The sequence below is a fragment of the Spermophilus citellus genome, assembly GCF_964194105.1.
Source record: "Spermophilus citellus genome assembly, chromosome: 17".
Classification (NCBI taxonomy): domain Eukaryota; kingdom Metazoa; phylum Chordata; class Mammalia; order Rodentia; family Sciuridae; genus Spermophilus; species Spermophilus citellus.
The window spans coordinates 37886997-37959085 of record NC_138199.1 but is presented as its reverse complement, the minus strand read 5'-3'; the positions used below and the strand labels follow the sequence as shown (position 1 = coordinate 37959085).

At 41.4% G+C, this 72089-nt stretch overlaps 2 protein-coding genes across 3 annotated transcripts; both read right to left on the bottom strand.

Annotated features, from left to right (window-relative positions):
- Nucleotides 1–27522: 27522 nt before the first annotated feature.
- Nucleotides 27523–60331, bottom strand: HEATR6 (HEAT repeat containing 6). Of its 2 annotated transcripts, none has more exons than XM_081270420.1 (20): nucleotides 60094–60331; nucleotides 57862–57969; nucleotides 55250–55390; nucleotides 54697–54812; nucleotides 53819–53933; nucleotides 52232–52333; nucleotides 51166–51303; nucleotides 48937–49235; nucleotides 47931–48108; nucleotides 41808–42014; nucleotides 41308–41407; nucleotides 39195–39550; nucleotides 38135–38257; nucleotides 37742–37828; nucleotides 35208–35342; nucleotides 33950–34072; nucleotides 33156–33280; nucleotides 31934–32030; nucleotides 30628–30832; nucleotides 27523–29052 (listed from the first exon to the last, which is right to left on the bottom strand). In XM_081270420.1, the coding sequence occupies exons 1-20, from the start codon at nucleotides 60310–60312 to the stop codon at nucleotides 28481–28483; spliced, it is 3546 nt and encodes a 1181-aa protein (XP_081126546.1). In that variant the 5' UTR covers nucleotides 60313–60331; the 3' UTR covers nucleotides 27523–28480. The 2 variants fall into 2 exon arrangements, with proteins under 2 accessions (XP_081126546.1, XP_081126547.1); XM_081270421.1 differs by having other exon boundaries at nucleotides 51169–51303; nucleotides 60094–60325.
- A 5335-nt stretch (nucleotides 60332–65666) lies between these two features.
- LOC308636329 (protein Wfdc21-like) lies at nucleotides 65667–68647 on the bottom strand (the record flags this gene model as incomplete). The annotated part of the gene is made up of 2 exons (XM_081271746.1): nucleotides 65667–65761; nucleotides 68551–68647. 2 exons carry the CDS (start codon nucleotides 68645–68647, stop codon nucleotides 65667–65669), a joined length of 192 nt encoding a protein of 63 aa, XP_081127872.1.
- Nucleotides 68648–72089: the final 3442 nt, after the last annotated feature.

The following is a 72089-nucleotide window of genomic DNA, read 5'->3' as shown; positions in this document are numbered from 1 at the left end:
CCCACCTCTCCTTAGCCTCCCCTTCTCTGTGACAGTTTCATAGGCTCTCCTTGTTCTTGGTAACCTTCACAGAAGTTTTGAGCAGTATTGGTCAGGTTCTTTTCAAATAAATATCCCTCCGGTGGGATTAGTCTGCTCTCTTTCACCTGGTTAGATAGGAGCTATGATTTTTCTGGGGATGGCCAGAGAGTTGAAAAAAGATACCGTTTATAAATTGCTGTGAGGTGTCCTGAATTAAGAAGTGAACTCAAACTGTCAGGGTGTTCAAGGAACTCAAGAGAAGCTAGGGGTGCAGCTCAGTGGTACAGCACTTGCCTGGTATGTGAGAGGCCCTGGGTTCAGCCCTCAGCATTGGCGGAAGAGAGAAGAATCTGAGAAGGTCTTCAAATGGCAGGAATAAAATATAGAAAAATTCTTTGGAACTTTTTCCAAAGAGAGCTGCATGTTGCCTATCATCCTGGGGGTAAAGCAATGAGACTTGGTTGGACAAATATGACTTAACATTCAACTCCCCCATTCACCCTACAGGGTGGTGTTGGGTGAGATAAGCCCTCTTCCTTGGCCTCTGTAGAACTAGGAAGTTGGAACTGATTGCCTTCAAGGCTTCCTTCTTCCCATTGTGTGGTTTATGCTCTAAGAGAGGACCCAGAGCTCCCCTCAATGTTCAGTGAATTCCAAAGTTGGACTCTCCTTTGCCTCCGTATCAGCGCCAGGTTGTTGTATTCAAGGGACATACACCCCAGGAAGAGGCTTCACTCCAATCCTATTTTCAAAACCTGCCTGGCAGACAAACACACAAGAGAAAACAAGCCCTAGACCTCTGCAATGTGGATCCCCACCTGGAGGGACCCGTGAGCGTTCCAGGGCAGCAGTGCCCAGAGCAGGACCCCTGTGCTGGCCGTCCCCGCTGACACAGCACAAGAGCCAGAATGACTAGGGTCATGGCAGATCCACGCACCGCACCACGCTGCAGACTCGTTCACCTCAAGGGGCTGTTTTGGTTCAGCAGCTCCTGTGACTTGAATGAGTTAATCACTGATGACAAGAGCTTAATTTATAACCGGACAGCAGACAAGATAGTTCAGGCTCTGGCGGGATGGCACTGAACTGTGGCACGGGGCATTGCTCAGAAGACACCTGGATGTGCAGCTTGGTGCCGAGGCTGGGAACTTAAGGTTCCCCTTGCTTCCTTAGAGGCCATCTGGGCCAGAGAGAGGGAGCATGTGCTGAGGACTCGCCCTTCCTCTCTCAGCATATGTGTCAGAAAACCTGTGCAGGGAACAGCCAGGCCTGATAGAAACGTGGAGTCAGGAGGGAGCATTGGCAGGCTAACCCAGCTGAGGCCCCTTGGCCAACCGTGTGACCAGAGGGGGCGGGGGAGGGCTGGGGAGAAGGGAGGTAGTAACAAGTGTGGAAGGAGGGGTGGGAGCCTAGGGTGAGGGGTCATTCCTCCAGCCTGAGTCACGCAGCTTGTGGCCTGCCCTGGGAAGTCGGCCTGTGAGGATTTTCCCTCCCATCCCACACATAACCCCTCTCACACACCCCTCCTCCTGGGACCCCCAAAGATGGGAGTGAGGCATGATGTGCAGGTGCTTCTGAGGCCTGAACTTTGTATCTGAGACGCTGCTTTTATAGGGAATAAAACGACTCTCCTCTGCCATGTTAGAGACCCAAGGCCGTGGTCTTGGGTGTGGGTGCTGCTACTCTGCCAGCTTTGGTGGTCCTAGGTTTCCCACGAGGACAGTTTGGAATTCTGAAGTCAGGCCTATGGATCAAAGAAGTCCCCAGTGAACGGCCCCAAAGCCACTGGACTCAGGAGGCCTTTCCATGAGTCCACAGTCCAGCTAAAAAAAATAAGAAGAGAAAGTGGGAAGGTGAATGGAACTGAAGACAGGAACAAGGCCTATGTGAAAGTCGGGGTGCAGAGGAGCTCCCCTGTGGGCTGCTGAAATGTGGGCACCCTGAGAGGGTGCTGGGAGCCCCGTTGAGTGGCAGGTGACTTCGGCTTGCTCTTCCTGCTGTAGCCTGATTCTAGTCACTCAGATCCAGCCCCACTGCCCTGCTCCCGTCAACGCAGCCCATGCAGGGTCCCCTCTCACTGGGATAAGCTGCTCCTCCACTCAGATGTCCCTCTGGGCTTTCTCCATGTCCTTCACTTCTGTCAGCCATCAAGACCCAGCGGGGACCTCATGGAAGGCCTTCCATGCACCTTCACGTGGGACCTCGGCTCCTTCTCCTTGGTTCCACAGCAGCCCATGTCTCGACAGGGTTCTCCATCCTCGAGGAGACCCCAGGAAGCCAGCGAACCCCAGCCCTGGCTCTCAGTCTCTTGGGGTGGGGCTTGGGAAGCTATTTTCCTTCATCTTCACACACGCTTTGGATTCCAGGCCAGGATTGGGTATGTCTTTTCTGGGTCTGCGCACAGGGCTTAGGTCATGGTGACTGCATGTCACTGTGCCCAGACAGCCCCCTAGGCTTTGGCAAAGAAGGGAAGCAGAGTAGGAGGCCCAGGCCTTTTAATTTGCACCATTTTTATTCGTTCATGGTTCCTTCTCCATATCCCAGACACCATCCTAGGTCCTGGGTTATGAGAGCAAAACGCAATCCCTGATCCTGTCGGCTGCACATGGCACATAGACCGGTGGGAGAGACCTGGTGCATCAAATTCCTCCTGTTTCCATGATAAAGAGCAACAAGGGTCTAACAAAGGTGCTCAGAAAACCCGTGGTGGGGATCCTGGTGCAGGCTGAGTCTGGCAGGCTGGGACTGAATGAGGGGTCTGAGTCCCTCAGAACACCCAGGATGGTTTCTAAGACAGATTTCTTCTCACAGTGCCCCCCAGCAGCCCCTGCCACTACTAGTCTCCTGAATCTGCTCTTTGTGTCAGCCTTTGGGAAATGGTAAGTTTTTAAACAGAGAAGAGACCCATTTTGTTCATGCCAGAGTCTGTCTGCTAGCATATACAGTGCCCTACTGAATTCTGAAGAGGTGCACCTTCATTTGAACAGACAAAACCTTGGCACATGACTTGGCCAGTCTGACAGGCTGGACTTGAGCCCTTATTCACTCCTTCCAACCCACTCCCCTCAGCCAAGTGTACTTGTACAGTGAGCAACTTGGACAACCATCCGTGGGGATCCTGCTAGAGACTCCTCTTGAGCAGAACGTTCTGGCTTCTTGGCACATGCTCACAGCTAGAAGATTCCTGTATCCTACAAGGACATAATTATATCTTCTATGGGCATAAATCTGTTTAAAGATTTAGACAGGAATTTATATGCATTTTTTGAAGAATTGGGTATTTTTCTTACCTAAATGGAAACATGGCTTCTTTAAATAGGGTCCAAGAGAGTTCTTTCATATGGTAATTAATTCACATACCCTGGTCGATAAGCCCTAGACTTGGCATAAGGTTCAAAGCAGAAATTGGGTTGAGATGAGACTCAGGGATGTTTCAGGATCAGATTTGCTGTTAGCCACTGACACTGGGGTAATTTGGCTCTCTGAGTGGCAGTGAGTCTCAAAAACCTGGTAAAACAACATCTTTGAAAAGAAAGCTCAAAATGTCTTTAACTAGAAAGAATGGAGGAGGCCTTGCTATGTTTGGGAGCTAGAAAGAGAAGCATTTTGCGGTGGAAGATGAATCTCATCCCACGCTGGCCACATCAGTGGCTTTCAATTGGAGTGGCCCTGGAGAGGCCCCTCACCCAGATCCTTTCATCTACCAATGGGGAAGCTGGGACTCAGAGAGAGAAAGCGGATTGGCTTAGGCCACAGGGTGAGTGACAGAGCCGGGCTTTCTTCTGTACCTGGGTCTGGTGTGGGTGAGGCCAACAGTGTACATTATGGGGACGGTGTGAGCCACATGGGTGACTGTGAGAGGATGTCTAGGGTCAGAAGACACGGTGGCTCACTAGGCCCAGCATGGCCCCTCCTCTTCCAGATGTGGAAAGTTGCTTTTCCTAGTTAAGAGGGATTAGGGTTAAACCTCATTGGGAGATGTCCCTAGGAATCCAGTGGACACTGGGACCCACAGAAGAGGAAGAAAGAAGCCAATCTCCCAGTCACAGGTGAATACACTCATCGCTGTTCCACGAGGAATTGCAATAATTGATTTGGGGTGTTGGAGGGTACGGTGCCCAAACGGCACCCTCCCTTGGGTACCACACTTTTCCATGTTGGACATCAGAAGACACGTTTTCAGTTGTGAGGTGAAGATGAGCTTAGAGTCGCTGGCACAGAGTAGGAGCTCAGCAAATGGTGGCCTCTCTCAGTAGAGACCCTATTAAGAAGACAGGGAGAGGACGGGAAATGCATATAGCCATCCTTCCAAGGATGCTTTCAGGAAGTGTGGTTTTCGCTTCCTACAGATGAGCAAACAGAGAAGGTACGTTTCCTGTCCAAGGTGACACAGTTCCAAAGCCACAAAACTTGGCCTCTTTGGTTCCATGTCATTTCCACTGGGCCATGGTGACTTTTCGTAGACTCTGTTTCAGTTTCCCTCCCTCACAGCCAATCCCTGAGCCCCAATGCGTTTGAATGGAAGGGTGGGCCATCAATGTAGGAAGGTCTGACTCTGGGACACAAATGTATTTGTTGTTGAAGCATTTGAGAATGCTGGAAATGGGAGTCCCTTTCTCAAAGCACAAGATGAAGGGACATTCTGGGGCCACACCCAGGTCTATTTGTATTTTTACTCCAAGACAGTAGAGATTATAGGCATGCATCACCTTACCCAGCACTTGAGTTCTATCTAACCACGCCCCCTGAGTCTTTGGGTTTGGTAGGTCACTCAGGCTGTAGAGTCATTAACATTTTACACTGTAGAAGTATTTCCCATTTGCTTAAAAGGAAATCTTACAAGTGAAGACGTGTTTCCAAACTCTACTGAGGCAGAGCCTCTGAATTGGAGAGCTGGACCATGTAGTCTCTAATCTCCTCAATGTGCAACGTGGAGGCCCAGAGTCAAGAGAGGAGGTTCCCAGGATTCCAGGGGAGTTTGACACAGAGCCCAAGTCAGCACTTGGCTGCCACCACACTCTATTCAATGCTGGTGCCTCCTGGCTGTGCAGCTTCATAGACGAATAAGAGTTGATTGAAAGGGTAAAGGATCATAAAAAGCATGCCATGCCTGAAGAACAACTTTAACACATGTAAAGAGAGGCCCAAAGATTTTTATTTTTATTTTCAGTTTAACACACATCAAAACCCAGCAGGTCTTCCAACACCAGCAATTTGCATTTTCTGAAGCCACCTCAGTGAACAGCTCTGAGATAAATTAAAAAGAATGGTCAAGGCTGAATGCACACGGAGGTTTCCATGTGCTCAGCTCAGCAGATTCAGGTATGACCCCTACAGAGCTTGGACTCTGAACCGGCACTAACATTCTCTATGCTCAATGACCATCTCGCACAATGAATTCATCTGTGTAATTGTGCTTAGCTGTCCCAAGATTAACTCCATGTTTGCATGAAGATCAAAATGCTTGCTTTTAGAAGTTTGGTTTTCTTCAATTTCTGTCTTATCTGGGGAGGCATGCATGCTTGGAATTTCCTGGGCTTTTCTTTTTTAAATCTCTTGGAGGGATTGAGAATGGGAGGGTAAGATGGGGTGGGGTGGGATGTTTTACCTTCTTATTGTTCTTTTTTTTTGAAACAACAATTGACAATTTTTCTTTGATATTCTTTTGTCAAAGGCAAGCCAGACCCTAGGGATCTTAAAATGGGTAATAGCATTATGGCTTGAACCCCTGCCTATGCTAAGTAGGACATGACCTAGAATTCTGCTTTATTAAAAAAAAAAAAAAAAAAGATCTAAGAGCTGGGGATGTGACTTAGTGGTAGAGCACCTGCCTAGCATTCGAGAGACCCTGGGTTCCATTCTCAACACCGCCAAAAAAAAAAAAAAAAAAAAAAAAAAAATCCTAATGGATTAAATTTACATACATACATGCACAGAGTACCGCTCTGAAGTTCCTATCTTGATATGTATTTGTGTATGCATATACTTCTGCTCCACTTGCACCTTGAGTTTTTGTTTAGTGCCCCTTGGTAGTGAGATGTCTGCTCTGTGTTTTTCCAAGGAGCCAGAAGGAGGCCGACCCACATTCCTGCGCTGGAAGGGTGGTGGCCTGATTCAGATCAACGGGGTTTACTTTCTGATTTCACCTCACTTGCACTTGAGTGACAAGTTCTGGGAGAAAAGTTGGCACAGTGCACCGAGGTCCATGATAGGGAGCTGTGGGGGACAGACAGCAAGCCGTCTGAATGGGGTGGAGTGTCCCCACTTAATCATTACCGCTGCTGACATTAGTGAAAAACAAGCAAGGCATAGTGTCTGCATGGGACCTACAATGAGTGAAAAGGCGGCCAGATTCTTAGGAAGTGGGAGGTAGAGAGGGGCAGATGTTGGGGAGAAGCCTGTGTGATATTGCAGGTTCAGTGTGCACTTTTTTTTTTTTTTTTTAAGTGGCGGAAGAATCCAAACCTCCCTGGCTATTTCAAAATCCTAATATCAGGGAGGAGCAGGTGTTTTTCACCCTTCCTGTGTGAGCCCAGGACACAGGGCAGCTTTGAGAACAAACACATCCTTTCTCAAAATAGGAGGCCAACTATTTACTTATGCAAGCGATGCTATGAGAAGGCATCATAGATTGAGTCACAGCTGTTGAGCTTTGCACTGACCACCAAAAGGCTCCTTCCCAGGGAGGAAAAATCCTGAGGCTCTCAGTGGACTGGCTCAAATAACAAGTCAAGGAAGAGCTGCCTCCGCCTACCTGTTGAAGCTGCCCACGCATACCCCAAGACAACTTGCAAACACAGACGACAAGAAGGGACATCAAAACCTGCTTTTAAAAATCATGTTGTGAAAAAAAAAAATCATGTTGTGACCTGTTCAAAGTTGGATAAGCAGAACTAGAGCATGAATGGAATCCTAAATAAAAAATCATTTGTTCAATCCAGTCATTCAACAAATATTGAGTGGGATATGCGTCGTGGCTTGACAGGGGATGTGTGGTAGGATTACCCTGCACCCTGAAGGGGCCCGCTTGAAATTCGAGGTTGCATTTAAATTGAGAGCCTCTGGATGGAAGTGCTTAGTCTGTTCTGTAAAATGAGATCTGGGCTGGAAACACTGGGAGATGGAGAGACACTGTAAATTTGGTTGAATGAGTGATGCCAGGTCCCTCCTTCTGCAGAAATTCACGGGTCCAGTAGTCTTCCCGGGGCATCCACTGCTGGGTGTTACTTAGGAAAGAGCCCAGCGAGGTCACTGTCACTTCAAGGACCCAAAGAGAACAGCTTGCAAGAGGATCTGCCTCTACTTCGTGTATCTGAGGTTAAATTCAGATCCTGCAGCTAGAAAGGGATTCCCAAGGAGGCAAAACTCTTCCACTCAGAGCAGTCAACTTTGGTCCTAAGGAAGCTTCAGGAGGGCTGAGTGGAAAGAGCAATGCAGTGGGGGTGGGACGTGGATTGTCCCTTGCTCAGTTTCCTGTTTAATGGGTGGACTCAAGTTCACTGAGCTTTTATCTGACTTCCACCGTTGCCCTGCCCTGGTGGCATCTCCCTGTCCTCTTTGCCTGGCCTGGCCTGTTTCAGACTCAGAACTGGCGCAGCACCAGCAAGTTCATGGTTTTACAGACCCCGAAACGTGCTTTGCAAATAAATGACGAAGACATTAAACGTATTGCATGCAAACCCCAAGGTCTTGAGCAAGGACAGACCTTTGGAATTGTAAGAGGACTGAAAAGACTCGAGTGGTAGAAAACACCTGTCCTTGAGTTTTAGACCAGAGGGGAGGGGCAAGTGACCACAGGACAGGAGACACTCAGGTGCTAGGAGAGCTGTGTGCCACCTCCCTCAGTGTGTGGTGCTCTGGGCGGTCGGGTGGCAGGTGGGCAAATCTTTAAGAACAAATCAAAATCTCTAGCGAGGAAACCAAATTCAGTCTTTCCGAATCCTTAAGGGGTCTATAGCAAGGCTGGGACATTTTAACAACTTAAACTTGGTAATCTGACCCTTCTTCTCCAATAGCACTCTCCCCTAGACCCCACTTTGTATCAAACAGAGAAAACGGGGCTCAAGGTCAGAGAGTTTATGAGTCTAAAATCTTATATATCGTTCTGTTTTATTGTCTTTCTTTTGGTGCCTACTTCCCATGGTAAACAATATTATTTTCCCAGTTTTAAGTAGTTTAACAATTCTCTTAAAACACACAAATTCAAATTAAAAAAAAAAAACGGAGTTGATCCTATAAAAATATTCACAGTGTAGGTGCTACCCAGGTATGACAACATAGGACAGATGGCTCCTGGGACACCACCAGCAAGCTCTAGGTTCCAAGAAATAGCCCTGCCCCAAATCCCTGGACCTCATTCCCCAGCCAAGCCTTGCCCAAGCAGCCACTTTCCTGGTATGTGTCCTTGCCCCACTTCACCTTTGCACTGCCCGTTGAAGTCTTCAAGGCCAAGTCCAAGCCTCACCTCGTAGAAGCTTCTAGAAGCCAGCAGCCTGCATTCAAATGCCAGCTCAGTCACTAACAGGGTGACCTTGTAATATGTTACTCAGACTTTTTGAGCCCCAGTTTCCTAATCTATAAACAAATAAATAAATCCTATAACGTTTACTTACAGTTTTATTTTTCAAAGATTCAATGAGACTATGTGAATGAAACTGCCTAGTTTATAGAAGAGAATCAGGAAATAGCTCTGTGATCCCAGCAATTCAGAGGCAGGAGGATGGCAAATTCTAGGCTAATCTCAGCAATTTAGTGAGATCCTGTCTCAAAATAGAAAATGAAAGGGCTGGGGATGTAGCTCCCCTGGGTTCAATCCTCAGTACCTAAAAGACAGAGGGGGCACAGAAATCTCCATGACCCATGTGGTTTCCTTCTGGACAAGCTGTATTCACTCTCCCTTGTCTCTGGTCTCCTTACCTGTAGATTACCTTGGACCAGAGGTATCTGTGTTGTGAGGTGGGTCAGAAGCTCCTTTTGCTCGTGCCAATATCTCCATGCCTTTAGCACAATCCTGGTTCAGATAAAGACACTGAGCAGCCCCTCCGGGTGTGGCTCCCTTTTTCCTGGGATATTTGTTCCGACGGCCTCTGAGTGTGCCTGGGCAGCTCACAGCGTCTCCCCTGCAGGCCTCATGGGCACCCCGAATCCAGCCCGTCTCCACCTGAGCTTTGTGGAGCCTCGCCTCCCCCCAGTTAGAACAGTGGTTCTCAACTGTGGGTGTTTTGGTGTCGCCCCCCCCCCCCAGCCTAGGGACATTGGGCAGTGTCTGGAGATATTCTTGGATATTATGGCTAGATGAGGGATTCTTACTGGCATCTCAAAGGCAGAGGTCAGAGATACTGCTAAATGTGCCCCAATGCACAGGAATGACCCTGTCCCATGTGTCAGTGGTGCTGTCGCTGAGAAGCCCTGACCCCAAGGCACCCTACAAGGTAGGCCAAGGTCTTCTCTGCTCACAGCCCTCCCTCCCATGGCCCTAGTGAGATGATCCAAGGTCTTCAGGTGGAGGATGAGTCTTGCACCCCACCTGCTGTGCCCCTGCTTTTTCTGTCCCTGCTCTCTGGCCCTTCTCTCTCTCTGTCCTTCACTGATCTGCTATGTCTCCTGCTGTTCCTCCAATACACTTCTTGCACACCAGGTGCCCTGTACCCAGAATGCTTCTCCTTGGACATCACTCAATTCACTCCTCATTCCTGAAGTTTCTGCTCAAAGTTCTCTTTCCCAGGGAGGCCTTCCTGGTGGCCTCATGGAAAGCCACGACCCTCACCCCTCACTCTCCCCCTGGCATGTGCTCTGTGCTTCTCCATGGCGCAGATGATCACCTTACACCCTAATTCATTTATTGTATTATTTTTTTATTATTTTCTCTTCATACCAGAGTATAAGACCGACAAGAAAAGCTTTTCTTTTCCTTTTCATTTCTTGATCTTGTTCACTGATATTTCCAACTGCCTGGTGCTCAAAAATTATTTACTGAACAATGAATAAATCAATATCATTCTGTTCCCTAGTTGTTCCTCTTACCTCTATTTTCCAGCTAATTTATGAAGATCGTCTGACACCCAGGTACAAAATCTAATCTGAGGTTAAGCTTGAATCTTCCCTTTTGCTATTTTAAACAGCTTTAGTGAAAAATGTGATTCACTTACCATATGACTCACCCATGGAGAGTGTGTAATTCAGTGGCTTTCTGTTTATTCCCAGTTAAGGAACGATCACTGCAATCACTTTCAGAATGTTTTCATTGTCCCAAAACGAAGCCCTGCACTTCTTAGACATCCCACCCCCAAAACACACAGCCCTCATCCCCCAGGCCCTGGCAACCACTAATCTGCTCTTCGTCTCTATGGGTTTTCCTTTTCCAGACATCTCATGTACATGGAGTCCAACATTTGTGACTGGCTTCTTTGACTCGGCATAACTTTTCAAGTCTCACCCATGTTGGGGACTATATTACTAGCTCATTATTTCCATAGCCATTGGATAGGTAAACAACATTTTGTTCACTCACTCATCAGTTGGTGGACATCTGGGTTGTTTCTAGTTTGGGGCTCTTATGCACAAGGCTGCCATAAACACCTGTGCATGAATTTTTGGGTGAACATACGTTCTCATCTCTCTGGGGTGTTCCTGGTCACGTGGGAAATGTGTGAGGCCTTTCCAGGAGGAGAGGAGGAGCATGCCAGCTGTTTTCTCCTCTCTTTGAGCCGGATGGTGTTCTCCCCCTTGAATCAGTGCCTTGCTCCATCTCCAGAGAGACTCCTCTGTAGTTCTCCCCTGGAAGGCTGCAGTGCCTCCTAATGGGGATCTCTCCAGTGGGTCACCCTCAGCTGCACCCTCAGCTTCCAGGGGAGGGAGTATCAATGTCCCAGAGCCCGGGCCACACCTCACCTGATTATAGCAGCCTCTCTGCAGGTGGGACCAGTTACTGGTGCTTCCTGATGCTCCCCAGGTGACTATAATGTGCAGCCAGGGGTGAGAACCCTACAGGGCCTTCCTTCCTTCCGTCCAGGCTTCACCTGCCACTCAGATCTGACTGTGGCCCCAATCTCTTCTAGAAACCCCTCATAACACATCCTGAGCTCCCAGATGCTCACCACACGTGCCCACCATTCATCCACCATGCTAAACCACACACACTTTCCCAAGTGCCAGCTGGTCCCTGACTCCATGCTTTGGGAGACCATCCCCAACCTGAAGTGTCTTTCTCCATCTTTTCATCCTCCACTAGAAGATCTTCCTGGCTACTCTCTCTTGGCGGGCTGGGTGGGACCGTCTGTCTCCTTAGCCCTGAGCCAGCCTCTCTGTCACCCCAGGGACAGCCTCACTGAGCCTCACAGTCTCACTCTCAAGGCCAGGGCCCATGTGTTATCCATCTTTCTAGCTGCAGACCTGATGGTGTGTGAGAGTGGGAGGGGGCGGGGGAATGGATGCCTACTGGTCCACCTGGGAACAGCTGTTCACTCACACTCTTTTGAGCTCCCAAAATAATCCTAGGGGATGCAGCCAGCCCCAATCTCCTCCCTTCCCCTGGACCACAAGTTCCAGCACATTCCTCTCCCAGGGTGACCTCTACCTGCAATTCCCCAGCCTCAGCCAGGTGCCAGGAGGTGTTGGCACTGCAGGGGTCAGGGTGGGGCAGTCTTCCTGAAGCTAAAGACAAAGGCCCCAACCCAGACATATGGCATACAAGTCTACCTTCAAAGGGCCAGACTGAGGTGAATGTCCTTGTCCCTTCGTCCACTATGAATTTCCAGGCTCAGGAAGGCAATTGCCCTCCTCATGACAAAGCTGTAAAGAGCAGATATGAACATGGGTAGAGTGCAGACTGTCCCTCTGGGCGGGGCGAGGCCCACCTGCTCGCTACCCATGGGGCTTCCTCTCCCCTGGCTCCCCACACTGATTTCTCTGTCTCTGGGGGGAGTTGGAGGCTGTAGGGTCCAGCTGCTGGTGTTGAAGGCCTCCATGGGTCTTTGTCCTGGAAACTACTAGGTTCCTCCCTGCTGCTCAGCCCACATTGATGACCTCCTTTCCCCAAGATCAGAGGAGCACTGTGAAGGGAGTCCAGCCCTGCTGCCACCATGTGACTCTGGTTGACTCATTTCCCCTCTAGGACCTTCGTTCCCTTGAGGTTTAGCGGTAGGGCTGGACTGGACAGCCCTGGAAGGCTTTGCTCCAGTGGAGAGCGCAGCTGGGTGAAGGTTCTCCTCTCAGGTCTGAACTAGCAGAAGAACCATGTTTGGCAAGACCAACGTCAAACATGGCCAAAACCAACAAGCCTGGCAATAACTACTCTTTGTATTTTGATTTCTTCTGTGTTTGGCCTCGACATAGCATGGTGGCAGGGCCATGCAGGGGACAGCACTGGACAAAGGAAGCTCCAAGACCCGAATTCATGCCTGCTCCACCCTCGATGAGCAGTGTTATCAGGGGTAAGCTACTGTTCTCTCAGAGGCCTCAGTTTGCTCATCCCTGAAAGGAGACATTTGAGCTGTGTGTGGTGAGGCATTGGCGCATGCCTGTAGCCAGAAGTTGAGGCAGGAGGATCGCAAGTTCAAGACCAGCCTGCTTCAGTACTACTGAAGAGAGAGAGAGACTGGCTGATTGATTTAGTACTTTCCCAATTAATTCAATAGACTTCTTAGAGCCTTGGGGGTGCCTGGCCTGGGCCTCGGGGGAGATAGGAAGGTGAATAGGACAGGAGGAGCTACTTGAGGTCTGGCAGGAGACTGCCAGGTAACAGGCAATTGTGATGTACTGTTGCAGTATTAGTGTTCTATTTCTTTAAAAATATTTTTTGTAGTTGTAGGTGGACAAAATGCCTTTATTTTGTTTATTTTTATGTGGTGCTGAGAATCAAACCCAGTGCCTCATGCATGCTCTACCCCTGAGCTACAGCCCCAGCCCCAGTATTGGTGTTCTTAAGGAAGACAACTGGAATTATTAAGAAGGCCTGGTTCTATAATCTTCAATACCCTCTTTCTTCTTGGCTAGAAAATGCTTGCTTTAAAATTCAGTACTAGGGCTGGGAATGTGGCCCAGTGGTGGTCACATGTACAAGGCCCTGGGTTTGATCCCTAGTACCACAAAAATAAAGAAAGAAAATTTAGCAACAAATAGTTACAGCTCACGTTCTCAAGCAAAAGGTGGTCAGACTCTATCCAGTCCAGGAACCAAATAAGACCAGTCTAGTATAAATTGGTCACCTGGCCACTGAGCTTTCTGATAGGTTGTTAAAGAAGTCTGGGGCTTGCATGAGAATACAAGTGCGATGGAATGAACAGAGGGGGAAGGCCCACACAGACCTGCAGGAATGATCAGGGAGACATTCCCAAGCCATGCGGAAACGAGGGAGTGGGTATTAGATCAGCAGTGCAGACAGCTAGCCAAGTGCTTGGGAAGTGATGAAGTCCATCTCAGCCTCACGCCCCTCATTCAAGGTGCAAATCTCTATTAAAGTGTTACATGGTGGCACAGGAGGCTGAGGCAGGACAATTGAAAGTTCAAAGCCAGCCCCAGCAACTTAGTGAAGTCCTAAGCAACTTAGTGAGATCCTGTTTCAAAATAAAAAAGTAAAAAGGGCTGGGGATGTAGCCCAGGGGTTAAGTGCCTCTGGGTTCAATTCCTGGTAGCCAAAAAAAAAAAGGAGTTAGATGTAAATCAACTAAAAATTATAAAACAGCATCAAACAATAGAGAATTGGTTAAATTATTATATATCAATACAATGGACTATTATGTAGTTATTAAAGCCATGTTTTAGAAGAATCATCAATGCTTACAACCTACCATTAAGTAAAATAGTAGATTACAAAATAAATGTCTTATGACCACAGCTTTGTAGTTCAGTTCCCCCATGAGATATATGAGATTGTGTGCTTGCACAAACACACATTTGAGGTGTATATAAGTCCACATGAACATACATACAAAAGTCTGTAATAAAACATTGAAATGATAACACTGATTTTTCTCAGGGGATAGCAGGTAATTTTTACATACATACACTTATGTGTTTTTCCCCAAGTATTCCACATTAAAGACAAGCTACTTTTGGAAAATACATTTTATTTAGAAAATTGTTTTATAATAGCTCTAATATTAAAATAATTGAAACACTTTGATAAAGGAAAGTGAAGACAAATTCAGGGAGCAGACCCTATGAAGACTGGGAACCCGCTGGATTGAGCCTTCCTATTTTTCCCAGGATGGTTCCATGGATCAACCAAACACAACTTTGTAATTGCTCTGGCACCTGACACCTGACACCTGATGCCTGGCCTTCTCTGGAGAGGAAAATCCTGGCCCACTGTGGGAAAACCACCGCTGGGCACAGAAGATGGCTCAGGGGTGGCCAAGCTAGTCTTGTATCCATTTCCAGAGGAAAAATAAAGCTGATGGTTTTTGTTCTCTCAATTATGACTTTTCTCCTATAATATTTTTTTGAGGAGCTGGGAGTATAGCTCAGTGGTAGAATATATGCCTAGCATGCAGGAGCTGATGTCCACCCCCCACCCACCCCAAATTTCTTTAAAACATATGATACCTAAAGTTACTCTGATACATTAGAACTCCATATGAGACTCAGACTTAGTACTGATTATGTATTTAACTATCTTAAGTTCTCTGTATCACCATTTCAGCAGACACTGTTTCAGGAGAATAAAGACTACAACAACCTAGGTCTGTGTTTCAAAGTTCCCAGGTGATTCTGCAACACCGCTGTGCACACAGGTTGAGAACCACCATTGTAGCATGTTCCAAAGTGGCAGTTCTCAGACTTTGCTGCCATTGGAATCACTTGTGCAGTTTTAAAAACTTCCAATGGCAAGGCCATGTCTCAGACCACTAAACTCAGAATCTGTGGGCACCTGCCCATCGATGGGCCTTAAAGGTCAGGCGAGGTGGTGCATGCTTGTAATTCCAGCAGCTTGGGAGGCTGAGGAAGGAGGATCATGAGTTCAAAGTTCAGCAATTTAGCAAGGCCCTCAGCAACTCAGGGAGACCCTGTCTTTAAATAAAACATAAAAAGGCCTGGGGATGTGGCTCAGTGGTTAAGCACCCCTGGGTTCAATCCTCGTACAAAAAAAAATCACTTGGATGATTTCAATATACATCTGGATTTGAACTAATATTTTTAATGATAACAACCCAATAAACAGCTTGTAAAAGCAGAATCTGAACCACTTTGTGTTCTCTGTCTCCCTCTGCTGGCCTTTCTACCACACTGCTGTAATTTACTGCCACTGGGTATCCAAGACACGCTTGCTGGTACTTTTAAAAATTTGCTAAGAATCTTAGCCACGCGGCCGCAGCTGCCCGGCTCTACAGGCGGCCCCGCCCCCCGCGGGTGCAGAGGTCCAATCCCGCGGCCACCAGCCGCTTCTGCAAGCGGCCTGCCAGAACCGGCAGACGGCACCCGCCATCCCGGCCCTCCCGGGAGGCCCCGCTCTCGCTCAGCGAACGGCCACCCCGCCCACCCGGATCATAGCCATGCGGCCGCAGCTGCCCAGCTCTACAGACGCTCCCCGGTGGCCCGGCCCAGCGAGAAGTGTCCCCGCCTGGCCCAGCAGACAGCCCGTGCCCTCCCTGCTCTGCTAACAGCCCTGCCCACCCGTCGAATGGCTCCCCCCCCCCCCCAGACAGCGTGAAGGGAATCTAACCAACCCTTTACGAAATAGCGAACTGGGAACTAAAACCAGAGATTGAGTCAGACCAGAGACAAGCCAGCTCTACCCCTCCCTTCGGACACTCCGGCAAGGAGCCAGGGGCCCGCCATAGCAGAGAGGGGAAGTCACCAAAGTTCGGCCAAAGAGATTCCTTCCCAGCGGAATCTACTTTAGCAGGTGTGTGACTCCCACCCACACCAGATACAAAAAACCGGGAAACTTCAAAATCTCTCCGTGGGCGTGACCGTAAGGGCCAAAGGACTCTCGACCCCCAAATCCCCCTACTGCCAGTGACGAGGGCGTGACTGTAGGGGCAGAGGGAAGCAGAGAAGACTCCCCACCCCCAAATCCCCCAACCGCGAACTGAGAGGGTGTGACCGTAGGGGCGGAGGGAAACAGAGGACACTCCAGACCCCCAACTCCTCCTACCGCCAGCAGAGTGGTTGTGACTGTAGGGGCTGAGGGAAGTAGAGGGGATCCTTGACCCCCAACTCCTATTACCACCAGCAGCGACACCAATGGTCTTAGCTGCCAGATTCCGAAGGTGTGCCCACCAAAGGGGTCCAGAAAAATTAAACAATTGACTCCCAGACCACAGCTCCACAGCACTGGGGCTTAGATGAATGACAGAGAGAGTGCTCAGTAGTTAGGGAAATAGAGCACTCGGTGGGGCTGAAAGTGTAACCAAATCCTTGGGGAACTGCCTCCGGTGAGCAGGACCTGGCTGGCTGGCAGGAGGAAGGGGAGGAGGGGCCGTAGAAGTGAAACGGCTCTGGACCAACAGGATTGAGAGACTCCCAGGAACCGCCTTACAGGGATTGCTGTTGACACATTGAGGGCAAAACTCAGTCCGGAGGGCACAGCTTTGCCTACCGGAAGAGAAGAAAATGGATCTCTAAGACCTAATTTTATTTCCTATTTCATTTCATTTTTTTTCTCTCCCTTTTCCCTCTCTCTCTCCCCTTCCAAGTTTTACTGCTCTTTCCATTCTCCTCTATGCTATCTATCTCCCTCTCCTTCTTTCTTTTCAAGAGCACCTACCTTCCCCTTCCCCCCAACTTTCATCCTAAGCATTACGTCCTCCATTTCGTGTAACTGTCTAAATGCAAATAGGTGTGCGCCCTCCCCCCACGCCTGCAAGGTAGGCGGACCTGCAACCCACCAGCAGGTCAGGGCCAGCAACCTGGGAGTGGCAGAGCCGCCCCACGCACCTACAAGGTAGGCGGACCTGCGACCCACCAGCAGACCAGGCCCAGCGGCCTGCGGAGGGGCAGAGCTGCCCCCTCCCCCCGCGCCAGCAAGGTAGGCGGAACTGTGACCACCAACAAAACAGACTCAGTGGCCTGCGGAGGGGCAGAGCTGCCAACCACGCCTGTAAAGTAGGCGGACCTGCAACCCACCAGCAGAATAGGCCCAGCAACCCGCGGAGGGGCAGAGTAGCCCCATGCGCCTGCAAGGTAGGCGGACCTGCGACCCACCAGCAGATCAGGCCCAGCGGCCTACTGAGGGGCAGAGCCGTGCCCTCCACCCGCGCCTGCAAGGTAGGCGGACCTGCGACCCACCGGCAGGTCAGGCCCAGCAACCTGCGGAGTGGCAGAGCCACCCCACGCGCCTGCAAGGTAGGCAGACCTGCGACCCACCAGCAGACCAGGCCCAGTGGCCTGCTGAGGGGCAGAGCTACCTCCTCCCCCCGTGCCAGCAAGGTAGGCGGAACTGTGACCACCAACAGAACAGGCTCAGTGGCCTGCGGAGGGGCAGAGCTGCCAACAACGCCTGCAAAGTAGGTGGACCTGCGACCCACCACCAGCAGAGTAGGCCCAGCAACCCGCGGAGGGACAGAGCTGCCCCACGCGCCTGCAAGGTAGGCGGACCTGCGACCCACCAGCAGATCAGGCCCAGCGGCCTGCTGAGGGGCAGAGCTGCCCCCTCCCCCTGTGCCAGCAAGGTAAGCGGAACTGTGACCATCAACAGAACAGGCCCAGTGGCCCATGGAGGGGCAGAGCTGCCAACCACGCCTGCAAGGTAGGCAGACCTGCGACCCACTGGCAGAATAGGCCCAGGAACCCGCAGAGGGGCAGAGCCACCCCACTTGCCTGCAAGGTAGGCGGACCTGCGACCCACCAACAGAACAGTCCCAGTGGCCTGTAGAAGGGCAGAGCCGCCTCCCGCGCCTGCAAGGTAGGCGGACCTGTGACCCACCAGCAGAACAGGCCCAGCGGCCTGCGGAGGGGCAGAGCTGCCCCACCCCGTGCCTGCAAGGTAGGCGGAACTGTGACCACTGACAGAACAGGCCCAGCGACCCGCAGAGGGGCAGAGCCGCCGCCCGCGCCTGCAAGGTAGGTGGACCTGTGATCCACCAGCAGAACAGGCCCAGCGGCCTGCGGAGGGGCAGAGCCGCCGCCCGTGCCTGCAAGGTAGGTGGACCTGGGACCCACCGGCAGAACAGGCCCAGTGGCCTTCAGAGGGGCAGAGCCGCTGCCCGTGACTGCAAAGGAGGTGGAACTGTGACCACCGACAGGACAGGCCTAGTGGCCCGCAGAGGGGCAGAGCCGCTGCCCGCGCCTGCAAGGTAGGCGCACCTGCTACCAACCAGCAGAACAGGCCCAGTGGCCTGCTGATGTGGTAGGCACATTGCCCCAATTGGAGGAGGAGCAGAGCCCCTGCCCGCGCCTGCGTGGGAGACTTTGCAACTATACAAGAGTAATACAAATATATAGGGGGGAAATTCAATAACACAACAGTCTCAGTAAGCAGAAAGAAACGCGAACAGTATGAAGAGACAAGGAAAGAAAGGACCACAAGCAATGCAGGTCAAGTCAACGTTAGAAGAGGTAATATCTGCACCAGATGGAATGTCAGATAAAGAATTCAGGAGATACATGCTTCAGATGATCTGGAGTCTCAAGAAAGACATTAGACAGCAAAATCAGACAATGAAAGATCTCTTCAACAATGAATTACATAAACAAATCCAGGAAGCAAAAGATCAACTATACAGGGAGATAGAGGTTATAAAAAACAAACAAACAGAAATCCTAGAAATGCAGGAAGCAATAAACCAACTTAAAAACTCAATTGAGAATACTACCAGCAGAGTAGAACACTTAGAAGATAGAACATCAGACAATGAAGACAAAGTATTTCAACTTGAAAAGAACATAGACAGCTCAGCAAGACTGTTAAGAAACCATGAGCAGAACATCCAAGAAATATGGGATAACATAAAGAGACCAAACTTAAGAGTCATTGGGATACAGGAAGGTATAGAGGTCCAAACCAAAGGAATGAGCAATCTATTCAATGAAATAATTCGAGAAAACTTCCCAGACTTGAAGAACGAGACAGAATCCCAAATCCTAGAAGCCTACAGGACGCTGAATGTGCAAAATCATAAGAGATCCACACCTAGACACATTATAATGAAGATGCCCAACATACAGAATAAGGAGAGAATTTTAAAAGCTACAAGAGAAAGGAAGCAGATTACATTTAGGGGTAAACCAATCAGGATAACAGCTGATCTCTCAACACAGACTTTGAAAGCTAGAAGATCCTGGAATAACATATTTCAAACACTGAAAGAAAATGGGTTCCAACCAAGAATTGTGTATCCAGCAAAATTAAGCTTCAAGATGGAAGATGAAATTAAAACCTTCCATGATAAACAAAAGTTAAAAGAATTTGCAGCTAGAAAACCACCTCTCCAAAAAATCCTTGGCAAAACATTACAGGAAGAGGAAATGGAAAATAACAATGAAAACCAACAGTGGGAGGTAGGACAGTAAAAGGGGGAAAATAATCAAAGAGGAAAACAAACCATATTCAGTAACATAAATAAACAAATATGGCTGGAAGGATAACCCATATCTCAATAATAACCCTAAATGTTAATGGCTTAAACTCACCAATTAAGAGACACAGGCTAGTAGAATGGATCACAAAACATGACCCAACAATATGCTGCCTACAGGAGACGCATTTGATAGGAAAAGACATACATAGACTGAAGGTGAAAGGTTGGGAAAAATCATATCACTCATATGGACTTCGGAAACAAGCAGGAGTGTCCATACTCATATCAAATAAAATAGATTTCAAGCCAAAGTTAATCAAAAGGGATAAAGAGGGACACTACATACTGCTCAAGGGAACCATACACCAACAAGACATAACAATGATAAATATATATGCCCCAAACAATGGTGCAGCTATGTTCATCAAACAAACTCTTCTCAAGTTCAAGAGTCTAATAGACCACCATACAATAATCATGGGAGACTTCAACACACCTCTCTCACCACTGGACAGATCTTCCAAACAAAAGTTGAATAAGGAAACTATAGAACTTAATAACACAATTAGCAACCTAGACTTGGGGCTGGGGATGTGGCTCAAGCGGTAGCGCGCTCGCCTGGCATGCGTGCGGCCCAGGTTCAATCCTCAGCACCACATACCAACAAAGATGTTTTGTCCGCCGAGAACTAAAAAATAATAAATATTTTAAAAATTCTCTCTCTCTCTCTCTCTCTCTCTCTCTCTCTCTCTCTCTCTCCTCTTTAAAAAAAAACAACCTAGACTTAATTGACATATATAGAATATACCACCCAACATCAAGCAGTTACACTTTTTTCTCAGCAGCACATGGATCCTTCTCAAAAATAGATCATATATTATGTCACAGGGCAACTCTTAGACAATATAAAGGAGTAGAGATAATACCATGCATCGTATCTGACCATAATGGAATGAAACTGAAAATCAACGATAAAAGAAGGAAGGAAAAATCATGCATCACTTGGAGAATGAACAATAGGTTACTGAATGATCAATGGGTTATAGAAGACATTAAGGAGGAAATTAAAAAATTCTTAGAGATAAATGAAAACACAGACACAACATATCGGAATCTATGGGACACATTGAAAGCAGTTCTAAGAGGAAAATTCATTGCATGGAGTTCATTCCTTAAAAAAAGAAAAAACCAACAAATAAATGATCTCATACTTCATCTCAAAATCCTAGAAAAAGAAGAGCAAAACAACAGCAAAAGAAGTAGAAGGCAAGAAATAATTAAAATCAGAGCTGAAATTAATGAAATCGAAACAAAAGAAACAATTGAAAAAATTGATAAAACTAAAAGTTGGTTCTTTGAAAAAATAAATAAGATCGACAAACCCTTAGCCATGCTAACGAAGAGAAGAAGAGAGAGAACTCAAATTACTAGCATATAGGATGAAAAAGGCAATATCACAACAGACACTTCAGAAATATAGAAGATAATCAGAAATTATTTTGAATCCTTATACTCCAATAAAATAGAAGATAGTGAAGGCATCGATAAATTTCTTAAGTCATATGATCTGCCCAGATTGAGACAGGAGGATATAGACAACCTAAACAGACCAATATCAATTGAGGAAATAGAAGAAACCATCAAAAGATTACCAACTAAGAAAAGCCCAGGACCGGATGGGTATACAGCAGAGTTTTACAAAACCTTTAAAGAGGAACTAATACCAATACTTTTCAAGCTATTTCAGGAAATAGAAAAAGAGGGAGAACTTCCAAATTCATTCTACGAGGCCAACATCACCCTGATTCCTAAACCAGACAAAGACACTTCAAAGAAAGAAAACTACAGACCTATATCTCTAATGAACCTAGACGCAAAAATCCTCAATAAAATTCTGGCGAATCGGATACAAAATCATATCAAAAAAATTGTACACCATGATCAAGTAGGATTCATCCCTGGGATGCAAGGCTGGTTCAATATACGGAAATCAATAAATGTTATTCACCACATCAATAGACTTAAAAATAAGAACCATATGATCATCTCGATAGATGCGGAAAAAGCATTCGACAAAGTACAGCATCCCTTTATGTTCAAAACTCTCGGAAAAATAGGGATAACAGGAACATACCTCAACATTGTAAAAGCAATCTATGCTAAGCCTCAGGCTAGCATCATTCTGAATGGAGAAAAATTGAAGGCATTCCCTCTAAAATCTGGAACAAGACAGGGATGCCCTCTCTCACCACTTCTGTTCAACATAGTTCTCGAAACACTGGCCAGAGCAATTAGATGAAAGAAATTAAAGGCATAAAAATAGGAAAAGAAGAACTTAAATTATCACTATTTGCAGATGACATGATTCTATACCTAGCAGACCCAAAAGGGTCTACAAAGAAACTATTAGAGCTAATAAATGAATTCAGCAAAGTGGCAGGATATAAAATCAACACGCATAAATCAAAGGCATTCCTGTATATCAGCGACAAATCCTCTGAAATGGAAATGAGGACAACCACTCCATTCACAATATCCTCAAAAATAATAAAATACTTGGGAATCAACCTAACAAAAGAGGTAAAAGACTTATACAATGAAAACTACAGAACCCTAAAGAGAGACATTGAAGAAGATCTTAGAAGATGGAAAAATATACCCTGTTCATGGATAGGCAGAACTAACATCATCAAAATGGCGATATTACCAAAAGTTCTCTATAGGTTTAATGCAATGCCAATCAAAATCCCAATGGCATTTCTTGTAGAAATAGAGAAAGCAATCATGAAATTCATATGGAAAAATAAAAGACCCAGAATAGCAAAAACAATGCTAAGCAGGAAGTGTGAATCAGGTGGTATAGCGATACCAGACTTCAAACTATACTACAGAGCAATAGTGACAAAAACAGCATGGTACTGGTACCAAAACAGGCGGGTGGACCAATGGTACAGAATAGAGGACACAGAGACTAATCCACAAAGTTACAACTATCTTATATTTGATAAAGGGGCTAAAAGCATGCAATGGAGGAAGGATAGCATCTTCAACAAATGGTGCTGGGAAAACTGGAAATCCATATGCATCAAAATGAAACTGAATCCCTTTCTCTCGCCATGCACAAAAGTTAACTCAAAATGGATCAAGGAGCTTGATATCAAATCAGAGACAAGGCATCTGATAGAAGAAAAAGTTGGCTACGATCTATATACTGTGGGGTCGGGCTCCAAATTCCTCAATAGGACACCCATAGCACAAGAGTTAATATCTAGAATCAACAAATGGGACTTGCTCAAACTAAAAAGTTTTTTCTCAGCAAAAGAAACAATAAGAGAGGTAAATAGGGAGCCTACATCATGGGAACAAATCTTTACTCCTCACACTTCAGATAGAGCCCTAATATCCAGAGTATACAAAGAACTCAAAAAATTAGACAATAAGATAACAAATAACCCAATAAACAAATGGGCCAAGGATCTGAACAGACACTTCTCAGAGGAGGACATACAATCAATCAACAAGTACATGAAAAAATGCTCACCATCTCTAGCAGTCAGAGAAATGCAAATCAAAACCACCCTAAGATATCATCTCACTCCAGTAAGATTGGCAGCCATTATGAAGTCAAACAACAACAAGTGCTGGCGAGGATGTGGGGAAAAGGGTACACTTGTACATTGTTGGTGGGACTGCAAATTGGTGCAGCCAATTTGGAAAGCAGTATGGAGATTCCTGGGAAAGCTGGGAATGGAACCACCATTTGACCCAGCTATACCCCTTCTGGGTCTATTCCCTAAAGACCTAAAAAGAGCATGCTACAGGGACACTGCTACATCGATGTTCATAGCAGCACAATTCACAATAGCAAGACTGTGGAAGCAACCTAGATGCCCTTCAATAGACGAATGGATAAAAAAAATGTGGCATTTATATACAATGGAGTATTACTCTGCATTAAAAAATGACAAAATTATAGAATTTGGAGGGAAATGGATGGCATTAGAGCAGATTATGCTAAGTGAAGCTAGCCAATCCCTAAAAAACAAATGCCAAATGTCTTCTTTGATATAAGGAGAGTAACTAAGAACAGAGTAGGGAAGAAGAGCATGAGAAGATGACTAACATTAAACAGGGATGAGAGGTGGGAGGAAAAGGGAGAGAGAAGGGAAATTGCTTGGAAATGGAAGGAGACCCTCAGGGTTATACAAAATTACATACAAGAGGAAGTGAGGGGAAAGGGAAAAATAATACAAGGGGGAGAAATGAATTACAGTAGAGGGGGTAGAGAGAGAATAGGGGAGGGGAGAGGAGGGGAGGGGGGATAGTAGAGGATAGGAAAGGCAGCAGAATACAACAGACATGAGTATGTCAATATGTAAATCAGTGGAAGTGTAACTGATGTGATTCTGCAATCTGTATACGGGGTAAAAATGGGAGTTCATAACCCACTTGAATCAAAGTGTGAAATATGATATATCAAGAACTATGTAATGTTTTGAACAACCAATAAAAAAATTTGTTAAGAAAATTAAAAAGAACCAAAGAGGACTGAAATTTTTAAGGAACTAAATAGCTATAAAGTATATTCTTGTCTGTCACGGGATGTTCTAAGAGTTTTAAATGCATTAAGATAGGGCTGGGATTGTGGCTCAGAGATAGAGCGCTTTTCTAGCACACTTGAGGCCCTGGGTTTGATCCTCAGTACCACATAAAAAAAATAAAGATATGTGTCCACCTATAAGTAAAAAATAAATATTTAAAAAATGCATTAAGATAAAGCAGCTAAGAAAAATTTTGCAGTATTTGGCAAATAAAAAGCAGCCAATAAATATTAGTTATGACCATTCACAATAAAGCACAAATTAGAGCCCTTCTTTTGAGTACCAGTGATTCATTTTTAATAAATGGTTTTAATTCATTACAAAATATTCTTAGTCACTTAGTCCTATTTGTCCCTGGAAAATTGGCTATGGGTCAGTAGTGAGAAGAAAAACTGGTCTTCTAGCTAGAAAGACAGTTTTTTTTTTTTAAAGAGAGAGTGAGGAGGGGGGGGAGAGAGAGAGAGAGAGAGAGAGAGAAGAGAATTTTTAATATTTATTTTTTTAGTTCTCGGCGGACACAACATCTTTGTTGGTATGTGGTGCTGAGGATCGAACCCGGGCCTCACGCATGCCAGGCGAGCGCGCTACCGCTTGAGCCACATCCCCAGCCCCTAGAAAGACAGTTTTGATTTTCCTGCTTTGACTGCCTCAGAAAGCAGTTGTTTTACTGTTTACTTCTATTCATTGTATTATTTTCTGAGTTGATTTATTTTCTTCATTTCTGCACATAATCATCTGTGAATTCAGTCTCTCAGGCTGGTGTTATGTGAGTAATGATAATTTGGAATTACTTGAAAAAATTTTAATTTTATTTTTGGCTTATTTAATCACGTTGGCTATTAAATTGTGTACAATATCGGGAGACAGTAATGACACTTAGGTTTGCTTATTTTGGTTCTGATTTTTTAAAGGAGAAGTCACTGCTAAGATAAATGTTTTATTATATTGGTGAGGTATCTTTTAAATTCCTTATTGTTTTAAAAGGAATTTTGCTTGGAAAAAAGACACTATTTTTTATACTTTTATAGCATCCATAAAAATGACTGTTTGGCTTTTTCAATTTGGTGTGATAGCATTTTTAAATTAATGTGATAGCATTTTATTAATAGAACTTGCCAGCATTTCTACAGTGAATCCTAGCTGGACATGGGGTAGATGAGAGCAACAGTTCTCATGACACCCCCCAGAGAGGGTGTCCCACCAATGTCCTCCTCTCCCATTACAACCGTAAGCCTCTGCTCCTGATGGTGGTGGTGGTCCTCAGGGATGTGGACAGAAATGACAAATGCACAAACACTCATTATCTGACACTTGGTCCCCACTAACCCTGGCACAATGTCGTCATCCAGTGGAGCTGAGGATACTTTAGCTCAGGCTTGAGGACTCAAGGTTCCACCCCACTGTGCAGATGGAGACATCCCAGCCCAAGGAGGATGCCAAAGAAAGAGCAGCAAGGGGCCCCTGCCAGGCCTGAGCCGGGTGCTTCTCCTGTTGTGGGACCTGCTTCTGAACAACTCTGTGAGAAACTGTTAGCCCCACTTTAGAGATAACTTGCCAGAGGACATAGTTACTAAGTAGCAGAGCTGTCCTTTAAAACTGGGTGTAATTTTGGAGCTTGTACAAGCTGGATCTGTAGATTCTGAAGACTGGCTCTTGGGATGGGTGAAGAGGCAGAAGCAGAAAAAGGGTCAATGTGGCCTATCCCTTGCTTCCCCTTGAGGAACTTGTGGGGACAGTACCGAGGCTCTTGTTGGCAGACTGGAAATCCTGTGGTGGCGCCTCTCTACTGATGGATCCAGGTTCCCGAGACATCCCAGCTATCGCCTCACCTAGAAGTACAGCTGAGGGAATCCAGCTGTTGTCCTCACAGAGACTGCTGGAATGTTGGCAGTATTTCTGCCCAGGACACCGAAAATGCAAGGAAAGAAATGTTTGATATTTATTGAGTGCCAGAGATGTTCTAAGAACTTTCCATGTATTAATTAATCTAATCATTTTAACATCATTACAAAGAAGATACCATTATCTCCATTTCACAGATAAAAGACTAAGGCACAAGAGGTTAGGGAACTTCCACAGACAGAAATCTACAGAGCCTGGGTTTACCCCAGGCTCTTTGTCACTACCATTTTAATGAAGGCTGAATGAACCAAAGTAACTCACTACGCTCTTAGGTTGGAAAGATGGTGTAGTATCACTTTGGTCAACATTCACCTATGACTACCAAAATCAAGGAAGCCTTTGTCTCTATGTTCAAGAGGAGGTTTCAATCTGCTCTCATTTCTGCAGGACACCCGCCTCATTATTGACTAATATCACAGAGGGGGTTACATGGATGTCTTTCTAGAGTTTTATAGGAGTGTGGCAGTTAGCAGGTTTCATACTGATCTCAGAAAAGGTTCGAAGATGAGTCTCAATGCTGTCCATCTAATGAAGAAGGCTCCAGCTATTGTAGCTCCAATCTTTCTTTTAAATATCAAAACGAATTTCAGAGTATAACATTTTAAAAAACTTCTTTATGGTGTTGGGGATTGAGCCTAGGATCTCATGCATATTAGGCAAACTCTGAATCACTGACCCACATCCCCAGCCTAGAATTTAATGTTTGAATTAGAATTCTGAATCAGCAGGGCTTTTTGCATTGAAGTAAGTTCTAACTCTAATTTTCTGGGTGGCTTCAGTACTAGTAGTATTACTGAGGCACCAGCCCAAGGTGTTGACAGGTGTCTGCCCTCTGATGCACGTGCAGGAGGCCTCAGTAAGAAAAGCAGCATCCCTTTGAGACTGATGCCCAGACCCAACTCCTGGAATTTCTAGAGATGCTTAATCTTTTCTTTCCCTTTATGTGAACATTAACATCCATATCAGGCCTGGAAACCTTTGTAGAAACTACAGGTTCAAAAAAAAAAAAAAAAAAAGACATAAATAAAGGAGATTTTGTTTGAGATAAGAATGACATTTCACAAATATTTTATCAAGAAACCCACCAGTAAAAGCTCAAAAAACCCCCAGGCCATTAAGGTATATAAGCCACATTTTTACTTTTATGAAAGTACAAGTCAAGAAGCTGCCATTTAATGTATTGAAGACAAAGAAGTTCCAAGATTTGAGAAGAGTCAGAATTCCTGTAGGTTAGGACAGGTTGATTCAGTCTCCCGGGTCCTCTACAGCAATCCATATTCAGAATCATTTCCAAAGAAGGTTAAGTTTAAAAAATGTTCTTTGTGTTTTCACTGTGCCTGTGGTCTAATTCTTTGGAAACTAATTCTCTACCAGTGGAAAATGAAGACTTTAGGAAATTTGGGTGCTGTGTCCCCTTGTCACTGCCTTGACAGCAGTTTTGAACAACATGTTAAAGGACAGAAAAGAGCAACTCAAAGGCAAAGAGAAAAACTGAAAACATAAACCCTTAAAATAAGTATCTAAATGGTAATTAAGTACTAGATCACCAGAGCTCATTCTCTATATCTTGATTTTTATTTATCTTAGGTCAAAAGTAATTGTGGAATATTTTAATTGGTTCTTAAATGTCCCCAAGTTCCTTATTGAAATAAATTCTAATAAATTGTTGGCAGGCAAAAGACAAATGCAAAATCTAAATGTAAATAATTGTTGTGTGAGAAATGACTTTCACCACTACTTGGGCATTATCAAAATATAGTTTAAAAACCCTTCTTTGCAACCACTGAAATTACACAAGTAATCATTTTTGAAGGCACAAATTAAAAGGTGGAAAAACCACCATAAATTGAGGCTACTCTTCTCAAAAGATAATCTGCACAAGAGTTGGTGTTGTGGCCTAGGCCAGGGCTCCTGCATGCCAGGAGTTCACTCTGGCCCCTGAGTTGTGGAGAGGCTGAGAAGATCCTTGAGGTTGGCACTGGGGGAGCCTGGTACAGCAACTACTTACTAAGAGGAACTTTTTCAGGATTTTATCAGCTGATGCAGTTGTTCCAGTGCAGACTGACTAAGCATCTGATCTGCTCAAAGCTCTAAGTGTGACCTGACCAGAGCAGGAGATTGTGGCCACACTATTTTCATTAGCTTATTATAAAAGAAAAAAGTTCCTGGAGATACACAACATTCTAATTCCTTCCTTTTTCTGAGACTAAACACCCTTCACAACTTCCCAGTGTGCTCAGCCAACACTACAACCTGACGCCTGGGGTACGGGTTGCCCAGGTCAGGGCTTTCAATACCCTGACCATGACCAGTGCAATGAAGCCACTCTCCAAAGCAGCTGAGCCCTTTGAGAAGACGTCAAATAGCTGCTAACCTATTCTAAATAAATAGTGGATAAACTGTTCCTGCCTGTTAAGATTAAATCCCACATAACCTATGCTCAAGCTTGCATCTCCCTATGACCATGTTTGACATCTGGAAAGTATGGTGGAATAGTCACCGATCTGACAACTCTAGAAGTGCCACTTGTGACCCAGAGGCATCAAAATAAATAGTCAGAATATTTTCTAAAAAGTCCGTGACGGCTCTTCTGGCTGTGTCCCCAGTTAGCGCCTGTATACTGCTTATATGCTTCAGGGCCATTTTGACCATCTGGTCTCTTTCTTGTGGGCTATGGGCTGCTCCAGGATCATCTCCCTCTGTTCCGGATTTTAAAAACTGTAGGAGATAGGACCGGACCATATCTCCATTCAGTTCAAGGGTTTCTTTGATGCAGGGCAGGTCTGAAGCGCTGGCCAAGCTCAAGAGGTGAATCAGTGCCTGGCAGATCTGGGTCCGTAGGCTGGCACAGTACTTGAATTCCAGAAAGTCTGTGGTGTCTTCACTCTTCTGCAAGGCAGTGACCAATGCATTCCAGATCTGAGCATACTGCTCTACAGACCCATACTGCTCTCTCTTGCTTGGGATGGAAAGGGCAGTGGCAGATCTGATACGCACTTTGAAGTTCTTGCATGATGTTACAACAGACGTCAGGGCATCGTAGGCTTGGGAGGTCCATGGGGCTGTCCCTAGGAAGAATATCATCATTAAAACCAGTAAAGGTATAGAAATAAGTTGGGGGGGGGGTGCTGTGGAGGAGGCATGCACACTAGTGGTCCAGATAGTCACCAAATGTGCCCATTTCTTTCTTATAATAATCCCGTAAGATCAGGGTGGTGAGTGAATCATGGTGGGATCTTAGGTAAGTGACCGGATACTGACCCCCAAACCTCCCTCTTCACTTAGCCCAGCCTGCAGCATGCTTAGGACTTCTGCTACCCAACATAGGACTTTGACTGATTCAGAAAAAGATTTATTTTCTAGAAAGATTTTCTCCAAAGGGGCAAGACTTGGAAGGAGCATGGAATGAATTGCAGCCCTACCTGTCCTCTCAGTTGGACGTTGCTGAGCAAACCCATACAACTGTATGCAGCAGCCCTGTTTATGCTAGCAAAAAGAATATTTCCTAGCCCAGATTAGCATACACACATTGATTTGGCCATAGTAAGTTTTGCATTTTATTGTGAAGAAAAAGAAAACTTCTAATTTCAAGATTTCTTTCTTCTATTTCCATAGGCTCAGAAAAATCTTCCTGCTTCCCTCCTCCCCAGTTACCTTTGTTTTGGGGTGTCCTTATTCTTCAAGACCAGCCTGAAGTAGAATGTAGCTTCTTTAAGTCTCCCAGCCCTTCCTTATTCTTTGTTGCCTCTGAAGACAGGCAAATAGGCCCTTTCCAATTTATGGATGCTATTGCCATTTACAATGGACCACTGTTTGAGGTCCTTGAATCTCACCATCCCAATGCCATCTCTAGTCAGTTTCCTGTCTCATTCTCCTTTTGCGGTTGCTGATAGCTCTATCTCCTTAATGGAAAATGTCATGAGGCTACTCTCTACCAGCTCCCTCTGGTCCCCTTACTTGATGCAGGCTCTGCAGGCCCAGAAGATTTCCTCCTCTCTTAGATTCAAGTTTTGTCATAGAGACAGACGTATAGGCAAATGCTGGCCTTCAAAGTGAGTGCTGTCTGGGGCTATAATCCATACACCTAAACAGCTGCTGGCCCTGAATGGTATTTCCTGCTATATGTCATGTTATGATGATATGACTGACAGAAACCCTCCTTAGATGTGGCATCTACCTCTGTTCTAAGGGCTCACAGGATTTCATATTTGTACCTTTTTTCCCATTCCATTTTTTTGATATTTTTCTTGATTGTTAAAACCATATATGCTTATTGTAGAAAACTTAGAAAATGAAAGCAGAAAACAAATCTACTCATCATTCCATTCAGAGGCAACCAGTGTTAATAATTAGGTCAATTTCCTTTTCATCTTTTCTCTACCCAGCTGTTGAGATTTTACTATAAAAGTATTTAATATTCTGCTTTAGTTTTTGTTACAAAAACTAAGAATTATTTTCCCATATTATAAAAAAAACTTTGAAAATATAATTTTAAATGGTAACAAAATATTCTGTTGAATATACATAAAGTAATTTATTTTGCCATTGCCCCAAATTTGGGGTTCCATTGTTTTCTAATACTGTGACAAAAAACATTGTGAAAAAAAGTTTGTCTGCAAGAGTGAAGAGGGAAACCTTCTTACCAAGAGGAAGGGCAGGATTTTTAAACACATTTCCCATGGCGTAACAGGCATTCCATCGAACTTTCATGGCAGCCTCGATCAGAACAGTAGAAATCAGAGCCTGGATAGACTCCTCAATAATTTCAGCAAATATGGGTTTTTCTATATGAGAAGGTTGCAGAAAATGAAGCAAGTTTCCAAGGGCCCGAACTGCATTGCTTTTTACCTACAAAAAAATGTAAAAGCCTTAGAAATCTGTTTTGCCAGAGATGTTTCATAAAGTATAATTTTTGCTTTAAAAACCCCAGGAGACACTAGGATTTCTCAAAGCAGGAGGACTAATGAAATGTACATCCTGTAAAGGTGCAAGTCCTTGGAATTCTGCAAGGTCACATCTGGTTAATTTTCTGAGCCATCGGAAAGGTGAGGTCTATACAGCTCCTCTCCTGGATTGCTGGTGCTAGACTGCACCTCAGAGAGGTCTGTCTTTCCTTATAGAGATGGAGCACAAGGCCTAAGACAACAGGACCAGGCTGCTTTGCAGCAAGGCTAGGAGGAGAAGCTAGACTTCATCATTCCAGCCCAGTATTTTCTATTAGATCAGAATGTCTTAATTTTTGCAACATGCTAGGATCATCCAAGGTTTTGTTTTTGTTTTTATACCCATTTCCTGGACTCTAACCCAGAAATTCTGATTGAATTACTTTGAGGTAGGGCTTCCTAGGTGATTATTAGGTTCTCAGAACCACTGTACTAAATAAAGCATTGGTCTGGGTCAGGTACTATGCTAGGTACTTTACCATAAGGCACCTCAGAGTCTAGTGAAGTATATGCAATGACTCCCATATTCCAGGTGAGAAAACTGAATTTCAGAGAAGCTAAAGAACACACCAGAGTCACCTATTATAAAAGGGGAAGCCAGGACTTGAATCTATATCCACTTGACCTAAGGCCCAGGCCTATGCTTTTTGAGTTTATATTATGTAATAGGAGATATTCAAAGCCAGGGGCTCCTCATCTTTTTGATTTGTCAATTCCACTTACAAATGTTTTGGGAAAAAACAGAATAATATTAGAAAAAAAATGAGTATATCATGTAATATTAAAATGGGCTCTGATATTTTTCAGGACATTAGAGATATAAAGAAACTGTACAAGTGTAGAGGGGGGCCTAAGTATATCCTGAGTATACTTTCCACCCCCTTTAAAGAGGAGATATTTGCTGTGACAGTTTGAGGAACTTCACATCACACTGAGCTACCAGCTATGGTACAACTATAAACACAAGTATTTAAACAAGAAATATTAGGTGTTGTTCTGAGTCTACCTTGTCCTTGTCCTTGGAGGCTTCTATTGCTGACCGCAACATTTTCAAGAGCAGGAGACCAGAGAACTCTTCTTGGAAACTTGGGTCTGGTGTTTCCCTGTACCACCCAAAGCATACAAAATAGGTTAAAAGGTAAACCCCACTTAAATATGTACATATAAAAATATACTCACTTAGTATCAAAAACTGTAGGAAAACAGTATAACAAAGCTGTTCACACCACAGCAAGAACTTACAGTATGTATGTATCTCTCTCTTGCTCTCTTTTTTTCCTAGTGTTACTGTGGATTGAACCCAGGGGTACTCTACCACTGAGCTACATGCCTAGCCCTTTTTAGTTTTTGAGACATTGCCCAGGCTAGACTTGAACTTGTGATCTCCTTGCCTCAGTCTCTTGAGGAGCTGGTATTACAGGCACGTGCCACTGTGCTTGTTTCAGTATGTACTTCTTGACTCAGCAGTTAGATACCAAGGAATGTATCCAAAGGGAATACCTCAAAAGGGAAATTTTATGCACAAAAATGTTCACTGTGGACAGAAGCCTACAAACCTAAAGTCTAAAACAAATGCTCAGGCATAGTGGGTTAAAAATTCATCACATAGCAATGACCAAATAAAAAATAAGTACTTACTAGAAGCCAATAATGGAAAATGCTTATACATGTGACTTTCACGTCACTTTTACAGGGTTAAGAGATAAAAAGCAGGATACTTGTGTATGAATAACAACAAATATTTCTGGGAAGGGGGATGTGGGTGTTCAGGTAGGAGATAGGTTTTACACTGAATATGCCTTTGTACTGTTTCAATCTTTTTAAACTTGTGAATATATTATTTAAAAAAATATAAACATTATATCTTAAAAGTGGAGCAACCATTACTAAGGTTTTGGATTTCTATTTTTATATTTTCTATAATGTGGATATATTGTTTATATCAGCATACAGTATTTTTATATATGTAATTTTTTAATGTATATAATTGATACATATATATTTTATACAAATATATATAAAATATTATGAATATTTGTACATAGAATTCCCAATATGTGTTAAGAGCATCTAATTAATCTTATTATTTAAAGGAATATAAAAATAAATCAGTAAGACTGACTAATATGGGGGAATTACTGATAATTCTCTCATAGTAGGGATAAAAGATACTCTCTTGGGACCTTCACCTTAGAAGTCACCCAGGGAAAACAGGCTGAGTCACCTACATGTTGACAATCAGAGTGTCTGTCAGGTTGCCCAGGGACCAGGCTGCTTTGGCACGGACATTCAGAGACTTGTCTTGAAGTGACATCAGTATGGCATTTGCTGTGTCTGCAACAAATATGACATCCTGTAAGATGAACCAAACACTGCATTACTTTGAGTTCACAATACTGCTTCTAAAATTCTCAAATTTATTTTACCCAAAGCTACAACCCTTTATTGCAAATTTTGATTCAAAATCAAAATTCATTTACTCAATCAATTCATTTACTATTTTTTTAATATTACAATTTGGATACTCAAGATACCCATGCCATGGATAGCTGAACTCTTGTGAATGTCTTACAACCTGGCCTATGACAGTTATCTGTGAATTTTGTCCTTGGGTTGATTTCCACCTTCAGGAAGCGGTGTTCTGACAATAAAATACATTTCCAAAACACACCCTATTCACTAGACACTTCTCAGTGAGAAGAAGATCACAAATAAGAGTGAGGGAAACTTCATTTCTTTCTTAGTAAAACCTTCATCAGCTTTCTAAATTATTACTGTCACATGGTACTGTCTCATAGCCATTCATTAAGCATTCACTGACTATCTAGGTCCCAGGTGGTGTGCTAAGTAATTTGAAATAAATGAACTATAGGCATTACCATAATTTTGTAGCAATTAAAGAAATCAGAATACAAAAGAAGTTAATTTCCTTTACTGCCCAACTCAGGAGCTTTGTATCCACAAACAAGTGGTGATATGGATTATAAATAGAAAAAGAAGAGCTAAATGGGCTCACTCTGACCTGTCTGAGACAAGGAAAAAGCACATAGACTCCAAGGGCCCTCGATGTCGCAGCTTTCACTAAACGGTTCTTGCTGTCATTCAATCCGAGTAGCATTGTAATGCACAAAATCTGCCTGTCATTCTGCAATGAGAAGGGTGACAAAGGGAAAAGCAAAAAGAAATAATTATGAGCCAAAGTTTCCCCAAAATGACTATGAAGTACCTGTTCATATTTAAGAGCTGAATGCACTGTGACCTCGGGGCAGGCTTCCCTGTGTTAGCGCAGGTTCCATTCAGACTCAACGTTGACCTGAGAATCCACTTTGTGCAAGGCACACACAGCATCTCATCACATCCAAGCTTTCTACTGTGTGAATTAGGCAATTTTTTATCCTTTTATTCCATTAAAGTTGCATTTTTTATAAGAGCTAATTTACATAAATAAAAACAGATGCAAATTCTGCTGAAGATTAAAGAAAAGCAGCAGTTTGGATACTGCTATGGTCTAAATGTTTATGCCCCTGCCACATTCATATGTTGAAACCTTACCCAAAAGGTGACAGTAATAGGTCCTAGGGCCTTTGGGAGGTGATGAGGTCATGGGGACAGAACCTTCGTGAGTGGGATTAATGCCATTTTAAGTGAGGACCTGAAGAGCTGTCTTGCCCCTTCCACCCCGTGAGCTAGACAGGGCCACCTATGAATCAGAGATTGAGCACCTAACACCACCAACTCTGTAGATGCCTTCATCTTAGAACTTCCAGCTTCCAGAACTCTGAGAAATAAACTGCTGTTTTTTAAAAGTCACCCAGTTTATGGTATTTTATTTTAGCAGCCCAAATGGGCTAGGACAAATACCATGTGTTGGCATCATATCTAAATATTTTCACCTACTCTTATGTTATTTTTCACATGACTCCCACCTTAAGATAATAATATTAAGTTCTAGAAAAGTTAAGACAGTCCCAGAGCTACAAAGACCCAGCATTTAAGCCCAGGTCTTTCAAACTCTGTCAGGAAATCTTTCTGAAATCTCTTTGCCTTTGCAGCTGTGCTAACTCTTCTACCACCCACCTTCTAAAGCACCGGGAGAAAGAGCTGTCTGACAGATTAAAAGTTCTCCCGTTTGTTGTTCCCACTGCCCTCCGCCAAATTCAAATACAATAATCTCCTCTTCCTTACAGATAACAAAGAAAATATTTCAAAATAAAAAAGAATCAAACTTGAGCTGTGATGCTCAGGGCACAGTTTGAGAGGAAGAAAATGGCTTGAGTTACCGGCAGACTGCTGAAGGCCTCGGGCAAGATGGAAGACAGGGCGTCACAGGCGCTCGCCTGGAGAGTTGGGTGCTCTGAACTCTGCAGGGCTCGAGGTAAAGGACCTTTTAGCATCACAGTCCAGAACATCACCACCTGAAAGAGGCACAGTTAGAACTACAGCCTAAGATGCACAGTGGAACCAAGTGAAGCTAAGCCTACCACATGTGGCCTTAGCTATGACATGTTTCCTTAAGGAACTGGCTTTCTGTAAATGCTTCATTGGTTCTTCCATGGTGATAAAAAGGACTTTAGAAAACAACTAATCAAATCCTCGTATTTTATTGACTAAGAGACTACAGTGTAATGAAGTCAGACAGCCATGGTGACAATGAGGAGAAGGATGAAGATGACAGTAAAACAGCTAATGGTTTTCAGAGAGCTGATCACATTCTGGGATTTGCTCTAAGTGCCTGAAGTACTTCAACTGATTTTAACCCTCAGCATAACTTACATCTCTTTTTTCACACAAGGAATATGAGGCACAATGAGATACTATAACTTGTTAATAGGCAGCAGAGGTCAACTGGAATCCAGATAAACAAACATTTAGTTAGGGCTCTTTCAACCTGATCCCCTGTGACAGAGTGCAAAATAGTCCAGGGACCATGTGTTCTAGATCAAGGAGCACAGGATCCAGAGGCTGAGTTGCATAAGTCCTGCAGCTGCTGCTTCCTGTCTACAGCCTTGGGCAAGTGACTTAACCTATCTAAACTTTGGTTCTTTTTCAATAAAATGGGGCAAAGATATCTATGTTGTAGAGTCTGTGATAATGATACTGTGTGCAAAGTTCCTTCCATAGGACACTCTTTTAAAAGTTCTTACACAGTGGATACTCTTAAATTAGGCAGTAGGCTCTTTTTTTCAGCATTTCAAAGAATTATATCACTTCAAAGTCCCTCAGGTAGGCATCTGAATGCTTTTATTTCCATGCTTTATAAAAATCCTGGTTTTCGCATTCATTTGCAAATCCACCTGTGGTTTTGGTAACCCCAGTTTCTGTCCTATATATATGGGCCTGGGTTTTGCTGTATATTCAGGCAATAGTCATATCTTCCTCCTACTTCAGCTCCTGGAAGCCCAGTCTGGGCCCTCCCTACTCCAATCCATTATAATGTAGACAGGTTGCCAGCCTCCAAGGTACCCCAGAGTTATTCTCACCTACTAATGTTTACACCTCTGTGCAGTCCCCTCCTGCACTGAATAGAGCTGACCTAGTAACCAAGGGATGCTGTGAAAGTGACAATGTGAAGCTTCTGAAGCTAGGAATAAGACACACTGCAGCTTCCATCTTGCTTTTCCTCTTGGATCATTTGCTGTGAGGGAAGCGGGCTGCCATTCAACATGACAGTCAAGCAGCCCTGTGGAGGGGGTCCCAATGGGGAGGAACTGAGCGACCCTTCTGCCAAAAGCCAATGCTAACTTGCTGGGTACATGAGTAAACCACCTTGGAAGAAGAGCCTCCAACCCTGGCAAGCTGAAGTTGACTGCAAGCCTGGGCGGCATCTTGACCACAGCCTCATGAGACCTGGACCAGAAGAACCACATGGCTAAGCCAGACCATGTGAGAGAATAAATGTATATCACTTAAAGTTGCTACATGGCTAGGGTTGATTTACTACTTAGTAGTAGATAAGTAGTATAGAAAGTCTGTCTTCTTTAGAGATGAGTGTGAACAGTTAAGAGGCCATCCAAAGCCACTTTCTAGCAAGGAGAGAAGTTTGGATTCGAACCTAGTTCTGTCTGATAGCAAACCTCATCTTATCTCTCTGTGAATGGTTACATGAAATCTTTAATGGCAGCCCCGAGAAGGGAGGAGGGTTAGACATTATTAATATACTTGAAGGATGATGGAAATTGTGAAGGGAAAAGAAGGGGCAGGATGAAGAGGGCACAGGGAGAAAATATCACTAACACTGAATTGATTTTGCTTTTGGCACTGAATAGAAGAAACCTTTAATGGTAGCCTCATCCAAACAACTGGCAGTTGGGGACAACAGAAACAACCTGAGATCACAGGATTTTTAATAGTAATCATGGTTTCTCCCATAATTGGGGGTTAAGAAAATTAACATTCACTGAGCACCTACTATGTGCCAGCATCTTTACATTTCATTCACTTTTTCAGCAATCTTATGATTTAAGGATTATCCTTCCTCTTTACGATGAGGAAACTATGCTTATAATCCCACAACCATTAAGTGATGCTCTCCAAATCTGATCTTATGCCTTCTGATTCAAAATCTTTCCACCATTTTATGCACAAGAAACATTGATTTTATTATTCTTGGTTGAACTTTACGTATAATCCTACTACATACTGAATTACAAATAAAAACTATTCATGTTAGTTTCATGTCATGCTAGATTATAAACCATAGCTTGTGACATTGGAAGAAATAATATCATCTATTCCACTTTATCACTGAGGTGCCAAATAAAACTGTAACTGAAGCATTAAGAAAAGCAAGAACTATGAATAGATATGCATTTACCAAGAAGACTGGTACTCTCTGCTCAGGTGCTATGGTAGAATCTGGTTTATATTGCTGTATTAAGCCTGTGCCCAGTTCTTCCAGAAGCTGCCGAGGTAAAAGAAATAACAGTCAAAGCAGAGCATTAGAACTACAGAGGTAACAAATCAGCTCACTTCTGTTTGGAGATCACTTCAAATCATAAGGAAAAATAATTTCTAAGAGATTTTCCTTCTTTTCTCATTAACTCTTATAAAAGAGGCATTCTTTTGAGGAATAAAATCAATAGCTATATGTTGTTAATTTAATCCCAAAACAATTCTTTGGGTTTATAGGTAAGAATTGAAAATAGAGGAATGTACAGCTCCTTTACCTGACGACTCCTTAAGAAATCTGGCTTCTAATGAAAATTACCTTGGCGCCATGAAGCTGAATGGATGGATCTGCTTCTCCCATGCACTTGCAAATCACCTCTCCAAGTTCCATCAAGTAGACCTGAGCCACAGAAAAGTAGCCCCTTGCCAGATGAGCCAACACCTACGCAAAGAGCAGGAAATTAATTTCAAAAATCTGAATGCAAGGTTGCAGTATCTAGAAAACAATTTCAATATTTGAGAAATCACTTACACTTATCAGGTGACTGAAATCTGATGTGAATGAAATGAAAAACAATCAAAATCTTTATTTTATTGCTAACATCAAGTAACTATATCATAATTCTATGATGCTTTATAGTTTATTATTGTTTTTCATTTAATATTATCTCATGTCTCTGAGTAATCCTTTGAGGTAGGTATTAACTGAATTTACAGCTGAAGAAACTAAGGCTGAAAAGGTTAAAGGATATATTTAATGTTATCCAAATAATCAGCAGCAGTTCTAAGCCTATGTCTTAGACTACACCGGAGAATAGAAAGAGCAAATACTTTTATTCAGAGTTAAAAGTATATTCCTTTGAAGGAGCATTTATTTTGTTTCATTAAGCAGACGCAAAATGAGAGAATTTATTGAGAATTAAAGATTTAAGTTGCAGAATTCCAAGATTAACCGTATAATTCCTTTCAGAACTATTATACCTATTATACCCACCTGTCCCACCTATCATATAATACCTGAGATAACTACAATAGCTTTTACAATATTTTACAACCAAAGCCCCCCCCCGCAACCTGATCAAAATACCAAAATAAACCACCCACAGCTAAAACACAACTCCCACTAATGTCATGTGGCTTTTTTTTTTAAATATTTATTTTTTGGTGTAGATGGATACAACACAATGCATTTATTTTTATGTGGTGCTGAGGATCAAACCCGGGTCCCGCCCATGCTAGGCGAGCACTCTACCGCTGAGCCACAATCTCAGGCCCAATGTGGCTTGTTTTTACAATATTTTATATGCCTACTTCTCACAGTCACCCTATGAAAGGGGAATGACCACCTCCTTTCAGAAAGGAGGAAACGAAATCTTTACCTGTAGGGCCTCCAGTCGCATGGGAGATGGTTCAAAAGTGCTTCCTGCTGCAGAGCCAGTATCCCCACCTGAATAGCAATCCTCTTTGGGCAGTACAACAGTGGAAATACAAAGTCGAATGAGCCAACAGGGCTCTAAAGACCCCTTTGGTGAGCTGACTGATGTTTCTTCCAGAGAGGATAATGCAGGGGCTTTCTTCCACCAATCAGCAGGGCTGAGGTGAGGAGTTGCTGAATTGCTACTGCTGAGTCCAGAAGAACAGGGCTGTTGCAGAAGTAGCTGGACTTCAGGTAAAGGTGCATGAGTGGACACTATAGCTCCCAAGAGTGTGAGACTTGACACACGGACATTGACATCTGTCAAAGGAAAGTCAGAGCTATTACCTTAGGAACCACTCTGATAAGGATCAGTTACCTCTGCAGGTAGATAAGAATTATTAGATCCTTGTTTAATTAGGTCTAATTAAACTTCCAGACCTAATTTCAAGTTTGTAAGAAACACATGGGACAACATCATAAAGAAACAATCTGACACTGAGAAAATATTACATAATCCATAAGACAACTGACTGTGAGTCTTCAAAAAATCAGTATTATGAAAAACAAACAAAAAAGGATGGAGGGACCACACAATTAACAAAGACTAAAGTGATACAATAACTGAATGTAATGCACAAACCTTGAATGAACCCAGAATTAAAAAAAAAAGCCATTAAGGCTAAAATGTCCAGCACCATTTGTTGAAACAATATCTCTGCTTACTTTGTCATAGAGAAGTTGATTATATGAACATAGGTTATTTCTTGGCTCTCTACTCTGTTCCACTGATCTGCCTATCCTTTTCTACACTGACTTAGTTACTAATGTTTTATAATAAGTTTTGAAGGTGGGTAGTGTCAATCCTTCTAACTTTGTTTTCTCACCCAGTGCTATGTGGCTACTCTGGGATTTTTTCCTTTTATAAACTTTAGAATAAGTTGACATGAAAATAATGACTTGGGATTTTGACTAGGATTGTACTGAATCTATAGATAAGTTGGGAAGAACTGACATCTTGATAATATTGAGTCTTCCTATCCATAAATATGAAATATCTCTACCATTTGTTTAGTTCTTGAGGAAATTTGGGTTCTTTTAATCTTTTTGCCACTAAAAGTGATGAGAGGTCTTAAGGTAGGAGGAGTTTATTTTATCTTTCTGAGTCCTGCTTTACACACTGGTGTAAGGAGTGGACTGAACTTAGTTTACACAGCAGGATCTCACTTAGGCCTCATAAAAATCTTATGGAGGGCTGGAGTTGTAGCTCAGTGGTAGTTGTGCTCACCTAGCACATGTGAAGGCACTGGGTTCAATTCTCAGCACCATTTAAAAGTAAATAAAATAAAATAAAGATATTGGTCCACCTACAACATATATAAATCTTATAGAGTAGGTATAATTCCTGCTGTTAGGAATTTCAGGCTCAGTAAGGGCCATGGCAATGGGAGTGTGCTACAGACTCTCAGACTGACTCTAGAGCCTGTGTTCTTCCCATGATGTCACAGAAAACATCTGTTTCCTTCTTGCTCTACAATTCTGACACAAAAACTCATCTTTTCCAAATGTGTTCTGATCTGAAAGCTTGCAAAACTTTCAGTTTAACAGAGTAAAATAGGATATAAGAAATAAGACTCTGCACTTGGGATCTGAAGTTCAGGGATGTTATCTGAGCCTTCAGAAGAGATAACATTAAAGAAGTTATGTTCTGTATTCCAATTTTTTTGTTTCCAAGAAGATGATGATATCTGCCTGTCCTTTCATCCATTTTCTACTTATGCCTAAAGCTAATAATCCACTTGCACTTGGCTCATTCCTAATTCTAAAGGAACACTCTAGTCACTGCCATGAAGCATCAAAGGGGTATTAAACTTTACAGTTCATTCTCCATCTCATTTTCTTCTGTAGGGGTTTGAGGGGGAAAAAGTAGAACATCATTGGTAGCTGTGAAAAGCTGAAGAGAAAAAGTAGAGATCTCTTAAGAGTTGCAAAAATGCTCTGAATACTTTTTAAAAAAATTTACTAATACTTTCCATTTGACTGAATAAAGAAGTAATTGGTTTTAAAACACTACCAACCTTTGTGGCGGATATAAGGTTTTATCTGGTTCCAGACTTTGGTCAACAGGCTGAGTTTCAGACGGTTGTAAGGGGCATTTGATACTAAATTTGCAAGGCACTGTAAATCACACACAAAAAAATAGCTTATCAATAGGCCTGACTAAATCACAGCATAGAAACAAAATTTCATAGCACTTAGTTTAAAAGGTCTTTTATGCTTAAGGAAAATCCTTTTCTTTTTTTTTTCTTTAAAAAAATAACTTGTTTTAAATTTGATACATTGGTACAATTTAACACTAAAGCAAAAAGAGTATTTTTAGCAAATCATTTATTTGGACATAGAGATATTTTAGGTTATATCAGACAGGTAGGTACAATCTTCCAAATAGGATATCTTTAATACATTTATTATTTAGTTATATTCTTAGGTTAAGTTACTTTTGGACTATGTAAGATATTATACAACACTGAACCAGAGAAACCTTTTCCGGAACTCACAGGTACCTTGGAACATTTACCTTAATTATCTGAGTTAGGGTCTGTGAAGATGACTCTGCCACCAAAGCTAACAAAAGACATCTGTGCAACTCCCTAATGCTGGAAGCAATCATAACAGAGAAGGGAGTAAAAGCCCTTTTGTGGTCACTGGTATCTTCAGCAACAGACAGAAACTGCTTCGAGCCTTCCAGTATAGCAGATAACACTTGCAGAGCACAGGCACGTGTCTGAAATTTCAGGATGACCACACTCGTTAGTTAAAAATCAGGAGCCACAGTCTCTTTTTCCCACATATACTTAATGTTCAAAGTATTTAAGTCATCTTAACAAGAAGACTAAAGGCAATGAGATTATCTATCAAGTCCTGAAAGCAGCTATGAACTAGCCCCTTTGTGCCCCACATCTAAAAATGAACCTTAAATCACATTGCTATTAGGTTTTCTTATAGTAAGGTATAAACATAAGTAACACTATAACACAAAACCCTGAAATTCTAAACATGAGAATAATTTAAAGATAGAGGCCTAGTTTATTCAGCATACAGCCAACCAAAAAGAGAGAACTAAAGAACCCACAGGGTAGGAAAAATATGCATGACCTAAGAGCCTATTTTGTATCAAATTTCCTGAGAACATTCTGCTTTATATTCTATTCTGAAGCATCTAAGTGCTCTAAGTTAAACAAGACGGCAGGATCTAGTATACACTCAGCGAGCACCATAAGTGATCCAACTTTTAGAAACACTCTCATGTGTAAGAAATAATATTGCTTGTAGTGAGAATATCTGATAAACAAAATAAAAGCAGTCATGGGCTATTGTATGTCAGGAAAGTGTCCGTGAATCAAGATTCTCTTTATAAGGTTAAAAGATTACTTTTAATTGGTCCTCAGATGATTTTGTGGTACTAAAACTCAGACATGAAAATAGAAATGAAAGCCAACTGAACCAAAACAGAATATAGGTAAGAAATGCAGATCTATTACTACAGAAAAGATACTGTGCCCTCTTTGGCCAGTTCACCCCAAAATGCCAATTAAACACTTTTGGGTCACATTTTTTTTCAAAGCAGAGAATCAATGTTACAATTCTAGGATCTAATCTAAATATTGACTCAACATGCAACAAACATAATCTGAATTTGGAGTAAACAAAAAGGTTTTCCAGAAAGCCTTCAACTATATTATCTTCAAATAACCAAATAATAAATCACTTCTCAGGTCTTTTGAAGAGTGGCATCATAAAAAAAAAAAATCTAAAGATTTATTGCTCTGAAAACAAATGTGAAATATGTAGCATGAGTCTTCAGAATCACACACGCCCACTTAAGTTAGGGAACTGACGATGCATTAGAAAACTGTGCTTATGTGTGAGGAACAAGACCATGAACACAAATTAGCTGATCCAAGAACTGAGATCAGGTGCTGGCAAACTCTTTCTGTAGAGGGCAATAGTCCATATTTTATATTTTAGACTTGTAGGTCATACTGTCTCAACCACTCAACTCCGCTCTGGTAGAATGGGCACTGTGTAAAGGAATAAATGTGGCTGTGTTCCAATTAAACTTTACTTACGTTACAGATAATGGAATCTGAATTCCATATATTTTTCACATATCATGAAATTTTATTCTCCTTCTAATTATTAAAAAAACATTTAACAGCATCTAAATCATTCTTAGCTTGTAGGTCATACAAAATAGGTGGTGGGCTAGATTTGATTTGATTATAGTTCATAGTTTGCCAACTGATGATTGGATGGCTGGTCTGTCCTGAAAAAGATAGACGTTATACTAAAACTTAATTTCTTTGGAAGGTAATTAAAACTCACAATTACAGAAGCTCACAAACGAAATGAAATTAAAAATCAAGTTGTGAAAAGAAATGAACTAATGTTCAAAAAGACAAAAAATTGTCGCTCAATTAACTTCGGTATCGTAAGGAGGAAAATATCCATGATTATCACAGATGGAAACAAAAGGGATGTTATTGAAACTTGTTCATTTTATTCCCACTGAGGTATAAAAATGCATAGAAAATTTGATACTTTTTATAGTTCTGAGTTAATTTCCTTTAAATCCTGTTTAATGTATCTTTGTTATCATAAAATTGTTATTTATGATACTGAATCTGGTTCAAGTTCTGCTTCATTTATTCTCACATCAATACATAATATCCTGTTTACCAGTTCCAATCAGCACTTCCAGCAGAAATTACTGGTGTACAAGCAAATCATAATAGGTACAACTCTTCAGAGAACTCATTTTGTTGATTATGCTTTACTGTCTGAATATTTACAATGATGGATGACTTTTCAATCTTATAAACATCAGTGTGCATAGTTCTGCCAGTGTGTATTCACCTCCTTGGACATGAAGGCTTGTCTAAAGTTAATGAAATAAAAAGCGCCACCCCCCTTTTTGCTTTTAGAATATAGCAGAAATGTTTGCTGAAATAGTTCAGTCAATCTTAATTTTCTTCCTTCTTATGTTTGTAAGTTCTCAAAATACTTCTGATAAAGAAGACAACTCTCCTGAGAGTAGGTCCTATTAAGGTTTCCATGCAGAGAACCAAGCTATTCTCTTCTTTGGCTTTGTCCAAATATTAATTTTTTTTTCAGTGCTACAGATTGAACCCATGGTCTTGTGTATGCTAAACAAGCACCCCACCACTGAGACATAGCCTCAGACTCAAGTACTAATTATTATTCACATGTTTCAGGGTTATTTTTTTATGGATTACATTTCCAAAGTTGATTGTCTTGAAAGTGAATGTATCTGAACCTTGTGACAGGGCTAGTAGATTTGGAGACATTCAAGTAAAGTTTAATTGTTCCTAGTTGGGCATATAAAAGTAACCTGATTACTTATCACTCCATAACAGTTAAAAATTCTAACCTTTTCATTTTCTTATCTTGTTATGCTATTATCTAGACTTTATTTGTATCTACTTTTCATAGTTATTTCAAAGAGAAATAAAAATTCATGATGGAATTTGAAAGTCAGGATAATTCCCAAGGTATTAAAAGAAAGGTCTGCCCTTTAGTTTGTTCTTTAGGCCAAACTCTTGATGTGTCTCCATAATATGCCTTTATAATCCCTGAGAAAATTGTACAGAAGAAATTCTTACATTAGTCATGTTATTTTTATTGAAAATTTGCTCTGTCTCTGCTGGAAGCATAAAATGTACATTCTGAAGCACATTTCCTACTTCCAAGTACTATCACTTCCCAAGTACTATCACATTACCAAATCCTAAAGAAAATTTCTCAATTTTCTCCTTCCCAATTAACTGATTTAGAATTTCAAGTTCCAATTTCCTGAGAGTAATCTATTGTTTGTATTCCAACTGGAAGACTCCAATCACTTTTTCTTTTATTTCTCACTAGAAAAAGATTTTCAGCACATCTGTTTCCATTTTTTCCTCAAAGTTTCTAGAAGTCTAAGAACCTCTCTCATCAACATCAACTACTGCAAACCTTTTCCAGCATGTGGCTTGGTGCACAATTAATTACACTCTGATCAGTTTGCAGAGGTATGCTCCAAACTTCATTGTGGACAATAATCCCCACTTATTTAGACCCTGCCAAGCTAATATTTTATAAAAATCTCAAGGAAACCATTTGCCATTACACTAAACTTAATAATTTCCATTGTCTTTTCTTGGATGGCTTGTTATTTCTGCTTCTCCAGGACTTGCATGGGGCTTTAAGCGGGATCTAGCACATCTCCAGAAGGAAGAATTTCTTCTGTATATTTTTCTTACCATATTTCTTGTGTACACTGAACATAAACAGCAAGAACATGTCTAAAGGGGACCCAAATCCAGGAGATGGATAAGACAGATCACTGTGCCAAATGTAAAGCACTTTAAGTCAAATGTAAATTTTTTTTTTTTTTTAAACTGAGTGCTTAGCCACTGAGCCACATCCCCAGTCCCTTTTAACATCTTTTTTATTTTGAGATGGGATCTTGTTAAGTTGCTTAGGGCCTAAATTGCTGAGGTTGACTTTGAACTGGTGATCCTCTTGCCTCAGCCTCCTGAGCCACTGGGATTATAGGTGTGAGTCACTGCCTGGCTTAAATGTAAACATTTAAAATATCATAAATTATTTCAATTAACTCAGTTTTATCAGATATGACCTCATAGTCTTTCTGTATTCATCCCCTAAGACTGAATGTTTCTCATTCCCTTAGTGGGCAGTTGGAGTGTTAGTGGTTAACTTGTCTTCTACTTGCCCCACAGCACTATCTCCTTGGCCACACTGGCAGTTCCCCCTAGTGAAAAGCATTCAAATATGCATTTAAAATTCCTTGTAGTAGTTTTCCCTTTAATTACTAGAATGGCTTCATTACTGGTATCTTTGCTACCATTCATTTTTCATTTTTCTCCCATTTATTACTGATTCAGGTGAGCTGCAAAATTTCTGCTAATCTAGTTACTTACAGTATTTGAAATGTACCACAAGAATTTTATTGTGTATAATTAATGCTAACATAAGCTTCCAAAGGATCATCTAGTGCTAGGAGCCACAAGCAAATAATATGATGCATGGCACTTTCGGTTGTAAGGTGATGCCAGCTAGCCATTGAGATGATATGATTATGTTAAGATTTACATTCATATGGAAATTGGACTCCTGCTGTTCACCTTGGCCTGCTATGGGACTCATGTTACGGGACTCCTGGAGAGTTCCTATTGGTTGGGGAAGGATAGTAGGAGGGAATTCCGGGGGAGGTGGGGGGGGCCCCGGTTCCAGGTAGACGTGCGCATGGGTGGACCAGTTTTGGCTTGCCAGCTCGTACAGAGTATTGGCGGTTTTTTCAAAAATAAAGTTTTGTTCCTGCTTGAGTGGCTCGTGATTCTGTGCCCAGCCAGACTGAGGCAATCTAGAAGTTTTTTTTAACACAGTAATTAGCTATTCAAGGAGATGATCATAAGATGTTCCAATCTATAGTGGATTACTACCCATTTTAAGGAGAAACCTTAATTAAAATTATTCACTTTCAATGGGTAGTTTAGTTCTGAGGATATCCAGATGCCATTTGGCATAACTTTTTAATATACTTTATTGTAAGGGGACTCTAAATAGCAGGCTACTTTCCTTATTTGATTGAGACTAACTTCTAGAGAGGAACTTACCTATTTAAGCAGAGGCAGATATTTGAAATATCAAGATATCATGAAATATCTTGCTATAGCCATCCAGGCTAACAAAACCATCTTTTTCCTTTTTAAAAAATAATTTTTTCTTATTAAAATATGCAAAAATTTATAGCTACGCATGGTGGTACAAGCCTGCAATTGCAGCTAATTGGGAGGCTGAGGCAGGAGAATCCCAAATGCAAGGCCAGGCTGGGAAATTTAGTGAGACCCTATCTCAAAATAAATTTAAAAAAAACACTCACTTGGGGCTGGGGCTGTAGCTCAATGATAGAGTGCCTGCCTCACACATATGAGGCACTGGGTTTGATCCTCAGCATCACATAAAAATAAATAAATAAATAAAGATATAACAACAACAACAACAAAAAAAGCACTCAGTTGTAGAGTGCTTGCCTAGCATATGTGAAGCCCTGGGTTTGATCCCTACTGCCACAAGGAAAAAAAATTTAAAAAAAGAAGCAAGTATTTATTATACATGATTTTTTTTTTTAAATACGAAGAAAATCAGTGGGATCCTACTACATACACAATTCTATGTCTTGTGCTTTCACAAAACACTATGAGCATTTTTCTGAGCATTACACATCCTTTATAACCATATGTACCATAATAATTTCGTTGAGTTTTTAAGTCATTTCTGATATTTTGCTATTATAAATTCCACGATAATAAACATTTTCATAAAGGGGAGACACAGCAACTTCAGTGGAGCTCAAAGGAGATACCCAAGTTACAACTCTGTGTGCTCAGGTTTCAGAAAGCCGGAGGGCAAGAAGTGGCCTCTATAAAATTCCCATCAATGTGCTATTCACAGAGCCCATTTCCTATCCCCTCTTATCTGTCCAGGAGTTCTCAAGTCAGGAACTGGGTCAGGATTACTCAGAGCAGTATTCAGTTAAGACTAGATGGTGCAGAGATAAAAAACAATATGTGTAAATTTTCTCTTCTTGTTATAAAGCTTAGAATTTAAATGCTCTTACCTTGGGAGAAGGATCTTTTAATGCAAGTGTCATTAAGGACACAGATTGTGGGCTTCCAAGCTCAGGTGTATCAGGAACAAAGGCCGACCAGTAGCCATACAGAACTTTTTTTTCTATTGATTTTATAGTAGAAAGAAAACAAGCTAATGCTCCTTGGCGAACTTTGGCTTGGTATGACCTTTCATATCCAAAATAAGGAAGAAAAGTTTTTAAACAGCTTTTTAAAAATGCAACATGAAATGCTATTTATTCTAGACAATTAAAATCATACATTGAGAAATTAAACCTACAATAACCCCTAAAGATGTTGCCATGATATTAAAAATTTTTTAAAGATATGATCAATACATGTTAAGACAATTTGCTTATCTAATAAGGTATTAAGGCTGACAAAAACCACAACTCAATAGAATATAAGTACAATACATCAATACATTTTGATGTTAGGAAACTAGTATCAGATATGAAACACTGCAGAGTATCTATCCACCCATTCAACAAATATCCCATGAATGACCCCATGTAGGAATCAGACATTATGCTGGGTTGGAGGACAAATGAAGCCCCTGCCCATGCTAAGTGGAGGTGATTGATGGAAGGCTCAAGAAATAATAACACATTTGAAATACACTAGGGCAGAGGTTAAGCCAAAGGGTCACACAGAAGGGGCTCTTAAACCAGAATGGGAGGGATTGAACAAGTTTTCCCAGAGAATATGATTTTTGAGCTTATTTTGAAGAAGAGTAGTTGTTAAAAATACAAAATGGCCAAAACAACAACAAGAACAACAGCAACAAAAAGAAACAGAGAAGAAAAGACTACACCAGGGAAAGGAACATACAAGGACAGATCAAGTGAGCAAAGCAAGTTCAGAGTAATGCAAAGCTCCACATAAATGAAAATTCTCAAGTTTCATCCCAGGCAGCAGTCAGGTTTTTAAGCAAAGCTATAAACTGACATGCAACTTAGGATATTAAAGTATAAAAATATAACAAAATACTACTACCTCATTTTACCCTGTAAGCCTCCTTCAGCATCAGAATAGTCTGACTCACTACTGCTGACCCTTTTCCAGCTGGAAGTGGTGAAGGGTGAGGAGACCCGCTCTTTTCCCAGAGTTCCACTTCCATCTACTGGCAAACCTTGGACGCCCGGGGAGGAGGAGCATCGAGTGTTCCTGTCATGCATGTTCACTCTGCTTGTGCCAGGGCCTGGGACTGCTTCCATCTCACTACTAGATTCTTCCTCCTCTTCCTCTCCTTGTGGGGTTTTCCTTGGCTTAATTTTGTATTTTTTCTTTTTATTCTGATTTTGGGAGAAAATGAAGACATACATATGATAATTATTTATAAATGACTTTTAACAAAATCACTGGTACTTCCTCATTTGAAAATGACTAAATATGTTCCCAACACATAGTTTAAAGAAACAAGAAATAAGAGAAGAAAAGAAAAAAGTAACACTTACTTAGTATCTATGCATCAGACACAATGCTGAATACTCACACACACCATCCTGGACTTAAGAAATAAGGCATGAGGTCCATGGGTCAGAGCAAAACATGTGGTTTGGGTTCAAATTCTACCTCTGTAACTCTGGGCAAAGCACTTAGCTTCTCTGAGCTTGACCTTCCTGATCTGTAAGTATGAGGCACCTACCTTGAACAGCATAGTGAAAGTGTTCAGCCTTCTTAATAGAGATTACCCAAAAGAATTAAAGCCTATGGAAATGATGTTAGTGCCTATTTTCTCAGCTCTCCCAATTAAGATATGCAAGATGGCAATCCATTACACACACTGCTGGTACTAGGGCCCTGGGGCTACACAGAAGAAGATGCTAAATAAAAGCCAGTTTCTTTTTCCCTACTTTCTTCTTTCTGACATCTAAATATCTTTGAAACCTGTGCCTTCTTTCAAATTCTCAAAAGTCCTTATCTTTTGAATTCTCAAAAGTCCTTATCTGTAAGAGGGAAGGTTCTTATCACTTCTACCTCAGACTACTGGCTGTGGCCCAGACCCATATTCTTTTATTTACTACCATGGTGGTTCTCTTAAGATGCAAATTCAATCACATCATTCTGCTATTTAAGATTTTTTCCTCACCTACAAGATAAAAACCCAAATTCTTAGCATACTATACAAGACCCTTATGATTTGCCTTTGCTGCACATTTATTTGCCCTCCCCTTTCCCTTCATGAACCCGAATCTCTACCCTACAGTTAACATATGAGCTATGCACACTCATTCTCTTATGTACCTTTTGTTCCCTCAGAACATTCTTTCCTCTCTCTGTACTGTTATTCACTCCTGAATCTTAGTTTAATCATTACAGCTTTTAAAAGATTCTTCCTCCTCTATTTGGACGGGGTATCCTACATGTGTTTTGAATACTCTGCGAATATTTTGATGAAAGAAATCCTAATATTACTGTGAAGTTTATTTATGCATCTTTGCTTCCCCCTCCAAACTCCTAAGAATAGCCAGTGTTGGTATATTTCACAATGGTATGTTAGCACAATGTCTGGTGTTTGGTCAATGCTGAATAAATGAATGAATGAAAGAATTCTTAATCTTAAGCTTTTTTTTTTTTTAAATCAGGTATTACATTTTGGATGTAAAATCTTGGCCACATTTCTGTATGCTATAGGTTCTCCAACAGAAACATGAAGGAGACAGCAGCTATCAGGGAAGGCTGAGAAATGTGGTAAATGTCAGAAGTGTAGAGACATTGTGCGGACCGGTAGGTGGTCTTCTAATGGTCTACAGAAGGGCTACCAATTTATGGCCCATTGTCTGTTTCTGTGAATATAGTTTTACTGGAACACAGCCATGCCCTTCCATTTACACAGGGCATCTCTGGCTGCTTTTGCACTATGACCATGAAGTGGGTAGTTGCAACAGAGAGCTAAAATATTTACCAGTCAAGTCCTTAACAGAAAAAAATTTGTTGATCCTTGGTTTTGAGAAGTCTGGGGATGAGAATGCTTGATTTTGTATATAAAGTGAATGCTCATTTTTGTAAGGTGTTACACTTTCTGGACCGCTTAGAGCATAAAGTGCTTTAAATTGTACTTTCAATAGTCTGATAAATTTAAATTTACTTTGCTAAGTACCTTAAATTGAAATCAAGTTCAAGGTGGGCTTTTGGGGCAGTGGCAATGCAAATCATAGAAAATACACAAAGCAAACTATTCAAAACAATCTGCAACTTAAATTCAAATAGATATAAATGTACCACCGTTGGTCGAGAAGCAGTGGATTCTGACTGTTGTGGTTTGACAGGTGGTCGCCCATCATACTGAGGAAGTGGAGTGGGGTATAACACCGTGGGCATCTCTATGTTTAGTCCAGGAAGTCCATGAAACATGGCTTTCTAAAAAGTGATGAATAAGGAAAACACACACTTAAATATAAATCTTACAGCAGAATTATGCAGCATGCTCTGGATCAGGACACAAACAGATTAAGATTTAAAGTCTATTAAGTAATAAAAATGGGACAGAACCTTGACACCTTGAAAGTTTAAGGCTTAAAGAAGAGCTTAATCTCATCTATCCTAAAGCTGGATGTGGTTTGGCCACATCAGATTAGGTTTGATTTTAGCATACCTTTATTCAATTATTTAATCCCATCATCTTATCCAGTTATTTTATCTATCCACTAATTTTTAAACTAATTTATCATTTTTATTTAGTCATTTGTCTCTAAATCTAGCTGTCTGTCTCTATTTGAGGGTAAAAGAAATGGCACATGGGAAAAGTTAAAATTTTAGTTTTAATAAAGCTGTATTGTCACAGATAGCAATGACTTCAGGTGAGCACAAAGGCTCCTTTTTTTTTGTCTCGGTTGAGATAGCTGGATCCCCAGAATGGTGAGTTCATGTCCCCCTGCTTGGCAGGTTTGGAAGCTAGTGACAGCAGTGTGCTGACACATGTCTTAATTAACCTGCCTTCTACATGACAGAGGATGCCAGCAGAAGCCCTGGCTCTTTTCTCAAGTACAGTAAGGTAAAAGCTGGTTCAAGATAAGCTGTGATTAAATTATCTTCAGATCTTATCTCACAATTTGTTCCTTCCTAAGATTCAAAGATAATTTTTAAATTTTGGTATATTTATTTAAAAGAGGCTATTATCTATTCTTAATATTAAGTATGCTTATATATATGAACATTGTATTCTGCTCTCTTAGAATATATAACTTTTGATACCTTCAAAGTTAGCCTTTGAATGATGATATGAAATGGTACTCACATCTGGGGTTTAAATGGGAAAAACACGAATCATAATGAAGAAGTGCCTTACCTTTAGTACAGCTAGAAGAGCTCCAAGTTCATCAGTCTGTGTTAGTTTCATTTTTCCACCATTTAGAAGTGACTGAATGCCTTTTAATGCATTTTGTAACAACTAGGGGGACAAAGAGAGACTTAGTTAGAAGGCAGAATAAATTTTGGTTGTCCAGGGATCTATTCTTCAGCATCATTTAAGATGGAAGAGGAAAAGTCTCTAGATGATGAAAAAACCTTTTGAAACACACAAAGCAGAGGTCAAGATCCAGAAAAATGACCTGATAAATCACTTTGAGTTATCTTCTAGAAGAGTACTCTTGAGAAGTCTTATAATACAGACTTATAAACCAGCATATATAAATAGTGGGCAAGGAAAATAAAAAGGAAGAGATTTAGTGGGAAGACTGTGATAAGAAATGAAAAAGTAATAGTAGAGATCAAAAGCAGGGAAGTTCTCCAATATGGCAACCTCAGTAGCTCTTAAAGTCAAAGGTGTAAATGTAGAAGCAGATGGTAAATGATAAAAGATGATAAATGATAAAAATGTAATCTCTAAAGGCAAATTCTGGATCAAGATTGATTTCTTGATTCAGTAATCTCACTTCTAGGACTCCATCCTTACTCCCTAGAGGGGAGGATGTGAACTGTAGCCCTGTTTGAAATAGTGGAAAAACTTTTAAAAAGCAATTTTTATCCATTATGATGATCATGAGAATGATTACCTAAGAAGCTAACCTCCTAAATGTGAAACTCAGCAACAACAGTTGCAGGTACTCTGTCAAGCACTTTAAAAGCTCTATTTTTATTTATATTTCACATGAACCCTACAATGTAGTTACATTAGTACCATTTCAGCAAGGAACATGTAGGCTCTAACCAGTTAAGTAATTTGCCCAAGATCTCCTAGCTACAGAAATAAGAAAGCATGAGGTACATTAAGAGGTACTGAAAAAAGTACCACAGACATTAAGGTTAAAAAAAAAATACAGAAAGTTTCGAAACAGCATATTAAACATGATTCTATTTTAAAAAGATAAACATACTCATTCATATATAGAAAAAAAATCTAAAAGCACAGATCATCTCCAGTGATTATATCTGAATAGGGGATTATAAGAAACTTTTACTATCCTGGATCTGTAATGTATGATTATGTCAACCTGAATTTAAAACATGGTAAGAAACTACCATATTTGCATATAATTCTTTTAAGAAGAAATAAAATAGTACAGATATTATTGAAGTCTACTTTCTTCCCTTTCATCTTAAACATCAGGTACTAGTCGGAAACTAGACTGTTTTTATACTCAGGAGGAAAAAGAATGAGAAGAGCTTTCTTTTAAAACCTAAAATGCCAAACAAAACAAATACAAAAGGTTTCTTGTAACTTAAACCCAAAGATATGGTTCAGTCTTTTTGGCTTACAAACATTCTATGTATGTGTGTGTGTGTGTGTGTGTGTGTGTGTATATATATATATATATATATACACACAAAACTAATATAGCAGCCAAAATTAAACTTGTTGGTAACAGCCTCAGTTCAACTCTTGCTTCTAGACATATCTACATCAATGTGTAAGATCAGCAATAGTCCTACCTACCATGCAGAAAGTTATGTCATCCATATCTGATGATTTTGGAGACTGTAAAGTGGTCAAGAAAGCTTGGAAGCAAATATTTTGGTAGGGCTCCTCCAGGTATGGCTGTCCTGGCACACTAAAACACATATAGAGAAAACAACTCAGGCTGTGTCCTTTGAAATGGTGCCTTCAAAAGAATAATAGCAGTAATAGAAACTAATAGAGTTGTAATACACCCCTGAATGTGACTGTACTTAGAAAAACTCTGCACTTTGGCGGTTAGTTACTGCTATAGGACAGGCACAGTCTCCAGTAAATATAAAGAAGGATGAATGGTTTCCATAGGGAAAAATTACAGAAATTTGTAGTGAAAGAAGTATGGACAAAGAGAAATTTTTGAGTTCTGCTTTTCATTTCTAAGAGAAAAATAATGCAAAGAGGTTCTGTTGAGTTAGAGTCACATGACTGAACCTGTATTTTTAGCCACCATACACCACTGTGCTACCTAGATACGAATTCAAGTTTGTGCTGTTCATTTCCTATTGCATATTGTAGACTAATTACATCTTCTTAAGAGAGAAGAAACCAACCTTGACAGATAAATCTCACCAGAGCTTAAACTGGTACAACTATACCCTTCTAAAAGACAATATGACTAGAATTCATACCAATAGAAAACAAAACATTGACTATCACTTTTAGCATATATATTTTTTCTTCATTATGAACTTTATTTGATTAAAATCACATCATATAATGACCTTATTAAATAACCTGGGAAATGCAAATTGGGATATTTTTTCTAAGTTGCTCTTGTTTCAGACAGATGAAACAATCTATAAAAGGGCCCGAGAGATACTATCTTCTAACTACTGGGAAAACTGCCTGGATCCACATACCTGAGACATAAGTTTGCCATGCAATGCACTGCAGCTCTCCTGACTTCAGGGTCAGACTGAGCCAAGTCACTCAATGTTGTTAAGAGGCCGGTCTTGCCTAGCAAGTCTGGGAGGTACTAAAACAAAATAACAGTCAATGTTGGTTTAGGAAAAGCTTCCAGGAAAATATTACTATTTAGACAGATTTTATTTTTTTAATTAAAGGGCAGTTAAATGTCAAAAGACTAGCTATTAAAAAAAAAAAAAAAAGACTAGCTGTTAGGTAAATCTTTCAGATGGTTAGTAAATATGCCAAAAAATGGCAGAAGGCTTATTACTAGGTATTTACTAAAGCTTTTTAGACATGGCTGTGCAGATGATGGGTAATGATAATAATGATGGTTAACAGTTAAGAGTGCCAAGTATTTACAAGGCTAAGACTGTAAATCAAAGCTACATGTCCAATTAATGGCAGGATAAAAACCTAAAGATAGGTCTGTTGACTCCAAAGCCTCTGCTCCTCATCTTTCAAAAAAAAAAAAAAAAAAAAAAATCAGGACACAATTAAAATTACCTTTTGACATTTTGAGCCATTATAGTAAACCAGAGCTGCCAGGGCTTGAAGGATTTCCATGTGTGTCCAGGAACTACACTGATGAATAGCTGAAATAGTATATCCCATCAGGAAATCCAAGTTCTGTTCATCAACAATCACCTACCGAGAGAGGAAAAAATACAGATGATCTAACTTCTTAAAAATGTTTTTGTCTTTTTATAGATTATCTATGCTTACCTGAATCAAGTTGTGCAAGGAGTATATATCCACCTTTTTGGGGTCAAAAGGATCACCTTTGGGGTCGAAAGGATCACCTCTAAATCTTTGAAAGCTTGATCAGGTTAGAGGCCTTTGGCATGTCCCAGGGTCTTGTTCACTTCTTTCCCGTTAGTCCCTCCACTCAAAGTAAAACCTTGTAAATTTTCCTTGAACTAACTATACACTGATAGCTATAAATATTAACCTACAGGACTTAAAATACTGAATTGTCTTAATTCAATTAAACTACCTTATACATAGTAATCACTCAATATATGGTGAATAAATATGCCTGCTAAATAGCTACTGTGTTGCTAGCATGGTGTGGGGAATACAATGAAAAATGGCACATCTCTGTCCCCCCTTATTTTATAATCTTCTTGGCATAGATCAGGCTAATCCAACTATCAATTTACTGACATGACAGGACAAATAGTCATCAAATGCCAGAAAGCTGGTTATGGACTATAGGTGTTTCAAGTGCACCCCTGAGACTAGTCAATATTTGGAAGCCACCTCCCATCAGTTTGAAACATTCTAAACTTGAAAACAGCCTATCTCATGTAGTAGACACTGTTGGCTACCTATCAGCATCCATGTTCTCCTTCCCTCATGGCAGAGTTCTGATTCTACTCAAATGCCCATTTCTCTCACATAAAACCTCTAGCAAATCCTAATTAGTTTAGTAGTTCTCAACCAGCGGCAATCTTGACCACCAGGGAAGATCTGGCACAATGTTTGTAGACATTTTTGATTGTTACAATTAAAGAGGTGCTATTGACATCAAATGAGTAGACGTGATGATTGCTGCTAAACATATCCTACAATGCACAGGACAGCTTCCATAATAGAGAATTATTTAATTCAAAACATCAATAGTTAAAAAAAAAATCAATAGTGTCGAGGGTCAGAAACCCTGAAGTAAGTCCACTGTGGCTGCACAGTGTAATCATTTAGGAAGCTTACGCCCTCTAGGTGATGCTAATGTGCAGTCAAGGTTGAAATCACTGTTTTAAGCCACTCATGGTAATTCCATTCCCTTTTTCAGAGACTGGTTTAGAGAGATGTTTATATGACTTAAGTCTCCAATGAGATATCAGGAGAGTCTATTGGAGAATTTATGGGACAAACTTCCTCATTTGTAAATAAAAGAGACACAAAATTAACAGGGATAATCTGGCTTCTGTGGAATGTTATTTAGTTATTTTGCATAGGATACCTAAAATGGAGGCAGCCATCTTATGACTATCAGAGAGGCTGAGTATAACACACACTAAGGACTGCAGAATGGAAAAACGCTAGTAAATCTCTTATTATTAAGGGACTCTAGAGCTGCTTCCTTTGGGACTTGAAATGTGGCATTAATTGTTTCTTCTTTTTTATTGTTTTGGTACTTTGGATTGACTTTTCTGTTTTTTGAACCCAAAGCATCCTAGTAGACATATGCTAATTGATAACACTTTTCACTCTCAATTACATTCATGTACTCATGTGTAACAGTCTTAATCCTAAAAATAAAAGTGGGTTTATCTAGCAAGTTGGAAAAGGTTCTAGAAATAGGTAGGGAGCTGCAGTTTAGATCTTGATATAAATAACTGGTGTCTTTTTATCCTGGTGTACCCTCTTCCCCAAGCTACTTCTTAGGTTTTATGTACATAAAAAATAAATAACAAAAATGATAGTTTGAGGAAAGTGAAAAAACATTGGTAGGAAAGAATTCTGGGATCATTTCAATCCTGAGATGTATCTTGGTCAACTGTACATACCATAAAAAAAAATCTAAAGTCAGGAGGCCTGGTTGACACAGTGGTTACTGAATCAATATGAATACTTCTAATATGCTTCTAATAGACAAACTTCTAGAATTGTTCAGAATAATGTTCTTCTGGTCAGTAAAGTTATGTTTGTTTTAGTATCATTTTAATTTTTTTGGTACTGGGTATTGAACCCAGGGGTGCTTTCCACTAAGCTACATCCCCAACATTTTTACTTTTTTTTTTTGGTGGTGCTGGGAATTGAACCCAGGGCCTTGTGTGTGTGAGGCAAGCACTGTACCAACTGAGCTATATTCCCAGTCCCCAGTATTTTTACTTTTTATTTTAAGATAGGGTATCATTAAGTTGCTGAGGATCTCCCTAAGTAGCTGGGGCTGGCCTCAAACTGGTGATCCTCCTGCCTTAGCCTCCCAAGTTGCAGGGATAACAGATGTGCACCACCATGCCCGGCTTGTTTTAATATCATACTGAGGCATTTGCTTTTCCTAGTGTCTCAAAAGATTAGTTTATCATATCTACTATGGATATAGTATTTCAAAAGCATTTGCTTATTCTCAAAGTTCATGATCTGAATCCTAAAGTTACATACATGATTACCTGTAATCTGTTTAGTAAATGGTGGATCAGCTGAGACACTTTGCTGACAAGATGATTCTGATTAAGAGGCACCAGTTGGCAAGCTTGGACAAGAAGAGTACTGACATCCTACCAAGAAAAAAACAATCAAACAAAAAACCACACAAAGGTAACATTCCCATTAATCAAGTGAAAGCCACCCCAATCCCCGCACCAAACACAGGAAAATGGGAGAATTAAACTGAATGTTCCTACTGAAGAACGGGAAAGGATGACATCTGAATGAAATGTGGGGCAGAAAAGATGAAATAACAGCACAAAAATAGGGTGTGCCAGAAAAGGAAAAGTGTAAATATCATTTTTGTCAAACTAAAGACTCCAGAGTCTCTACCATGTATATACAATAGAATTAAATAACCAAAGAAAGGCTTCCAGCATATAAAAGCACATAATGAAGTTAAATACACCAAAAAATGTAAGCCAACTAGATTTTCAATGTCATTATGAAAATTGGAAATGACACATAAATTTTATGTAAAATTGGGGAATTATTAAAAAAAGAAGAACCTATTTGCAAATCATACCATTCATTTATTGGTGTTTACTGAATACAAAGGCTCTGAGCACCTACTATGTGCCAGGTAGTAGGCTAGGTCCTTGGGCTCCAAAAGTGAAGCAAACATTTTTCTGAACCTCAAAGAGCTTAGAGTCTAGTGAGGAAGACAGAAATATACACAAATAATTAAATTAAGTGCTGAAAGAATTAAGTAAAAATATTGTGGGAAAATAGTGATTATGCAGTCTTGTGTACAGTTATATAGAATCTGGAATGAATTGAAGGATGAATAGAATTTTTGTAAACAGATCAGCTATCAAAAAAACACTTCAAGAAAAAAAAATGGAACTGTGTAAAGACTTGGGAGACGCAAAACACCAGCAGCAAGAACAGTACCTTCGAAATGCAGACAAGACACAGAAGGAGGAGTGATGGGAGAGAAAACTGGAAAGGCACATATTTTTGCAAAAATATCAAAGCATACAAATAAATCAAAAGTCTTCCTGACTTCTTCTTAATCCCACTCACACTATTATTTTGCTATGAACTCTTCTGGATTTTTTCTGCATATATAAACATATGCATATTTTAAAATTCCCCTCCTTTCTTGAACCCCATATTGTCTTGTATAAATTATTGGGCAATTTTGCTTCAACCATTTACCATATGTATAGATATTCCCAGATCAGGTTTTCATTTTTATAGGCAGTTTTTTTTTTTTTTTAAACCAAAGAAAAAAATCACTCTGGCAGCACAGCAAAAGGGTTGGACCAGAGGAAGTCATTCAGTTTAGAGAAGACCAGTGCAATAGTCCAAGCTAGAGTCATCTTGCCAAAGGCACTAGCAATGGGAACAAAAAGAATGTATGGACTGAGAAACATGTTTGAAAGAGATTCTGAAGAATCTGGATCCGACAGGCTCCAAGTCAAAGGAAAGGGAAAAGAACAAGGGTTTGTGTTTTGCATGTCCTGGAGGATGGGATGAATTGGGGATGAAAGTGTGTAGAGGTTAACATTCATTTTTAAAAACTGTCAAGCTTGAGTTGCCTGTGAGCATGAGATGGCTGTGGCTCAAGTGTTTAGAAAATTATTAAGTGATATCTAAGACTTGGTGTGTATAAAAAAGATTTCTCGGATAGCGAAAAGAATTTCTAAAGAGGAAGCAGAGGGGGTAGAGGAAGAACGGAAAATACAGGGACTTTGTTACAGACTGAGGCTCCACTTCTAGCTGTTGTTTGCCAACAACGTGATAATGGATCTTTGTAAATTTCAATGTTTCCATCGGCAAAAAAACGACCTAATAATTATGCACACTTTAAGATTCCTGGAATGGTTCATGGTAAAGTACACATTAAATAAACAGTAGTTATGAATTTTATTGACAAAAGGTTTGGGATGCACAGAATGGAAGTGGAGCGTGAGAATGGAAAGGTGGTGCCAGATGCGAGGTGTTAGAGCAGAAATCATCAAACTGGGCTTTGAAAGATGAGAATTTGCCAACCACTGCAGAATCTTTCAGACAGAGGACAGCAGAGAATATGCCAGGATCAGAGGGAGCAAGTCAGCCTGGAATTAAGTCATCCGGGGCTCGGGGTGGGAACAGCCAGGAGAGGCCCGCTGGAGTTACCAGCTGGGTTCCCTGAGGGTGGGGCCGTGGCAACAGCGCGGCTCCCCTTCTCCCACAGGCGAGGCGCCTACCTCTGCGGCCACACCGCCGCCCTCGCTGTAGTTCTCGGAGATGAGCTGGTCAAAGAGCAGGTGGATCTCGGTGCGGGTGGAGCTGCTGTCATCCGGGCGCAGGGCGCGGAGCCTGGCCGACAACCGGCGGAACCCATTGTCCTGCTCAGGGGGCGGCTCCCGTGGCGCCTCTCGTGGCTGCCCGCACGACAACGAGCCGGCAACTTGCACCGCCGCCATCTTCCCTACGTAAGGCCCCTGGAAAATACTTCCGGGGCATTCCCGGGTTCTGCAATCCAGTTCCGGAATGCCTAATATGGACCAGAAAGGCAAATGAAGAGGTTTCCACGACTGCTGTACCCTTCAGCCGGGTACCCTGCAGGTGCTGTCTGAAATCAGCTTAAAAATATTTTGCCCGCCCACCTCTTCTGAGCGCAGACTGAAAAGTGGGGTCTCTATTTGTCCTCTCAGAAAGTTTGTTTTTGGGCGGGGCTGACAGTCCTGTTGAGTACTAGAGTTTCAGCTTAGGGCTGGAGTTGGAGAAGGGTTGCAGTAAATGGCAATGGCGGAAACTGCTGGTTCTCAGAAGTCCTTCTACTCCTCTTACAGCTTTTAGAATCCCTGATTTTTCCCCAAGCACAAATGCACCCTGACTAAAGGTTACATTACCCAGTATTCCTTGCAATTGATTCTATCTATGTGATTAAAATCTGGCCAATAAAATATAGGGCAGCTTTCCAGTACTTTGGTGACAGCTGGCTGTTTCTTTGTTCCCTTTGCTTCTCTTCTGACAGTGAGTGTTCTTGTGGGTCATGAGCCACCTCTCACCACTAGGAAAATAATTTTGAAGTTTAAATTGAACTATAGAAAATATAACCTGCCTGGGGTGACCTAGTTGGCATTGGAGACCCCAAGATTTTCTGAAAGCTTGAAGGCGAGAATGGGAAGTAAAATAGCCATTTAAACAATGATCAGTTTTCAGTCACCCAGGAGGCGAAGACTGGACATTCACATTTGGGTAGACTGAGAAAAGCATCTTTAGGACTTTTGAGTTCTACAAATCTTCACCTCTGGCTCCTGGAAAAATCTTGAAGTCATCTGAATATACATGTTTTATCCTCAAAATAAAACACTGGACATCATTGAAAATTGTGAATGTGCTTTTTAGCAGAGCTAGTTCTTTGAAGAATTTGAGCTTCTTTGGGGAAAAATGTTTATTTATTTTTTGTTTGGATTTAGATTCCATTATGCTTGTATATTATTGTTCATTCTTGGAATAAGTGTACATAAGTGTTATATATGTGCATGTATGCATGTGTATTTGTGATACTGTTCAAGCATTTTCTCAGAGAAGATCAAAAGCTGAAACCTAGTCTCTAGATGTTTTAGTTGGGACTCCCTCAAAATAGAGCCTCAGACAAGATTAGTATGTGAGTCATCTATTCAGGAATAAACAGGGAAGGAAGGAGAATCAATACAAATATATGCTATTGAGTTGGGCATTGCAAGAAGTTTCTTATCGATCAATCCTTGGAGTTTTTTGTTTTTAGTTGTAGATGGACACATCTACATCTACACATCTATATGTGGTGCTGAGAATTGAACCCAGGGTCTCACACCTTCGAGGCAAATGCTCTACCACTGAGCTACAGCCCCAGCCCAATCCTCTGGAGTTTCTGAGAAATCTTATGGAATGCTCTCAGAACTCCCTCCTGAGGAATGGAGAACAGAAGCATATATCTGCCAGCTTTTGACCTCTATTGTCAATTATCACCTGGCTAGGCATTAGCTCTGTGGTTAACATGCATCAATGTGCAATGTTTCCTAGAGGAGTCTCCTGTTGCATAGTTAAAGCAGCCCTGAGGCAAAACTGAGATGGTTTGGGATATAGAGTATATGTTTGAGGCAAGGTTCTGACAAGTTATATTGACAACCACTACTAAGTAGTTTACTGAGGTAAATCATTGCTGTAAGTATGGTTCTAAGTGTTTAAGACCAAAAGTATTTGAAGTAGTGCTTAAGAGATGTTCAACACACTAGGATAGAAGGATGTAAGGCCTGGTCCTTACCATACTGGAGTTGGTGTGAAGAGACTGGGAATAATCTGGGTTTAGAGGGGTTTGTAGTAGGCTACAACATAGATTACCCATATATAGTGTTATTTAATATTGAATGACCCAGATATTGTAAAGTATACCAATGTCAATCTGTTGAGTCATGATAGATTATATCCTTGTGGATAGAAATAAATATTCGTATTTCATGGTGATCAGCAACTGAAGGAAAAATTTATCAAGCTCTCAGGGAAACTTTTGAAAGCCCATTTCATTGACTTGAGGTTAGACAGTAGCACCCCAACACCCACCTCCAACTCTGAGACTACGAAAACTAACAGTCTCTCCCAAGAAAATTTCCTCACACATCTTTGATCCTTGGCACTCTCAACATTTAAATAGTCTTAGAGTGACTGCGGAGCTTTAAGAAGTGTTAAACAAGTTTATAGCCATTTCCCTTTTAACTTCTTCATTGCCTGATCTGGAACCTTATCATGGAATTGCATTTCTTTCACATTTGCAATGTAAATCAAGCTTGCATACCTCCACTCTAGTTCACATCCTTGTATATTTTTTTCAGAACATTTATGATAATCTGTAGTTATTGTTTTTGTTTGTTTGTTTATTTACATGTTATCTGTTTCCTCTTCTAGAATGTGAGTTTCATGAAGGCACAAATCTTGTCTGTGTCATTGACCATTATATACTCAGTGCTAGCAAGCACATGGATGCAGTAGGCATACTCCTATACTTGTTGATAAAATGAGTAAATTCACTGTTTTAATTGTTTATCCAGGGCCCTCTAGTTTCCATCTATTGGGTGATGGCACTTTTTATGAAAATGCTTTGTAAAATGGCACTTTTTATGAAAATGCTTTGTAAACTATGAAGTTTTATAAATTTTGCATTCAAATGATGAGATATTATTATTTTCTCTCTTTATAGTGAATGAAATAATGCTAGAGAGCTTAAATAGTTTGTCAAGGTCCACATTAACAGCATTGGTCAAAATCAGACTTTAACCTAGGCCAGCTAAGTCTTAGGTCTGTGATTATGAAGAACATAAACAAGAAATTATTAGACATTTTTACCTCCCATATTTTTTGTAATGGGGGGGGGAACAGAAATGAGGGGCTGACTTTCAGTATCCAGATTAAAACTAGAAACTAGAGACTGGGAAGGAGAATTGGCCTTGTGTCTTATTCTAGATTCTTGTAAAATTAAGGGTCAACAGCCCATCTATTTGGTAAAAATAATAATGGTAATAGTAGTAAACATTTATTGAATATAGTTATCTCTTGGAGTTCATGATTCATTGGTTCTAGGACTCCCCTAAGGATATCAAAATCTGAGAAGGCTCAAGTCCCTTATATAAAATGGCATAGTATTTGCATATCACCTGCACACATCTTACCATGTAGTTTAAGTCATTTCTAGATTACTCATAATATCTATTGCAATGTAAATGTCATTTAACAGTTGTTATACTATATTGTTTAAAGAATAATGAGAAGAAAAAAAGGTCTGCACATTTCGTGGCAGGCACAATTTTTTTTTTGTTCCACATATTTTCATCCTGCAGCTGGTTGAATCTATGGATTCAGAACCTGTTTGGATATGGGGAACCAACTGTTGGGACCACTATGTCAGGCACTATGCCAAGCACTCTACAAGAACTAAACTCTTTGTAGGTCTATGATGTCTATACTATTGTACAAATGAGGAAACTGAAGCAAAAAATGTCAGGATATTTGCTGAAGGCCACACAGTTGCATGTGTGCCTTGGTTTGAAATTCAGAGTAGATGGTCCTAATTACTGTGTTATAATGCCTGTCCCTCAGAGTTTGACACGGGATAAAAGTGTAGGCCCCAACACCTATCTTATGTAATTATGTAATTAATTTTATGCAAATTACTAAATTTACCCAAACTCATTTCTTACATATGAAATGGACATGATAAGCATAGTCAAAAGATTGTTGTAAGAATAACTTAGAAGTTGGGCATAGTAGCATATGCTTGTAATCCTAGCAGCTCGGGAGGCTGAGGCAGGAGGATCTCGAGTTCAAAACCAGCCTTAGCAATGGTAAGGTGCTAAGCAACTTCGTGAGATCCTGTCTCTAAATAAAATATAAAATAGGGCTGGGGATGTGGGTCAGTGGTTGAGTGCCCCTTAGTTCAGTCCCCGGCATCTCCCCCCCCCAAAAAAAAGAATAACTTAGATAATGCTTGTGAAGAATTTAACATATTCCTTGTCACATTGAAAATATTCAACAAATGTCATGTATCTTCCTCTTCACCTTCCTCATCTTCACTGCCACCTCTCACCAAATAACTCAAGTAGTGTGGATGCTTTTAAAGTGATTATTTATTGAAACAAACACCTCCTCTTCCCTTCCCCCATACTACTTGTAGTCTCCATCCACAGGTCCTGATTTTCATTTCTCTTTCCAGTCAAGAAGCTCCAGAAAGTCCCATCATTGCAGGCAGAAACTACAGGAAGAGATGAGCAGTTATTAGAGAAGATGGCCCTTAAGATAACTCTTTGAGAAATGGACAAAAAATTTATATGTGAGACCTACTGTTTTGGGGACCTGGATCAACAGAATACAATTCTGAAAATCCATAGCAGCTGCGAGTGGCCAGCAAGGTCCTGAACATTCCAAGGATTGCAGGTGGATTGGGCAAGTAATATGTTTTGAAGACAAATGGTTTGTTTAAAAATGTATACTGATTCTATTGTGTTTAGTACAACTTAATTTATAATCAAAACTGAATCATGGTGGCTTTTTACTATGCTTTCTTCAATTAATAGCTACTGAAAATAAAGAAACTACCACATGTGTCCCCTGAAATATCTTTTATAGGAGAGGGATGCTTATCGGTCAACAAGGCAATATCTATCAAAGACTTACAATGAATAATGGTCAATAGTTATACTTGGTCAATAATTATGCTTCTTAGAATTTACGCCAAGAGAATTAATATGGGAATGATTAATTTACTATTCATTATAGTCATATTACTAATATAAAAATAAGAGCTGTCTTAGAGGTTACCAAGTACATGAGCATATATGATGAGCTTAATGCCAGTAGAGATGATGGGATGGAGGACTCACTATTAGTACTAAAATTTTTCACTAGTGATTTTTAAGTCAAATAATTGAGAAATTGAAATAGGTACAAGATTCTCATTCTAAAATACATATTATATATTTATGTTTAAAATATGCATCATCATGTTAAGCAGACATTTTGGGGGGTTGTGGGATTATGGGTTATTTTTATCTTCTTTTTTTTTTCCTAAAAAAATAGCCTGATTTTTTTTTCTCCAGGATATACCAGGTAAGGAAATTATTTTAAAAGTTTGGAAATCACTATTTTGTGATGGGATACATCTTTTATTGGGGGTGAAGAGGGAGAGGCTACTAGAAGACAGGCTTATGTCGCACCTAATTTTGGAAAGTCTAAAGGGAGCCATATGTACAACCTGCCTGGGCAGGGCAAGTTTGGGGAAGCAGGATGTTTTTACCTGTGTTTAGTTGGAAGCACAATCATGTCCACACCCGGTGCTGACACAGTGCTCCCCTGGTCCACAGTCCCAGTCACCTCTGCAGAGCTCAGCACAGGCCCCTAAGTTAGAACAGACCAGCTGAAAACCACTGTGCCTGAGGCTCAAGCACTGGGGATGACAGCCCAGGATTAAGGAAGAAGTTCCACTTCTTTCTTTCAGTTTAGTATTATAATTTATAAATGATTACTGGCAGACTAATACTCATTAATGTATTGTATATTTCAGTTAAATAACCTCAATAAAGTAAAGCCTACTTTAGAGATGGGGAGAGAGTGTTTGTGTTTGTGGAGGATAAGTACAAAGAGGCCCCCCCCAATGTCCACACTTCCCCACACTGCAAGGAAGGGGAGACTCACATTTACTGACTATCTTCAAGGGTCCCCTGCAGTCACCTTGTGCGATGAGTCTAACTATCCCCATTTTATAGGTTTTTGCAGCTGGGGTTCACAGATGTGACTTGCCTGCTAATAGATACAGAAGTGGGATTCACCCCTGACCTGCCTGGTCCCTCGGCCTTCTGCTGGCCCACATGGTGAAATTGACCTGACATGAAGAGCACATCTCTACATTTCAAGGAGTCACTCTTGACCTGAGTGGAGAGTCCCCAAGTTCCCAGAGTCTCAAGATTGGTTTTTGGAACCAATGAAGTAGGACTAAAGATCTGGTTAAGATTTCACAGGGGCTTCTAGCAAAGTACCATGCAGTGCTGTAGATGAATGTATGCTGTGCCTAGATTGGCTACTTAGCTGTTTTCAGGAATTGCTCCACCTGATTCTATCTCTGGACTTCTCTTGGCCTTTGTTTCCTCCTCTGTAAAATGGAGCCCTTAGATCTAGCAGGAAAAAATAAAGCTCATTCTCCATTGTGAACTCCAATCAATGGAGGTGGCTTTTTGGTACTGTGCTGAGCAGGCTCAGATGCCATATCCATGTTCAGAGAGAAAAGAGTGCCATGATTGACTAGCAGTATCTGAGGGGTGTAACAAGGGCCCTGGGGGATGTCTATGATGTACTTTACAGGAATTAGTGTGATCCTTCCATGTTCCCAGTAGCTGTTGTTAATTTGTTGTGAGGACATCAAAGATCCCTTGTCCCCACTGATGGCAGTTTAGTCACTCATAAGTACTTACTGTTGATTTCTTATTATATATCAAGCATAGAGGAGGTTATTCAGGAAATATAGAGATGTAAGACAAGCAGCTTGGAATCTAACAGTTGAGATAAGACTTACATTCCAAGTACTAAAAATAAAGTAGCAGGACTGGTTGTGACTCAGTGGTAGAGCACTAGCCTAGCACATGTGAGGCACTGGGTTGGATCCCCAGCACCATGTAAAATAGATAGATAGATAGATAGATAAAACAAAGATAGTGTGCCTATCTACAATTTAAAAAAAATTTTAAATGTTAAAAAAAAACCCAACAATATTTCACAAGTGTCCCAAGAGACCTGATCCAGAGGACTCAGGGGGCTCAGAGGAAGTAAGTCGTTACTTCCAATTAGAGTAATTGTAAAAGGTGAATCTTGAAGAGCAGGGATATTTTGAAGGCAGAATTAGTGGGAGGAGGCAGGTGGAGTGTTGTGAGAAAAGAATTACTAGCAAAAATTCACAATGGGAAAATGCAACCGGGTTGGAGTGAGGGGGAGGTCAGTGACATGCATAGCGTCCAAAACTTAAGGAGGAACTTGTGCACAACCTTGCGATCCAGTGCAGCTTTAAATGTTGAACCCTAGGCACCTCATTGGTCTCACTCCCCACCCTGGAATAAGAGGAATCCAGAAGGAATGGCAAATGGAAGTCTGCATAAGTATTATGAGTAGCTGGAAGCTAAGCAGGAAACAGAAGCAGGGGACAAACAAACAAACAAACAAACAAAGGCAGATGTCCAGGACCTGTGGACTTGAGATTTCATTTGATAGGCCAAGAGAGGTTATTCACTTGGGAGGATCATTCTGGTTTGGGAGCATAGGATGGAACAGGATTCAACAGCCATGCAAACTGCAAAAGGAAAACTCCAGAGTCAGGGAAAGGTGTTAGAAGCTGTTGAGATGGAGCAATCAGGCCAGAAACAGTGGGGCAGCGAGAGTTGAAGGAGCAGGTGAAGAAACAGTTTCAAAGAATGGACCAAAATGGGATGGAGAGGGAGGAAAAGAGCAAAGAAGAGAGAGGAGTAAATCGAATCCTCTAATATTTAGGGAGAAGAATAAGATACAGTGAAAGATAATCCAGGAGAGAAGAAAGCTTGAGGACTAAAGGAGGACAAACAATATTAGATGCTGTGGAGGTTGAAGACTTTGCAATTGAGAAGTCAGGGGATTTGTTATGGGGACCACGGGGAGAAGCTATAGGAGAATAATGGGGGCAGGAATCCACAGCCTGGCTTCCTGCCCCCATTATTCTCCTGAAGCCATTATTCTCTTCAAGCTGTTAGGAACCAAGTTACAGGGGATTAAGAATACTCCTTTGAAAATGGTGGTGGTAAAGGGAGAAGTCGTGATGGTTCACGTTTAGCATGCTAAAGCAAATATTTTCTCCAGGTAATTCAAGAAAGAAGCTAGTGAAGAGGGAGATGGAGGATGGCTGATGAGGGGACAGAAGGAGAACAGAGAGTCCAGATGGCGGAATGAACCGGGAGAAAGAGAGAGAGAAAGCAGGGGCAGGAGAGAACTACTGCTCAGGGAAGCTGAGTGGTGGCCACCAAAGTGTGTGTGTGGGGGGGTCCTTTCAATGTCTCTTTAAGGAGAATCTTTCCTCCTTCCCCTTCCTCCTGCACACACTGGTACCTGAAATTCTACTTTCTAGAGTTTTCATTTGAAGAAGAATAGGGCCGCTTTCTGGCTGGACTCACCCAAAAGTTGCAATGGTCTCACCGCAGCCTGAAGCTCCTGTAACTCAAGGCTGAGGAAGATGAGTGCCACAAGGAGAAGGAAGCCTCCCAACTTCATGTTGCTGTTGGAAGTCTTAGGTGCACATGTGGCAGGGCTCAAGAGTAGCTGAGATTTATACCCTTCCACCCACTGAGCTGGCATGCAACCAGGGCCTATGGACTGTGGAAGCCTAAGCGCTGCCCAGAAACTGGCATTGCGGGAGACCACACCATACCTGACCCAGGAAACACCATGTTACTTAAGCAAGCTTCTGTGCCAAGGGAACACCCTCCTCTACCCAACAAATAGGACTCCTAAACTGGGAAACCTAGGGTGGGGTGGGTGGGGTGGGAAGATGGGCACTAACCTTCATTACGTGCTTCCATTCAATTTTTCATCTTCAACATTAGTATTAAATGTCTGCTGTGGGCCAGGTATGTACTATGTGTGTGGAGTATGTCCAGAGAAATTCCAATCTAGGATCTGGGTACCAGGTAGCAAGGGTGCCACCTGCTCTTGCACTTCTCCCCTCCCTGCTCCCAACTTTCACCTCTATAATTGAGAGCATGGGGGGCTATCAGAGGTGCTTCCCTATCCCTGCTGGTGACACAGTGGGCTACCTTATTCTCCCTCTGCCTTCGCCTGATGCTCTCTGCTGCTGGGCACCTGGCAGGTACAATGGTCTTTGCCTGAATGATATATGTCATTTTCTTGAGATAGAGTTCCACTTCACCTTGTTTAGAAAGTAGGGTATTTCATGTTTGAGGCCCCAGATTTCCTATATACATGTTACTCTCCTAGGGTGCCTCTCATCCTGCAGTCCTGGAGTGGGAGGTGGGATGGGGTGTAGAAACCAACCAGCTTAGGAGTAAGATTTCATTTCCTCCTTCTTGCAGAAACTTCTGATCTAGATGAGTGATTTTCTAAAATACTCTCTTCCTTCCCCAATGATTCTAGGGGGGAGGGCATGTACAACTTTGGCCACGAATTGTGTCTCACAAGATATATTAATGTAAGATAAAGAAGATGTTTGGGCTGGTTAGAGGTAGCAGGATCAGTTTGCAGCCTCTTTATAGGTTCCTGGGGGGAGATGGTTGACTTCAGTTTAGTAAGTAGGGTATTTGAGTTTTATTGGGTTCCTAATTCTGGGACTACAGGAAAAGACCCTCCCTATTATAGTTCATTTGTCACATTTCCTGAAATGCAGCCAAGCTGGTGGTCCTTAGGGTAAACAATTGACCTCACAAATCATTAGTATTTGAGAGAGTTAAGAGGTACAGTTATAGTCCATGCATAAAGCAGTTTGCAAACTGTCTTTACTCAATTCTGCCTAGCTCAAAACTGAGATTAGTTAGTATTTTATTTTTCTAACAGGACTAAAGCCTGATAAATACCTTTAGAGTCCCTAAACACTGACAAAGTTATGATGATATCTCCATATGTAATCCAGATTTTTTTTAGTATTTATTTTTTGGTTAGACATAATACCTGTATTTTGTTTATTTATTTATTTTTATGTGGTGTTGAGGATCGAACCCAGGGCCTCGCGCGTGCCAGGCGAGCGCTGTACCGCTGAGCCACAACCCCAGCCTTGTAATCCACACTTTTTAAAATACTAAAACTTGAAATAGAAATATTCTTTTGAAATGACACAGTATGTTGAAATTAAGCTAATTTTTTTGGGGGGGGAATGTCTCCATCTGATTTCAATTTGGGTGTCCTAAGCATGTGCTTATTTGGCTCTGTAGGTTGCTCAGAGCCGAGTGGGACTTTCAGAACCTTGGCAATGGCTCCCAGCCTGCCTGCTTGCCTCCTCTCTTGCTTCACACACACTCCCCACTGTTCCTGGACTGGTTGCTGCACCTTGCCTAGTACATCATGTTTTACTAACACAGCCTGGCTGTTCTTTGAACTTGAATTTCCTTTTTTCCTTTCTTCTCTGTATGTCCAAATAATTTTTATTCTATCAATTTTTAGCCCCAAATGTAATGTCTAAAACTTTTCTTATCTCCAACACCTGGGAGAATAACTTTCTCTTGGCATTTGTCATAGTGCTTATCATGAATATTAGACTTAATTACTATTATTATTATTATTATTATTATTATTATTATTATTTTACATTTCTCTTCCTTGAGAATATTGATGGCTGAATGGGGTCTTATTTATCTTTTGTCTTTAGTGCTCAGTGATGGGTACATATTATTCTCAGTAATTATTAAATGAACACATGTTAGAAAAAGAGAAAGAAATGAAGGGGGATTTTGGTTAAATACTGGGGTCAACAGAACAATGGTAGAGTGGGTAGGATTTGGGGAGCAAGAGAGACCATGGGTCTGCATAGGTACCATAAGTTGTCAGAGTGGAAGTTTCAGAAAGATACAACTGGCAGGAAAGACAGCTTTGGAGATGAACACGCTTCCATCTGAATCCTGCCCTGAGGTCACTCGCAGGATATGTGATTGTAGGCAAGTATTAATATCAGTGTATGAAAAACTGCATTCATTTTTTCAAAAATACTCTTGATGTCCTACTGTGTGCCACAACCTGTGCTAAATGCTGGGGATGTGGTGGGAGCGGGACAAGCATGGCACTTGCTCTCATGGAGCTTCTACTCTGAGGAAGGAGATAGAGTAAACAGCAACCATGTTGGTATAAAAGACAGAGACTATTGTTCACATAAATTTGAAGTGCAAACCAAATGTCACCCAAGAATACCAAGAGAAATCCCATTTGCATTTGCACAAATGACAGGGCTTTCCACCTACCCTAGAAAGAATCAGCAACCCCCAAACCGTTCCCCAGTTGTTGATGCATGATTGTCCTACCTGGATTTAACTGTACTGTGGCTATTTTATGCTGCCAGTTAAGTAAACATTTAACTGTGGTCTATAGCACCTCAAGATTTTTTTTTCTCTTGTATCAATTAAGAAGCTTAACAAGACCCATGCCTGAATAAAAGCCCATCCCAGATGTGAGCCAAGGGTGTAACAATCCATTGATGCTCACTTTATGCCAAGTTAAACTTTTCACAGATGTTTTTGTGTTTTTTACTCCCAACAAGATAGTGAGGTGGTCTGCCAGGTAAGACTCCAAATGCCCAAAAGGAGAACTTAGTATGAAGATGCTAGGGGGGATCTTTCTGCTTTACTTTCACATCTATTTAATCTTTCACTCTCTGCTGAGCTTCTTTCTGTTTCTCAAGCCATGGGGTGGGAGGAAAGTGATCACCAGAATGAGGAAGGAGAGAATTTGGTTAGCTCAGTTTGAGCTAGGCATCTCCCCTACTGTTCATACAAAGCTGCTGAGAGCTCTGTGTATGTTTTCTGGGTGGGGAGCATTCAGGGAGCCACTGTAATTAGAACAATATTTTAAATGTTTTTCAGTACAGACAGGCATCCCTACCATTATAGACACTTTACAGTTGAGGAAACTAAGTCACAGAGAGATTTGGTAATATGTTCAAAATAATAGTTAAGTGGCAGAACCAATAGTACACCTTATTTATTGTCAGACTAGG

Excerpts from the sequence above, each read along its gene's own strand:
- HEATR6 (XM_081270420.1), bottom strand. The coding sequence starts at position 60,312 with ATGGCGGCGGTGCAAGTTGCCGGCTCGTTGTCGTGCGGGCAGCCACGA. Across the intron at positions 51,304-52,231 it reads CTCTTCTAGCTGTACTAAAG|AAAGCCATGTTTCATGGACT; the intron begins GTAAGGCACTTC and ends ATCACTTTTTAG. Across the intron at positions 37,829-38,134 it reads TTCAGCTTCATGGCGCCAAG|CTTCTGGAAGAACTGGGCAC; the intron begins GTAATTTTCATT and ends TTACCTCGGCAG.